This window comes from Coffea eugenioides, chromosome 4, assembly GCF_003713205.1.
Source record: "Coffea eugenioides isolate CCC68of chromosome 4, Ceug_1.0, whole genome shotgun sequence".
Classification (NCBI taxonomy): domain Eukaryota; kingdom Viridiplantae; phylum Streptophyta; class Magnoliopsida; order Gentianales; family Rubiaceae; genus Coffea; species Coffea eugenioides.
In genome coordinates this window covers 951,588-1,020,721 of record NC_040038.1, presented here as the reverse complement: position 1 = coordinate 1,020,721, position 69,134 = coordinate 951,588, and the positions used below count along the sequence as shown (strand labels likewise).

Below are 69,134 nucleotides of genomic sequence, written 5' to 3'. Positions count from 1 at the left end.
ATATATTTTTTAAAAAAATTATTTGAAATAATCTCCAGTCCAAAGCACTCTCGATTATTACTGCTTGTCTTTCTCTATAACAAATAAAAGTCCAGCTTGCAGCAGAAAGTGACACCAAAAGAATGGGAAAATATCCTGTTTGGCAAGTAAGTTTTTTGTCAAATTTATCTATTAAAAGTTTTTGAGTAAGTTTTATATACACTGACAGTATATAAACTATCAACATTTGGTTCATGATATGTGTGAAAAAGTTGAATTTCAAATTCAAATTTTACATAGTTATCATTCATCCAACGCTGACAATATGTACACTGTCAGTATAGGAAAGATTAATTCTAAATTTTTTAATAACTTTTACTACAATAATCTCAAAAAATTTCTAAAAAATTTTAAATTATACATTTCAAAATATCTAAAAATTTACATATTTTAAAATTTTTTTCTATAACTTTTACAATAAATTACAATAAAATTTTAATTAAGCATAAAAAAAAGTCATTTGCCAAATAAGGCCATTGATGGCGTACTGGATGCCAAATCTCTCTCTCTCTCTCTCTCTCTCTCTAGGAAGATGGTTATGGTTGCAATCTTGTGCATCTTTAATAGCAATTGTGAAAAAGAAAATGATTGCAAAAGAAAACGACAACGGACAATTTCTGCTTGTAAACCTTACACGCTATCATACGCATTATTCATCCAACATTTCTCATTCCTAGCTTTTCCAACAAGTATCAAATAAAAATAATTCTGCAAATAATTTTCCATAGTACCAGCGTATAACTTTATTTTAGATATAAAAACACAAATAATACTCCCTCTGTCCCATTGTGATAGTTTTAGATTTTTTCACACAGTTTAAAAAAAAATCATTAATTTTATTAGAAAAATAAATTTATGTTGTTATTTTTCTAAAATACCCTTACATTAAATAAAGTATAACTTTATATTAATTATTTATGAAAACTTGAATTGATGGTTTATGAAAATTTGAATTGATGGTCAAGAAAAAATCAATTCTCATTTTACATTAAATAGGGTAGGTTATATTCAACAATAATATATATTAAATAAGGTAATTTATACTAATAACAACCTACATTGAATAAGGTTATTTTAGAAAAATTAAAAGATAACTATATTTTTTAATTAAAAAGTGGACTATAATTTGGGGCAGATGAAAAAAAAATGACTATCAAAATAGCACGGAGGAAATGGTAGAGTAGTTGAGCGTATTCCAATGATTTCCAAATAACCAAAAAATTTTTTTTTTTTTTTTAAAAAAAACCACCAAACCGTCCACGCTTCTCGGTTTACAAAGTCAATGCACATCCACGCCTCTGATCTCATGTCTCCATTTCGCCTTGCCTCACCTACTACTGTTTTCTTTTTTTAATTCCTTCAACCGGAGCGGAGTGGAGAGCAGACTTCAACTCGTCACTCGTATCGTATCAAGAACAAAGAGCACAAACGGTTGTCGGTAACAATTGTCTGTTTTAAACGTTGTAATATTTTTTTTAACAAAGTGTAATTTTACGTGAATTACTTGTAAAATTTAACAATAAAAATATAATTATTAGGTATGAAACGTATATGAACAGTAATAAAATATCACAACTCTGTTATTAAGATGCATAAAAAATTTATATAGAATTATAAAACTTTTAAAAAATGTTACACCATTTAACGACAGTTGATATCAACTTAAACTACATCGGAGTCAAGACACCTTGGATCCAACTTAAGGGCCCCCCATACTAACTCCATTATCAAGCATTATTAATGTCCTAATTCTTAATACTCTCCCTGTCCCATTTTGATAGTTATAGTTTTTCTTTCATATAGTTTAAGAAAAAGTAGTTAAATTTGTTGAAAAAACAAATTTAGATTGATATTTTTCTAAAATACCTTTACATTAAATAGAGTATAACTTTATATTAATTATTCATGGAAACTTTACATGATGGTCAAGAAAGAATCAATCCTCATTTTACATTATTTCACATTAAATCTAAACGTATTAAATGAGATAGGATAATAATCTATATTAACTAAAGTGATTTATATTAATAACAACCTACATTAAATAAGAATGTTTTAGAGAAATTAAAAGATAATTATATTTTTCAATTGAAAAGTGGACTACAATTTGTGAATTATAGTTGTGTGTGGGTCGTTCAAAAAAAATGTAAATTGCTTACAAATATTTGGTCTTCAGAGCATAGAGAAATCCAGAATTCATACTAATACAAAACCAACCGAATGGTGCCTTCCCACAACCCATTTTTGTTGGTTCATTTTGACTCCCAAGAAAGTATGATGGTGATCATCTCACCACTGTATTAGCTCACATAGATCGACAAGGCTCGAACTAAGCTATCATCCCCGCAACATAATAAGAGTACTGTATCAATAGGTTCAAATGTTATTGTTTATAACACCACTTGTCCTGCTTATTAACAGATTGTACACCAATAGAGAATGGAAATATTCAATGACCATGTGACCATTAACAAATTCAGGGAATTCAATGACCATGTGACCATTAACAACCTACAATGAAAGGCAATCTACCAAGCTAGCCTACAGTGTGGGAATTCAATTTGCTTGTGTCCATGTTAGCTGCAGTCAAAAACAAATACAGCGCATTCTATCAGAGAGCATAGCGGAGCTGCTAATCCTAACTACCCACCACAAGAAAAAAGTCTGGGAGCGACTAGATGCAACAAGTTTACAAGGACTTCACCATCCTGAAAATCTCAGCTTCAGCGTAAAGTAATAGCCAAATATATCTTCTCAGTTCTACAGGCAACAAGAATGTCAACTTAATCCACCCAATGAAAACATTCCCATAGCACTGCAGACCCTCACCGATAGAAATATCAAATATATGGTAATAAGGCCTGTTCCAAGCATCCTGCTCGGGTGCATGTCATTCCTAGGTAGAACAACCAGTGCCCATAAGAGTCCTGATATAAGGAACCCCAGCGTGCAATACAAACTCCTGTCCATTGGAACTATGAATAAACCGGGTTTCTCTGACCAAGCTCCTAGCAACATTGAGAACCCCAAGCCGATAAGTGTGTTGAACATTGGACCTGCGTAACATCCAGACATGGCAATCTGTACACCATCCCCTCCATTTATTGCCAATGCAACATTTGACACCAAATCACCCATAGAATTACCCCATGCCAATACTGTTAACCCAAGTAATGAAGGGTTAACTCCCAGGACAACACCTAATCCTACCAAAAGAGCAACCAGCTCGTTTGCAATCATATAAAACCAAACAATACTCATCAAAAAACCCCCTAAAACCCATGGAAGTAAAAATTTCCGCGGTGGATGTTCTGACCTTGTATACTTGCAGGCAAGAATACCAAGAACACAGCCAGAAGAAACACCAAGGAAATATGCAACTTTCCCACTTTGACCACTTGCAGTGTCTGCTGAATTCCAAAGACATGCCAGAAGAATTGGAGCCAATGAAGCATTGCCAACTGCATAGAACTTCGACCACCTTTCCTCCTCAACTGCAGGTATTGTTAGTCGTCTTGGCACAGTCAAAGGCAACTCCAGAATGGAGCATAGCTTAGAGCAGGAGAACGAAGAGTATTCAATCTCTATGCCCTCATCATTCCATCCCCACACAGGCCTATCCTCATCAAGCACCTTCAGTGACTGGTTAGAATATATTGCTACATTGGAAGCCCACATCCACTGGGGTAAGGTACTACGTGATTGAATTCCATCACTTCCAGTCTCGAAATCAAGTAAAGGGTTGTAAATGGACTCATCTTCTTGGGTTCCTTGAGAAAATATACTTCCTCTTACTGGAAGCAGCGGTGTGACAGCATCCAATTTTAACCTCTCCACCTCTTTCCTCAAAATCTCATTAGCAGCAACAACAAAAGCATAAACCACATATATCATCAGAAATGCAATAGCACCTCCAACCCCCACTTTACCAGAAACCAAGATGGCCAGTAGTGATAACAGAGCCACGATGAAAAAGGTAACATCCCTAATAAAGCAGTTTCGATCAATCTGAACATCCTGCTCAGCAACACATAAAGAAACAGCACCAGCAACGATGCAAGTGACAAACACAGCACCACCAAGCACACTATTTAGTCCCACTTCTCCAGCGTCAGACCCCACAAATGCAGCAATACTCGCAAAGACATCAGGAGCACCATTTCCAAGCGGAAGTAGAGCAACTCCAGCAACTGAAGGGGACAGCTTCAGTAAGCCCGCAAGCTTCTCCAAAGAGCAACAAAAGTAATCAGCTGCTGTATTACCCAAAAGATAGAACAATGCAACAAGCCAAACACCAAAAACTAGAAAAGCCCACGAACTTCCACTGCAACTACAGTAATAGAACTTGATGTAATCAAAGAACCCACCAGACGAGCATTCGGGGTGTGCTTTCAAGAACTCACAGCTACTTTTATAGCCCACGTGCTCAATCAGACCAGAACAAAATTCAGGGTGTTTATCAGACAAACTATTAGGATCAGAACCATTAACGGAGATGGAAGAATTGATACTCAGTTCCACCATTCGCCGATGAATTTTCCCTGTGTATATATGGTATCCACTCGTTGAGGTCCACTGAACATTGTAGCCCAAAAAGGACGAAGAATTTCTGAGAAAAGGGTTTCTAATAATATCTTCCCGGTTGTAGAAGAAGAAAATTAGGACAAGGACACAAAACCCATTAAAAATGCCTCGATTCCTCGGCCTCTTTCTACTGTAATTTCCGATCAATTGCCTCATTTTCGATATTTACAACTCAAGCTTTACACGAAAGGAAAAATCGAAACCCAGATAAAAAATTCAAATTCCGACTAGGGTTCAATTCATGAAAAAGAAAAAGTAAAGAAAATAAACCCTGGAGGACAGCACATCCAAGTATATAATTGGATATCAAAGTTGATTGAAAGTAAGAAAAAGATGGAAATGAATTTTTAGGGAAGACGAGAGTCTTACCGATTGAAACCCAGTGATTTGATTGAAGATACCTAGAAGAAAAGTTTAGGGTTTATGACACGGAATTAGGAAAAATTCGCTTATCAAAGGTGGAATGCAAGTTTTGGAATTTGTTGAGCTGATGAGGGCTTCTGCGATGTTTCGATTGCAGATGCAGAGCTACGGCTCTTTCTCCGTAGTCTGTCGTCTCTTTGTTATTGTTTCCTTCTTCTTTTTTCTTTTTTCTTTTTTCCCCTCCAAAGGTCCAACTAACTTAAACATACTACTTCAAAGTTCGAAACCGAGGAAAATGAAATTTGATGGCAATTAAATTAATCTCCTCGAACTCACTCACTGTCGTCCTATTGTACATTACGCACTTTTCTAGTTGGGATAATTTTAGAAACCTCCCCTGGGTTTCTGATAATTTCACCCATCCCCCTTCAAGTTTGAATAATTACATTAACCTTCCTTTCATGCAATAAAATGACTATAATATTCTTCATTTATAAATAATTCTTACAAACCAAAAAGATCATACAACTACAACTAGTCTTTCTTTCTTAAGCAACGGTTGCCACGTAAAACAAACTCTTATCATTTCTCTCTTATTCTTTTTCCTACCTTTTTTCCTCTACATCTCATAATTCACTATTTTTTCATAGCCGCTATCTACACAACCATCAAATATATCCCGAATCATCATTATTATGAAAATAGATTCTCTTTCTCTTTTGTTTTCCTTTTTTTTGTAAGTATTGTCTTATTGAAATTGCCAAATGACAAGTTGCCAAAGCATATTTGTTATCAAACTAAAAGATGAAAAGGATGGCGGTGACACAGAGTACAGACAAGAAAATACGAGTGATATCGAAAAAAAGAAATGTGGACTAAGAAGCGTTACGCTATTATGCCAATTGTGCAAAAAATAATTTTAGGATATAAAACTACAATCAAATTTATCCAGAGACATGGGATGTGGTTTCTAGTGTTGCTTTTGGTTACTCTGCGATGGTGTTCTTGGTGAGTTAGATTATTTAAATATTAACAAGGTTGCAACCATTTGGATTGAATTTTGATAGTGACATAGTCAATTTAAATGTTAAATTTAGGCAAAAAAAACTTTGAGGCTAAAGATTAGGTTGACTATAAACTTTAATTGTCATAGTTGATTTACATGAAAAGCTTTGGAGTGACAAAAGTGGGCTATCAAAATTGTGAGAATATGTGAATTAAATTGAAATGGCTTATTGAGTTCGTTAGAATGATGGTTATGCCGTTTATAATAGTTACTGTGTGGAAGAAATTCATGAGTGAGTTTATCCCTCTTTCTAAATAACAAATGAGTATTTAGGATTTTTAGGGATAAATTTAGCATGCTGGATCTATATTGTTACGGAAATCCTAATAACATGGGAGGTCGGTGTAATTTTTTAAACTAGAAAGAAGATAATTACAATAGTCAAAAACCTCAAGAGAAGTTTATGAAATTATCCCTTTCTAATTTCTCTAACGAGTAACCACGAGGTCCACGACCTAATTTGGGAGTTTATCAAAAAAGAGAAATAAAGGAGAATAAAAGAATACACATCTTTCTAAATCTACTGCTTCCTCCTCCGTCCCATTATGTGAATCCAACTATTTAGAAAATGTGTTTTGACAAGAATCCAACTTTTAAAAATAGTGTGTTTTGATCTTGAGGTTTGTATTTTTTTTTTGAATTTTATCGTTCAAAATTCAAATTTTGAATTTGAATATAAGAGAAGTATAAATAAAGGAACGGACAATATTAGGAATGGAGACTAAAAATGGTTCTAATTTTTACTACATGACAAACGTTTTGAGATATTTCAAAATGAAAAGCATGACAAACATTTTGGAATGAAAGGAGTTATAATTCACAAATTTCTCTTTCTATTATTGTTATCCTACCATCCCATCCACGAGTAAGTTTATAAGAAAATGTGATAGTAAATATGTATATGAACCCTAAAAATGTGTGAGCTTAGATGAATAATATGTTAGCAATCATGACTACTTTATCTACGAGTTAGTTATAATCTTGACTTACAGAAAAGATTTTTTGAAATAAGTTTGTTTAAAATGTGGAATAAGTATTATTGGTTGATTCTATCTTAAAAATAAAAGGTATCATTGTTTGATTGTAACTTGTAAATAAAGTATTGAAAATCGTAACTAGAAAAAATCGCAACACCTCAAAACATTTTTTTACTATAAACAAGTAATTCGTGAAAAAACCCTTAGGCACAATTTGCTACATTTTTTATGACTTGTCTCGTAGAGATACATTAGTAGACCAAAAAAAAAAAAAAAGAAGAAAAAACATGATGATCGATTGTGACCATGTGAAGTTTATACGGCCACGCCTGCGTATGATTCAGCAACCAACCAGTTAGAGCTTGTCATCATGTTATATTTTCATGTGCAACTGCAATGTGGTGATAAGACACTGGAAAATTTGTTTTTGATCCAAACAAAGAAAAGCAACAAAATGAGAAGGGACCTTTTATAATTGGCTTTTAAGTTGGCTATTTCTGTTTTAAGGTACAATTTGGGGTGTGCAGCATTGAATCGGCACCCTCGAAAAAAAACTTGTAAAACAAATTTGACGGTTGAGCTTTGATTGCTCTCCGGATCTTCATGGCAAGGAAGCCAAATTGGATTATGCAAAAATCAGGATAAGGAAGAAAAGCTGTATGAGGCGACAGTCCGCAGATGGGCGCTCTGTGTTTGGACCAGGCCCGGAAACGTTCCGTCTCAAAATTGCATAAATAGGTTGTCGTCACCTGATACTCTTCTTGTCTATCTCCACCACTATTCGTATTACTATTCAGATTGACTAGTGGTTAGTAACAAAATATAAAGTGTTTTTTTTTTTTTAAAAAAAAAGCTTAACAAACTTGAAGTATTATTCTTGAAAAAAAAAATATTAGAATAAAAATTAGACGTAATGTAGTCGGTGTGAAAGTAATCGTCTATCCAAAAACCAAGGAATTTAAGTAGTGTGGGAGAAAAAGATTGGTATTGGTGTCAATTGGAGTCTAAATATGTAAAAAAAATGATAGGACAAGAAAATATGGGCACTTTTTTGGGAAACCACAATTCACTGCCACGCATCGTTTTCTGCTATTCAGTGTGAATAAATAAACAAAGAAAGCTAGTAGCAGTATACAGCTCATGCTTAGCTCTCCTACTATGTGCTAAGGCCGGATTACATAATCCCAACCCGCTCAAAGATTTTGTCATCTGATCATCCAAAGTCTCAATCTTTTCTCCAACCGTATTCTCTAAATCGTTCACGTAAGTGGGTTGTCTTTCACTCTCTCAAATTCTTTCTCAATTATTGATACATGTAATTGTGAACAAAGTAATCATACTGCTAGTTCCTAAACAAATTGCTGAATGGCAGCGATGAGTTTTGGGAAGAAAGAGTACGAGTTCTTGAAGGTGATCGGCATCGGCCCTCGTACTCCTGGCTGTTATATCAACGGCCAGTGGAAGGGAAATGGCGCTCTTGTTTCCTCCGTAAATCCCGCCAGCAATCAGGTCTCTCTTTTCCTCTATGCTTTTCCTTTTCAATGCTATCTGATTCTGTACCACTCCCAAAAACCGTTCGATTTCTTGGTTAACTGGGCTTTCAACATGCTTCCTTTCACGCTTGCTGGAAAATTTTCTTTTTGTTTTTCCCCTTTCTCTGGCAGTTAAAATTTGCAGAAGAATTTGATTAGGAACAACCATAAATTCTTTATCCCTTACGTTTTTTGTTTTGGACTCAAAAAGTAGATTTTTTACTTACCCGAAAAATTAGATTTTTGTACAAGTTGCAAAATGGCATCTTTCATTTTGTATATTTGATTATTATGTTCAATATGACAAGCTCGAGATTAGAACTTTAGAGTCTCTTCATGAATTACCATTATGACTATTCTTCCCCTCCATAAAAGCTGTTAATTGGTTGAGCCTTTTCTGCTCTTTTCTTATTCAAACTCATTGGGAAGTACTTATGGTTCCTTTATCGTTTTTCCCCCCCCCCCCCCCCCCTCTCCTTTCCCCCAAGACCATTGCAGAAGTCCTCGAGGCATCACTACAAGATTACGAAGATGGCATGCAAGCATGTTATGAGGCTGCTAAGTTATGGATGCAGGTGGGTCCATCACTTACAGCTGTCAGTCAAGTTATCTAGCTGGACTTTTGCCTTGATAGATTCTGTTTCATAAGTTGGTAGAAAAAAGTCGGGCGGATTCGTCTTCACAGATGTCGCGAATCTTGGAAACTGTTAAAAATTATTTGGCAGAGAAATGCACTAATCCTTGCACAAACTGCAAAATGATTGAGCTAATTTCCCTTCTGATTTTGCTTTTGTTTCAGGTTCCAGCTCCAAAGAGAGGTGATATTGTTAGGCAGATTGGTGATGCATTAAGAGCAAAACTCCAGCAACTTGGTCGGCTTGTATCACTTGAAATGGGGAAAATACTTGCTGAAGGAATAGGGGAAGTTCAAGTGTGTCTTCTCCTCATGTATATTGTTGTTTATTTTAAAAATTCATGAAGTACGTTTTATCTTTTACATTTGAGCTGTGAGTTAAGCATATTTATGCTCGGTGCCAACTCGAATGAAAATAAGACATTCTGAGTGGGGAGTGAAGTCTTTGGGAGGTTTATGACTGCTACCTTTTGCTTTTGTAGTGCTCCCAGTACTTATAGTTAAATGAATTAGTGACATTTATTGTCTCTGCCAGCTTAGATTTTGGGTGGGAAGTGGAGTAGTGCTTCTACATTCTCTAACTTCAGATTACTGCAGGAGATCATCGATATGTGTGACTTTGCTGTTGGATTGAGTCGGCAGCTAAATGGATCAATTATTCCTTCAGAACGTGAGTCCATCAATCGTAGCCCTCCACTATTGCAAATTTTATAGGAGATATACCCTGAGTTTTTTGGGGTTTCTGCCCAAAATTTTTAACATTTTTTGGATTGTATCTTGAGTACTTGCAAAATCTTTGAATGTTATCATCTTGCTATTCTTGTTAACTTACTGGAGCTTTTGGTAGTTTTTAACCTTTGAATTTGCATTATAGACAATATACAGTTACTTAGTTCCTCATTCACCACCAGAAAGTCTTACCCTACATGACTATGGCTACATTTTAACAGGTCCAAATCATATGATGTTTGAGGTGCGCTGATTTTGGTTCTCAGATATTTGGAGAAACTACATATTTTCTCTATCAATATCATACTCTTGTTCACAATAATGATGTGCACAGACGTGGAACCCTCTCGGAATAGTTGCCGTTATTACTGCTTTTAACTTCCCTTGTGCTGTTCTAGGTGAGAAGTTGTTGCCACCTTAACTTATACGACTACTTGTTTATCTTGGGTTTTTTCTTTTTGATAAAGGTAATTATTATGAGTTGGATTTTTTCCCTTTTCTGAAGACTTTCTCAATCTACTTATGGCAGTGCTGTTATTTGCTGCTTCATGTGGCTGTTTTCAATTTTAATTTGAGAATATACATTGTTAATTGTACATATTCAGGCTTGAGTACATGTGCTTATTATATTCCACTGCCTTTTGAATTTGGCAAGAAACCGTGTCAATAATCTCATTTACTGCAAGCGTGCTGCCTTATTGATTAACAAATTATACTCCCAACTTTCCTGTCGAGTACTCTAGCTACTCTTACTCCATAAGTTGTAGCAGGTTTTGCAACTATGTCTACTAATGACACTTGGACCATGCCTTTTTCTCATGCATGTGGAACTGTTTGCTTCCTATGTGATTCATCTTCCAAATTTGGTTTATATGCAGTACTTGTTTGGAACTCATTTCTGACATGTGATGTGGAAATCTGCTGGTGCCTGTTCCAATTTTTAGAAAATTTGCCTTCATTGGAATTTATGCTGTTTCTCCATATCTCAAATTATCAAGAGAACCTCATTTTTTTTAATTTCCCCCCTGGGATGTCATTATTTAAGGAAAATGCTATACTAAGCGACATACAATTTATATGACAGACACAAACTAAAAGATGCCCCACCTCCTGATATTTAGGAGTTCTATGATTCTATCTTTCGCTTAGGCATGTTGTGTTTATAAAGTCGCTTTTTGTTGGTGGACTTTTAATATCTTTATTTATGTTGATTTGAATGAGCAAATTATTTGTGCAAATTTTTTTGTATGAAAATTGTTTTCAGTTATTTCTGCTATAACTTGTGCTTTACTTATGTAGGATGGAATGCGTGCATAGCTCTGGTTTGTGGCAACTGTGTTGTCTGGTGAGTCTTATAATGGTTACTTATTTTATAGAGTAATTCATTCTGTCAGACCATGGCTGAATTACATGAACAGAAAATCTCAGAGCTCTCTGCTCCATTATGGAGTTTCACTTTATTGATTTGATGTTATCTTCATTTATAAAGAGATTCATATTCCTTGTTTGTGCATTTGAATCTTTACTCTTTATATCATGTTTGTGATTGTGCCTGATGTATTGGTTGTTGTTCCCTTTTTTCTTCACCCCCCCCGGCGGCGGGGTTGTGCAAAACCCTGCTGGAATCATTCTTTCTATGTTGTGATAACAGGAAAGGTGCTCCAACTACCCCCTTGGTCACCATAGCCATGACCAAAATAGTTGCTGGGGTGTTGGAGAAAAACAATTTACCAGGTGCAATTTTCACCACCTTTTGCGGCGGTGCTGAAATTGGGCAGGCCATAGCTAAAGATGCACGTATTCCTTTGGTTTCATTTACAGGGAGTTCAAAGGTACTTACTAAAATATCTCTTTATGAAGGATTTTGCCTTAACCCTACTTACATTGTACCTATACTGTTTTACAGTTATCCCCTTCTGTCTGTATTTTGGTTCTACTCGTTGTTGCTAAGTTTTAGTTCTTAAATGAGTCCAACAAGAAATTTGCTAGCTTGGAGTTTGAAGATCATAGATGGAACGGTTCGATTTATTGCTGAAATTCTTGGAATTTATTTGTTATCTTTTATACCCCTTTATATATGGTCTGTTCCTGTGTCGGCTGTATATTTATAGATCAACATCACGTAAAGAAAATCCATTTTCATTAATCTGAAAGGTATTAGCATCCTCTGCTTTGGTTTCATAATCTTATGAGCAGCACAATATGTTGCCTTAGTGAAACTCCATCAATCACTTGTTTTGTAACTGATGGTGTATGAAACTATTTTATTCCCAGTGACAAAGTTTATGGGTGATTGTACTGAAGATGTGTTTCTTCACACTTAAGTCTTGGTGTTTTGTGTATCTTTAACTATGAGTCATGTTTTACTAAATTTCTTTTTGTGAGTTTACCTACTCTAGTTAATCAGTTCCATGTTAACGTATGAGCCCTTATGAGACAGTATGTGTGTTCTTCCTAAACCTGACAATGTGAGTCCCAAGCACCATAAGTGACTGTTTCATGCATACTTTGTAACATATCTTGATGCCATGGTTTTAGTCTATTTATCTGTTTTGTTTGGCCAATTTTCAAATTGTTGAAAGGAGAACTTACTTTTTTTTGTTCTTTCATGCCTGCAATAGGTGGGTCTAATGGTTCAACAGACAGTGAATCAGAGGTTTGGTAAATGCTTGCTTGAACTAAGTGGAAATAATGCTATAATCGTTATGGATGATGCTGACATCGAACTTGCTGTTCGCTCGGTTCTTTTTGCTGCTGTTGGTACAGCTGGCCAGCGCTGTACTACATGCCGTAGACTGGTATTATACAATTTGTTGTGTTTATTTTAAGTGGTCAAGATTCTACCCGCCTAAAACTTGAATTTCCATGACTTTCTTAATTCAAGCAAAATCAGTTAGTTTCCTTCCTTGATGTAGCTTCTTCATGAGAGCTTATATGCCAAAGTACTTGGCCGACTTCTTGATGTGTACAAACAAGTTAAAATAGGGGATCCATTAGAGAAAGGCACACTTCTTGGGCCACTTCATACTCGCACTTTGAAGGAGAACTTTGAGAAGGGAATTCAGAATATCAAATCTCAGGTATGCAATTTCTGAAATAATTATAGTAACTCTTTTCAATCTGCTTTGTCTAGGTGCTTCTTCATTAATTTTTGTTTTCCCGGTGGAAAACCTCTTTGAGCATCTATGTTGCATCTGCTCAATGAGCAATAAGGAATTAAATATGTTTTAGCAAGCATTTCTTAAAAAACTTGGAAAAATTAAGTTGAATTGTTCTAATGTCCTTGAAATTCTGGAAATATAATGAAAAGAGAGTCACTTTGCTCACTGAAGGTATAGTTTAAGCATGTGGTTCTAACACATATTACGTCCTTGATGCATCTTGTAAGTATTTCCAAGCTAACTGTGCATGAGACTGTTGGTTTAATAGTTGGTAGGTTAAACAGCAGACAATATATGTGTGTGTGTCTAAATATGTTCTGCTTTTCTGCATTATCTCTCTGTGGTTCCTTCTCCCATTTTTTTTTTTGGGGGGGGGGGGGGGAAGTGTTGTTTGGTTGTGGCAAGGAAGATGCAGATGACATCAGTTTGGTGCTTTCTTCTGGTAATGCTTTTAACATGGCAAAGCTTGATTTATAAACTAATCTTTGCAGGGAGGAAAGATCCTGACTGGTGGTTCAGTAATAGAATCTGAAGGAAACTTTGTGCAGCCCACTATAGTTGAAATTTCTCCTGATGCTGATGTAGTGAAGGAGGAACTATTTGCTCCTGTTCTCTATGTTATGAAATTTCAGGTGGCTTTTATCAGAGATTAATCAGAATCTATGCAATTCCTAGTTTTCCTTAATCCTACCTGACAACTAGGCATTATGTATGATCCAAGTGATTTTTATTGTTAACTACCATCGCTTTGCAGACGCTGAAGGAAGCTATAGAAATAAACAACTCAGTACCTCAAGGACTAAGCAGTTCCATTTTCTCCCGCAGGCCTGAGGTTATATTCAGATGGATTGGGTTAGTGGTTCACTTGTACTACGCTCAGTTTACATATGGTTTTGCTCAATGATATTGGACTTGTATGACTTGCTGCATGCATCAGCCAGCTTTGGTACTCAAAATATTTTCTTTTGAGCTTCGTAAGACACATACTATGATTTTTCCCCCTTTCCCATATAACCTTTTTGTGTTGATTTTCAATTTACCCAAATGGAATACATTGTAAACCTAGCATCTTTTTCTAGATTGTTACTACTATTCTCGCTTCTCTTACTTTGTTTGCTGGAATTCACATGGTACGTGATGCAGACCTGCAGGAAGTGATTGTGGGATTGTGAATGTTAATATACCAACAAATGGTGCTGAAATTGGTGGTGCATTTGGTGGTGAAAAAGCTACAGGGGGAGGGCGAGAGGCTGGAAGTGATTCTTGGAAACAGTATATGAGACGCTCAACCTGGTAAACATTATTATCCTCTTGGATGAATTCAGTGTATTAAATTTACATCAAGGAACAAGAAGTTTGTTTTCTTCTTTCCCATGGTTGGCTGCTGGGGTTTCACAACTTAGATATGTTTGCAAGTGTCGCATGTAGTGTAGGAGGTTCAAAGGCCTTTTGAACCAAAACCTCATCTGGGCTAATGTCATTTTCCTGCAGCACAATCAATTATGGGAGCGAATTGCCACTGGCGCAGGGAATCAACTTCGGTTGGTAAGTGTGGTTCCTCTTTTGACTGAGATTTTTCTTGCCTCACTTGTAGAATCACCCTAGTCTTCCTCTGACTATAGTGCGGATATTTTTTTTTATCCTCTGCTTTTCTTGTAGAATTTACAACCTCGGCGCAGCTCGGGGCCCCCACTCAAAAGGCGACTGTAGTATCAGGCGCGATCGAACGTTATGAATAATTAAAATCCTTCATGTCGTAGTTCCTTTGATTTCAATTAGTTGGAGGGGGCGCCCTTTATTTTGCCCCTTACCCCGCCGTCTATGCGGGTCCATATCCCAAGCCATTGGAAGAAAAGAACCATCTGGCAAAATCTCAAACTATGTTTATAAGCTGGAGAATATTATTGATTTCTTTTCTCCTGCTTTTGGTATTCGTCAAGAGTAATATTCTATCTGCTTTCGGAATTTGTGGGGGATCTTAGGTGGACGGCTTGGACCCAACGGAGGGAGCAGTTGGTGCAAGGAAAAGCTTATTGTTTTTCTTGGTTGAACGAAGAAATGAGAAACCTGAAGTAACAAAATTTGTTGACCGAATTAAAATATTTAGATGCTCCAATACTTTAGATTCTCTCGTCTATGAACATTTAAAACCAGATAGATATTGGCACAAGTAAAAAGCTTAGGTAAGAAAAACCAAATCAAGTGACTTTTGGTTTCTCTCGGCTTCTCATCAAAAGAGTTGGCTAGTTCACGCGGTTGAGCTTTCAATGGCAGATTCGAATGATCCCCAAAACAAAGAAACTGCAATTGAATAGTATGGCCTAGTTAACGTGGTTGCTCGGTCATCCAAAGTATGGCCTAGCTTCGTCAATAATTGCCAAGCTTCTCTGTCGGATTGAATCGGACCTCCAATAGTATTAGCCTTTTTATTAGGTGTCGTCCTATGCATGAACAAACAAGTTGTTGTCAGTGATCAAGAATTCAAGATCAATAAAACACACCACCAGCAAGCAGTGGATCATGTCTGTTTTGCTATCCACCCCACCCAATCTCACACGCACACACACACACAACCCCCCCCCCCCCTCTCTTCCAAAAAAAAAACACTACTATCATTTAGCTTGCATTATTGAGCAGAGAGACGCGACAAGAACAATTCCACACCTATCCCCGAACTCTAGTCTCCACCAGCTTTTCGGACCCATACTCGAGCCGGGAAATGGAGTAAAGACGAGAGGATAATTGAGTTTGTTGTCCGCAGGATTTTGAAGAGAGAGATGTCCTAACTCCCAAGGGATGAGATGAGGTTAAAAAAAAAAAGAGAGAGAGAGAGAGAATATTTATACATATATGTGTATATGGGGACCAGAAAACTGATATTTGTGATCCGTGCCACTACTGGGCATAACAAGTTAGCAACAGCGTAGGTCCCATGATGTGTGGTTATACCTTCCATCCTCGTGTTTTTTTGCGGACATGGAGGGACACAGCTGATTGATTGATCATCAGGATGGGTTTGTGGAATGCGATTGTGTGTTTTCGGACACCATCGATGGATCTGCATGATCGAGGGATGCATTGATTGACATTATGTCGCCTCCAAGATTTAGAAATTTGTTCAAGCGTCCCTTTTATTTTATTTAGAAAGAATAAATATTTGCTTATCCAAAATGTTGTGAAGAATTTAATGTGCTTGAACAAATGTTTGTGCGTTTGCATGCTTTAGTCCAAATTTTTAATCGTGCTCCTGAGACATAGAGCCTCTCTGAGTTTCGGATATTTCCATACGGCCTGGCAGTTAATTGTTGCACTATTTAGTAGAAGATGTTCTCTTCTAAATAAAGCCAAAAAGTAGGAGATAAAAACTCTTTCGTTATTGTCAAATTCTCCAACAGCCGTCAAGAGTTCTTGTGTTGTCTTATCTGATAAAAAGTAATTTTTCTTTAGAAAATTACAGTCCAAAACAGCACGTGAGCATCTACGTGATTTTCTGGCTCTCTTTTTGGGCGATTGCCCTGGATATGCATGCATCATGAGGACTGAGGACGAATCAGGTTAGCTTTCTAAAGGCCTACTTTCTTTCTTTCTGCAAATCATCAGTAAGTAAATAAAACGGCAGGCTTAGTTCTCCCAGTAAAATCAGAAAGCATGAACCTCGGTAGATATGAATATGACGGCACTTGTACTTGTGAGCATGGTTCAAAGCTAGGCCGCGGTAGTGGTACGATCCGTTCCACATCGGTTTCGACATATCGATCGCGGTTTTAGTGACACGTAAATTTTTTAAACATTTAATATTCTAAAAATTGTGAAAAAATATGACAAACAAAAATAGTAAAAATAATAAAAATTTAAGTTGACTCGAGACGATTCGGTCATTTTTATCCGTTTTGAAAACGTCTCGGCCGAGTTTTTGGTGATCCATTATCTCAGAGTCATCTCGTCCCGATATCGGAATGGAAAGTCCCGTTCCGATGACGACTCGGCCGAGTCTTTGTACCATGCTTGTGAGAGCCTACATCATCATTTGTCAAAATATTTCTCAAAATTTATTTATTTACATCATCATTACAATTTATTTGTTTAGATAGAGGATTATTTGTCAAAATTTATTTGCTTACATCATCATTACAATTTCCAACACACCTTTTTATCTTTCCAATTAACTTTTTATCTCACATATATCACATCACAAAAAGTACTACAGTAAAAATATCTCAAATAATTTACAATCCAAACAGAACTACAAGGCTCCAGCCCACCGGAATCCAGAGGCCACATCTTAAATCAAAGCTGTGCTGTGCATATTCACTACTACTAGTAGTATATATGCTCCACCGTCTCGGCACTGCTCGAATACATAAATTTATACTGACAAAAGCAATGAATCAGCCTGCTTACTGATTTGGGGAGATGCACTTTCTCCCCAGTCATCAAGCTATATGGCAGCCAAAGACGCAGTCAAAAGCATTTCCAATTTTACCCTTTTTCCTACGCCTTTTCTCCTGTCATTAGGAAGTACCCAAGATAATTACTGAGTTGTAACCGCATTTGTAGTAAACCTTCATTAACCACTAGGAGGAGGCTAACAACAATTTAAATGTAAAATGTAGGACTACCAAGATCCGGGCATCAGGGCAACGCATGAAAAGATAATGCAATGAATCAGAGTAGCATTTGATCGTTGTCAACGCAAGCAAACGCAACAAAAATTTAACCAAAATCAATTGAAGCTTATAAAAGATTACGCCAAGAATTTGGACGAGAAATTATCGAGTTGACGTAACATCATTAGCTCCTCTAATTCCAGTAATACTTACTGGAGCATCTGATGACAAATTTCCATGCCTGAATACTTGAAGGGAAGGGTAGCCATCAAGAAAGATAAGAACACATGCATCGACCCACTTATATCACCATCAATGAATCCATCAATCCCAACTCATTTCGTATCAATCGCTATCATATCAACTGCGCAAAAACCAAATAATCCGACCCCAAAACAAAAGCGAAAATAGCTTAAACAAAAAGAAAAGAAGACGAGAGAGGAAAAGCGGGCAAGTTTAAGAATCCTACTACCCCCCTTACTGATCAATAATATATCCACAATGATAAACACAAACTCTTGTGTTTACAAATGAGTGAGAAACGTAAAACTTAAAATAAGTCAAACTACTGGAAACTTTTATTATTAGTACTACTAAATGTTTGTTTGTTTCTTTCTTTCTTTGTATTATTTTGCACTTCCTTTTCTCATCTAGCGGTGTCCCTGCCGAAATTCAAAAGAAACTGCGCTGTCTACTTCTACTACTAGGGCACTATCGGTTTCTGTACCAATGTCCAACGATTGTCGTTCAGACTCTCCTTCAACCCCATGCAACCCGGCCGAGTCAACAAAATTCAAACTCGGAATGCAGCTCTCCGACCGAGTCAACCCCCCACCGACCCTAGCGCTCTCGGTCGGACTACAGGGCACGGAGCGCAGCATGGATTTGGGAGAATCTAAACTCTTCTTCAAGATGTGCCTGACGGCAGAGATTAAATGGCCGGTGGCGTCGGGAGGCGGTCCGGAGGACCTGAACTTGCTGCAAAAATTGAAGTGACGGCTCATTGCTTCTTCGGTGCTTATTAGCCTTTTGGATCGGAAGACTTCGTCCTTCACCGCCTCCGCACACAGACCGCATATCCATTTCCCCTGATACCGCTCTCGAATTCTTTCGATATACGCCAAGGTGCATTCCTCCGTCAGTCCGCAGCAATCGCATTTTGCGAAATCCACATCAATTGTGGCTGCTGCCAGTTTCGCCGTCACTGTTTGTGTATCGGTGGCCGACGCCGTCGTCGTCATCACGATTGAGTCGGTGATTACCGTTGTCACGGACATCGCTAAAACTGAATTCAAAATCCACAAAAAAAAAAAAGAGGTAATGAATTTTTGTATGTACAATTATAGTACTACTCGTTTTGTTGTTTCATCCAAATAGGAATTTAGTGTCAGAACCTGTACTCTGGCTTCGTACAAAAATTTAATTCCAAACCCTGAGTAACATGATTATCTCATTACAAGTTTTGATTTCCATCCGGCTACAAATTTCACGAAAAGAAAAACACTAAACCTTAAATTAAACGTAGATGGTAGTATAAAAGAAGCATTTAAACCTAACAAGAAAATTACCTGCACAAGTAAGATGGAAGGGTATAGATATATGAAGGAGTGTGGTCCAAGTTTTTTTTTTGCACAGAGAAACAGAAGAGATGGATCTGCTTCTGCTGCTTATAATAATATTCCAACGGGATATTATTCTTATTGCGTTTATCGTTCTCTTTCCCACTCGCCTTCTTCAGCCTTGGCGTCCTCGGGAATGAAAAAGGTATACATGAAAGACATTTTTTTCAGGAAAGATTCTGTCCTTCTTCTTCGGGAAATGGGGAATATCAATCAAGTGGTGAGATGAAGACGAACATAAAAAAGGAGTCAAATCTTCTGTTGCAGAGAACTTTTATTTGTTCGGGGGAGGGTTTTAGGGAGAAAGATGGAGCGAGAGGATATATAGGGAGGGTTGGGGGGGTTTGTGTTCTGGGGAGGGTTGACCGACGAGGATGGAGAGAAATATATGAAAGCAAGACAGGGAGGAGTCGAGTCACTGGTAAGAAAGAAAGAAAGAAGGAAAGCGAGCGCTCCGCCAAGGAGTAAGGAGGGAGGGAAAAAGTAGAGAATGGAAGGAGCGATGATTGGAGGAATGGAGGGCGTGGACACTGGGAGGGTGTGGGGTCCAGTAATAGAATCCACGTCACCAATTGTGCTGTCAAAGAAATTCTGGCCTCATATGATTGGGTTTGCCAGCTGGGCATTATCTGCACTTTGTGTTCTGCCCCCCCAAATTTAATATATCTCCATTTTTTCTCCAAAAGGAAACTAGTAGTAGGCCGCAGCAAATTCCTTACCCCCGCCTCTGTTTGGGAGATTTTTCTTTCTTTCCTTCTTTGTTTTAAGTTTTCTTCACCAATAAGTTCCCGCCGCCGAAGCTGCGCCTCCATCCCCACCTCCGCCCATTTACAACGCCTTTACCTAATTTCTCATCGTCATATGCGATAACTAGTATTCAAAGGGCGCAAGCACGAGCGTGCGAGTAACTAATAAAAGAAGTTTGTGCTAGATTTTTTGAGAAATCACTTTCTAGAGAATTAATTTTATGTTGTAATAGTAAATATATAGAAAATTCGTTAAAATAAGATGTAAAAACCAATAATTATTTGATAGTAATTCATAACCAGGGTTAATAGTTTCTAATAAAAATTAAGGTTTGAATAATAAAATAAACAGGAATAAATATTAGTTGGAAGAATGATATATTGAAACTTAGTATGGGTGAGATAGTTTAGAAGGACTAAAACATGTACACCAACTCCTACGTCTTCCTTCCTTCCCTTCATATATGTAAATACATGGTATACTTTGCATATATATTATAGACGACGATAATTATTAGTAAAATTTTTTGCGTTCTACCAACTTCCAAAACCGTCCAATTATTTGACTTGATTGTTGCAATTAATTAGTAGCAGTTTGGTTTAATTTGCGTGCGTCCATTGCGGATGTCTTCACACTTTAAAAAAAAAAAAAAAAAAAAGGGGGAAATCCAGCCTCATACATTACTTAGTCCGTTGTGCCTCACGTCTCTTGACTTCCAGACTTGCATTACGTGTCCCAAATCAATTTCAAAGGGTAGGGTAGGATGTGTGAAAGTCAAAAATTGGAGCAAACTGCACAGCTGTGGTGTGAAATTGAGGAAGGAAATCCCTTTGATTGTAGTTTCTCACATATGAAATTATTATCCAGCAAATACTGATACATTTCAGTCGCACAATCATTTTATATTGTGACAGATGTACTATTGGAATTTTTTTTTTTTTGGGTCAAAATCGAAGGTACTATTGGTATTTGCTGAGTAGTAGTATAATACTTTCACATGTGGGAGACCAAAATCGAAGGGATGACTCCTTATTATATTATGTATATAATCGGTTTTTTTTTTTTTTTTTTTGGAGAAAACGCGAAAAAAAACTATAGGTTTTTCAATGAAAAGCATATACAAAAAAAGTGGATGAAAAGGATATAAACGGTAATTTCATGGTCGATACTTACAATCAAAGTCAAAGATATTAATTAAATGAAAAATTTTCAGTACTTGACACGAATGAATAAATCAGGTAAAGGGATATTTTTGGTTCGTTTTGTCAGAAATCAGATTAATTAATAACACGAATATGTGACCCCCAATGTGAAGATCAATCAGAGAAATCTTGTCCTATTTTCTAGCATGTATGACGAAGGAAAGAAAATCTACAATTGGAACATATATATATATATATATATATATGTGCGCGCGCGCCATAAAAAGATAATAATATCAGGCTATATGAAGAAAAGAAACGACCCTGTAAAAGTGGCAGACGGTGTGATCCAACTGGAGTTCCCATTTCCTTCTTGTCTACAGACACAAGCAATTCCGAGTTTATGGTGAAGGGGCGCATTTATTAAGTTATTGTCACGTGAAACATTTTGAACTACGGATAATTTCAGAAACTTCTCTTGAGGTATCTAACAATTTCACTTAGTTCCTCTTAAATTTTTAAAATTACACTTACTTCTCTTGAGAAAAATAAAATAATAAAAGAAAAACAAATGATAATCCTACACAATTAATCATCCGTTTCTCTCCCCGCTCCCTCATTTTCAACCAACAATCTCTCTCCCTCTGTCCTCTCTTTCTCCTTAACTATTTTGTTTTTACCTACCTGCTATAACTGCCACCCAATTGATCACCCTAACTTTATTATCTATACTCATGTCTCCTTCCTTTCTTCATCATTTTAATACTTTTTTTTTTTGTTAACTAGGGAGTATCTCAGCAATTGCCAGACTAATCTCTGTGGACCTGAAGTACCCCGCTCCCAAGGGCACCCAGGCTATAGGAAAGGCCAGACTCGAACCCGCGTCACATGACCCAGAGGGCCACCCAACAACCGGTTGAGCTGACCCCGAGGGCCATCATTTTAATATTTAAGCCTATCCTTTCTTAATATTTTCAGTTCTATAGATTTTAACAAATAGAACCCTAAATCACATATTTAGTTGAGGGATTGGATTTTGCGATCGAACAAAAAGGAGATTGAGAGGCTTACAATGATAGCAAGCAACGTATTCAGTGAAATGACTGAGTTGCGGAATTTGTTATTTCGTCTATCATCAGAAAATTTGTGTAGAATGTTACTAGCTAACTGCACGTGGCTTTTTCTTCGTCTAGCAATTATTGGTTGTGGTTCTGTTATTGAGGTAGAACTTGTCCCCTATTTCTAGGATTATTATTTTTTTGGGCTTGGGGCACAGCTCTTGCTATTGGTAATGCTAATGGTGGATTATTATGTTTTGTGATGGTGTTGAGCATTGGGTTTAATGTTTTGAGGTGTGATTGGTTGGTAATGGAATTGATTGAGTATGGGATGATGAAATTGCTCGGGTTGGGACTAGAATTTGCAATGCTTCCTTGGTAATAATCTGGTATTTTCAGAAATATAGAAGAATGTTTTTGGAAAAATTTTCATTTTTGTATCTTTTCTCAAAAGGATAGTTTAGGATATTTGAGAGAAAATCTATCTTACTGAACCTATATTGTCACATGAACAATAAAAAAATAAAGGAGGTGTGTGTAATTTTTAAAACATAAGTGGAACTCTCTACAATTATTAGAAACCTCAAGGAGGTTTGTGAAATTATCCCTTTGAATTAATCTCTCTCTGGGTTTTTTTTTTTTTTTTTTGGTTAAGGTGCTATGGTGGGCTTTAAAGTATAGCTCTATTAAGTATTATTCCCATTAATCCAAAAAATTATATAAAGAGAAACTCTCCCATCCCCATTTTTTTTTTTTTTTTTTTTGGTGGGAGAAACTCCCCTATCTAATGTACATATATGTCTAGAACTTTTTAAGTCAATAAAAAAGATATCTTTCAAAATGAAAACAAAGCATGTTAATTGTGTTACGAATTGGCTTTTTTGTGTGTACTTTTTACGTGTCGGATAGGACATATGTGGTTGTCGTTCATATGGGGTTTCCACTTTCCACTGGTTTAGTGAAGGCCGGAACAAGAATATATATATATATATATATATATATATATATATATGAGGAAATGAGAAGTTCAGTTTTAGCTTCAGAAGCTTTTATATATATATATATATATATATTTTTTGCGGCTATTCAGCTATGATATATAAATTATTAAAACAATACGAGATATCATCATCAAAAATTTATGTAGAGGCATTAGAATTACTGCATAAGAACCAAAACTGAATCTACCATCTTTTATTCTACAGCCTCCCCTCCCGCTTCGTTAATTTCCTTACCACTTGATTTTATCAGGAGCTGCTAAGGATGAATGCGCCACAGAAAGTCGACACCAAATCATTTGTTCCAGAAGGAAATATGGAAGCATGTGCGGACAAGAAGAAATAAATTGAAGGGAAGATTTATTTAAGTGTTTTGTTGTAAGTCTGGTTTATTTTTCTTTGGGGACAAGACTCCAGAGCTCTATCGCTTGAGGGGAGGCTGGACTGGAGGGGGCCAGACCAGAAGTCTTCTCAAAAAGGTATTCCATTTGATTCAAAGTCGAACGAGGAGTAAAATCCACGCCATATCGAGAAAAGCCCCATTTCATTATCATTTCCACTTATATTATTAGTGGCTCGAAGCAACAAGGAAGTGGGGTTATTATATACAATCACTTGTCACTTGTCACTTGTCACTTGTCACTTGTCAGTGGACCGGACCCTTTGGGGTTGCGAAATAGACTCCAGACTCGCATTCATCATCATGTACATATATATAGGATACATATGGGAGTTTTGCTTTGCTTTTTTTGCTAATTATTAGCATTGCATGGACCAAGCAAAAAGAAATGGTGTGATGAATTCTTTTGTATGATTGTGAAAATGACCTCCACCGGTTGCTTCCCATGCTCCACCGTTGCGAAAGATCAGCCGAACATCTCTATCTATGTACCGGCGAACAGGAAGGGAAGGAAGGCTTTTAGCAGATCGTTCACGGAAATAAATAAATGAGTCTATTGTATTTATTATGTATATTAATTATTATGTTATTGTTAAAAGCTTTTTATATTTCTTTAGTGTTTATTAGACATCATCAATAGCTTTATATTTCTTTAGTGTTTGTCTCCATAGTTGAGTACAAAAAAGGTACCCCTCCGTCCTACTTTAATAGTTCTGTTTTCCTTTTTCGTCTGTCCCAAATTGTAGTCCACTTTCCAATTGAAGAATGTAGTTGTATTTTAATTTTTCTAAAATGTCCTTATTCAATGTAAGTTGTTGTTACTATAATAAACCTACCTCATTTAATGAGAGTTGATTTTTTTTTTACCATCAATTCAAGTTTCCATAAAGTTGTACTCTATTTAATGTGAGGGGATTTTAGGAAAATAGCAATCTAAATTTACTTTTCCAATAAAGTTAATTATTTTTTCTTAAACTGTGTGAAAAAAGAAATAGAACTATCAAAATGGGACGAAGGGAGTACTATATACAACAATTTTGAAGAAGGGAAATTTCAAATTCTACGAAAAATCTGAGAGTCAGAACTAGAATTTCATTTATAATCGTCTGACTACAAATTGAGTTAGGTCTTGAAAAAAGAAAAAAGTACTTAAACTATTTAATTGTTGTATTTTTGTTTGGAGTTAAACAATTTAGAAACGAGGGATAAGTTTTAAATTTCTATTATTTTTTCTTCTCCACATCCCCAGTGCAAACTAGGCCCAAGTAGGAAATGGACTAATTAACTTCTTCTTTTTTTGTCCTAAACTCATGACCCTTCACCGTCCATCTATTCAAAGCCGCAAATAATGACGTAGGAGCAGGAGAGTGACATGACTCCCAACTGTTACGTTACGTGCGAGGTTTAGCCACTCACACTCTGCTGCTACTGTCATTGCACGTTTTCACGTGCTTTTGTTTAGGCCAAATAATAATATACTACTGTAATTGAATGAACCAACCTGTTGCCTGCCCTTCTTTCAGTTTAAGGGAGCCACTCGTCAGACTCAACCAAGACGCAGCCAGGATCAGGATGACGTAGGTACTAGGTAGTAGCCCTACTACATTCTACTTTTCCCTCCTCACTCACCGGCAAAAGCTTTCGCATCGGCATGGCTATAAAATATCAACTAGCGAGGCTTTCCATTTCCTTCACGTGTGAAACAGAGAGATCATCCTATGGGTAGCTATTGTTGCTTTTCTTTTCCCCACTTTCCCTGTAAACAATTATTATTAAATTGGGATAATTGCAGAAACCTCCCCTGAGATTTCTGATATTTGCATTGACCTCCCCTCTAGGTTTAGAAATTTCATTTACCTCCCCTGAACAGTAACAATTCGTTGCAGAAACCTCCTTGACAGCTTTTGTAGAAGTGAGATAAGAATTTTCTTCGAATTTTGCCCTTACTTGCTTGACAATTGCTTAACTAATTATCTAATTAGTTAATAATTAAACTAATTAACTATTAACTAATTATCTAATTAACTTACAAACATTGATGTTTTTATCATAAATTAAATGTTTGAAAGTAAAATACCCATAAAGAGCCGATACTTTAAATAGATAATGCGTACTGCATATAGTTTAACATGCAAATAATTTGTTAATTAGTTAGTTAGTTAATTAGTTAATTAGTTTAACATGCAAATAGTTTGTTAGTTTCGGATAGACAACAGTTTTAGTTAATTAATTAATTAGATAATTAATTAATTAGACAGAAATTAGTTAATTAGTTAATTAATTAATTAGATAATTAGGTAGTTAATTAGTTAAGCAGTTAATTAGTTAATTAGTTTAACATGCAAATAGTTTGTTAGTTTCGGATAGACAACAGCTTTAGTTGATTAGTTAATTAGTTAATTAGATAAATAGAAATTAGTTAATAGTTAATTAAATAATTAGTTAATAGTTAATTAGTTTAACTATGCAGAAATAGTTTGATTAGTTAATAACTATTAACAATTAGATAATTAGTTAATAGTTAATTAGATAATTAGTTATTAATTAATTAGATTATTAGTTATTTAGTTATTTAGTTAATTAGTTAAACTACGCAGAAATAGTTAATTTAGTGTAATTTTTATTAACAAATGTTTTGTTGGGTTTGATGAAAGTACTCATCACATTCATTTGGTAAAATTAAATCATGTCAGGGGTACTTTAGTAAATTGACCCACTTTTGCCTATTAAATTGCCTCCAACTTTTGATAGGGGAGCTCAGTGCTATTTCAAAATTGATAGGGGAGGTCCATGCTATTACTATAAAAGTCAGTGGAGGTTTCTGCAATTATCCCTATTAAATTTCATTTCATAATTAAGAGTCAAAACACGCAGTAGCAAATGCACGTAGAAAATTTGAAGAGATTAAAACATGCAAGGAAATGAATTGTGCAGCTGCGGATAAGAATGAAGGAAATGCTTTCCACGGAAGGAAGGGGCAAAGAAAGAAAGAAGAAGACTACCATTTCCCTATATTATCAAATTCAAACTTTAAAAGATGCTTCCAGGTGTCTGATGACAAATGATGGTGAAAACGCACAATAAAGAATGGGGCAGGATCACCCATCACACTGCTGCTTACACATTTCTTCAATTGGTGATTCATGATATAATATAATTACACACAGGAACAGGAGCAAGAAGACACCACCACATATGACGTGCGTGTCACACGAACGAGTTTCTCTTCATCTCATACCAAAAAGAACAACAACAAAGAAAAAAGAAGCACCTCCTACTAGTACTAGTAGCAGGTGTCATTTTATTAAATAAGCATCATACCGGAGGGAGCCAGAGGGGAAGGCTGTGTCCGCCTGTGCCTGGATCTGGATGTATCGAATCGAAAGGAAAAATTTTTTGTCTTCGATGTATGTATGTGAACATCTCGATGGCATATGCCTTTTGATGCCTTAATCATCGCTTCCATAATTCAGCTACTGGCTTCAAATAAAATACTCCTGACAAAACAAAAGAACAAATCAGACGTGGCGCCGAGACGGTCAAACATCTAAACTGTCTTCTAGCTAGCAATAAATAGGATTTGGTAAAAGCATGGGTGACCAATGATTTCAGTTTGTATGCATATGCTTTGAGTTTTTTAGGAATCATTCTATGGACTTTATACACAATATGCTTCTTTACGTATAGGTGAAGATATATATATATATATGCTCTGATGAGTTGGGATGGATTTGGAGATCCCTTGCGAAAGTGATACGTAAAACAAATATTTTTCTTCATATTATGTGGTTTTACCCTTGCATGAACGCCGTAAAATGTTAGTTTATCATTTGTTCTCCATTTTTATTTTTTCTTTTTTTAATATAAAGGAAAGCTTTTCAATAACACAACAAAATCTCAGCCAAGATGACTGAGGATGCAGTATATTCTCGAGTATGTATGTATCTTTAGGCTGCTGAATACTCGAATTAATTAGCATGTTTATTATATTATCGTTTGGTTATTAAAAAAAAAAAAACAAAACAAAACTAGCATGTTTATTAGTAGTATAAAAGTATCCCAGATTCAGTAGAAAATGCTGAGTCATGTTCGTTAAAAAAAAAAACATTTTTTTTTCAGAAAGAAACCAAAAGAAATAAAGCAAAAAAATTGAAGCGAACCCTGTAAGATGAGATGAATCATCCAACTCTCTTCCAGAAGTAAAAAAGGTAACAAAGAGAGATGGCACAGCCATCGAAAAAGACCAAAAAGTTAAAAGAGCTACGTTCCTTTTTGGCTTTGTCCGACACGAATATTACAAATTTTTAAGTTGTCGGCATTAATAATGCTTTCTGATGACCGACCGACCATTCAACCCCAATTACTTCTCCCAATTTGTTTGGAGAAGAATCTGTCATGTGGCTGTATTCTCTCACTTTTCTTCAAAATTGATTAGCTTCACTTTTACTTTCCTTATCCTCCGATGAATGAACAAAAAAAAAATTTTTTTTTTGGCGGACTTGCATATATTTATTGAGAAAAGTATTGAATTCAGTGGCTGCTCTGATTTTCTTCGGAGAGACAGTTTTAGTTAAGGGGGATGCTGACTGCCAGCAGGATCGACCTCCGTGTCTGTACTGTATACCTATTTGGGTTTCTGGTTTTATTTAAATTAAATAGATAATATGGGTCACGGAGCGGATTTATCAGGAATCCTTAAAATTTGGATGGTGCAGCCCATTGACAGCACACAAACCAAGAAATGATTCAGTTTGAAATTGAAAGAGCAACGGGTACTCCATTTGGCTTCTGTTGCATAAGGGGAATCCAGTTCGTTGGCTTCTTGTTTCCATCCTTGGGACGATATTGAAGAGTAGATTGAAGTGGCGGATTTAGATTCGGCTTCCTTCAGGCTCGAGTCTTTTCGAGTTTGTTCCCATATTTAAGTCTGCAGAAAGCAATGTGACCAAATGATGTTGTCGGAGGAGGAAATTTCACACACAATCCATTAATCAAGAAAAGAACTGTGAATCATACAACAGACACATTAGTTGTATACGAAGAAGCAAACAAGCAACCAATTATACGAAGAGGAAAAACATCCCCAGTACTGGTACTTGAGGAAGTCTGTATGAATTTGACAGCAGCAGATCAGTCATTAGCAAATACTCAAAAACTCCCATTAGAGTTACAATATACATAGCGGTTTCAACATCATGAAATTCGGACCCTAGAGATGTGGGATATCTTCGTCCAGTGCTCCCCTATTCTCTTTTGGTATTGTTGCTGCAGAAGTGGACAGTTGTGGATGTACAACTTTCGTATGGGAGTCTTCTCGAGCAGGTGATCCGGCAGCGTGTTCAGCTTGCTGCAATCTGAAAGCTTCAAATAGCGAAGATATGGCATAATACTCGGATTTCCCTCTTTAGCGCCTCTATCTTTGCAGGTCATGTCCCATTTTTCCCAACTACTCATGCCTGCAAATTTGAGCTTCTTCAACTTCGGGAATATGGCAAGTGCAGCTGTTGACGGTGCACCATTCGTCTGCATGCATCCACCCAAATCAGGTGCTCCAAAAAGTTCAGTGCCAATAATCTTCAATCCATGCATGTTCTCTAAGCAGAGATTTTCAAGGGACGCAAGCCTACCCAAAGGAGGCAAAGTGGTACAATTTGGACAATCTTGAAGTCGGAGCTTTCGCAAATTATTTAGTGATGTCATCCAAACGGGGAGGCGAGCACCACCATAGAAACTGAGATGCAATGTTTGCAAATCCGAGCACAATTGAAGAGCATCAGCAACATCTGTTCTCCCCCCAGCTTGCAGTTGAGGATTAAAATCCAAATGCAATTCCGCCAAGTGTTTCTTGTTCTTCAACTGAGCTTTCTCTGCTTGATCTGCATTTGCTACATAACCCAGACCTTCTATTCTGAGACAGCCGTGAAGCTGGTTCAGACTACTGAGATCTCCTATTGTGCAAATTGTTTCTTCACCATCAGTAACGCCAGCTAGAACAAACTTGGTCAGTGTTTGAAGAGAGGGCAGCATTCCTATCCCTTTAGGCAATGTCCTTAGACTACCTGTACGATCAATCTCAAGATGCCTCAAGTTTCTTAGTTTGCCAATCCCTTTAGGTACTTGCCTAAGATGGTCGCATGCAACAAGCTTCAAGGTTTGCAAGTTATATAAATCACAAACTGTTTCAGGCAATTCCCAAAATGGATTATGGGATAAGTTGAGATACCTCAGATTTGTCAATTTATCTATCTCCTCTGAGAGTTCACACAACCTGTTACGACTCAAATCCAAAGCCTTGAGATGCACCAAGCCGTCAAAGAAATCAGGTGAGATTCTGTCAACCTCACTAACAATTGGTGGGGAGTCATAAAATGATTGAACCCAAAACGTGTGTAGTTTTCCTACATTGCCTATGGACAAGGGGAAATGGACGTCTTCTGAACGTATCAATGTCAAATGACGGGCCTTATCACAGGATGAATTGATCCGGTGAACCAATCTGCCATCAACCTCCATGACATAGGATTCATTTTTTCTGAGATACCGTGCTAAATCAAGAACCATGTCATGCATCTTCAACCTAGTAGCATTATCCCGACCCTTATCCTTATCCTTTTTCATTTGGAAGAAGGACCTCATCACTAAAGTGTTTAAGTACTCCCTACCAGTTGCTTCCATTTCCCCAGTTCCATTCGCACTAAGATAACCTTGCGCCATCCACAGCTTGATTATATTGTCAGCCTCTATCTCGTAATCCTGTGGAAAGATGGCACAATACGAGAAACACCTTTTCACTGGTAAAGGCAAATCATAATAGCTCAACAGCAGAGGAGGAAAAATACCTTTTTTTGCTTCCAAGTCCCACATATCACTCTCCAGAACATTCTTCCAATCTTGAAGTGAAGTTTTGAAGCGCATTAAACTCCCTATAGTTTTTGCAGCTAGAGGTAAGCCCTTGCACTTGCTAGCTATTCTCATACCAATATCTTTCAGTTCTTGAATGTCTTTCTGGCTTCTTTCAGATAAAGCTAATTGACTGAAGAGAGACCAGCAATCCTCCTCAGTCAATTCCCCCAAACGCAGCAGGTAGCTACTTTCCATCATCTGAGCAACCCTCTCATTCCTCGTAGTGACTAAAACTTTACTACCAGGGGCACCACTGCTAAGGGAGCTTATCAGGGGTTCTAACCTTTCATAATCCTCGGTCCATACGTCATCCAGCACAAGAAGGAATTTCTGTCCCTTAATGCGGTCTCTCAGACGACCCAATACAGTTTCCAGTTCGAATAAGTTTGGTGCACTCCCTTCAAGCGATTCAACGATTGCTTTAGCAACTCTCAGATCATCGAAAGGTTCAGAAACACAAACCCACGACATGGTAGGGAAATGAGCTTTCACCTGTTCAGAACGGTAGACTAATTGGGCAAGGGTCGTCTTTCCAATGCCGCCCATACCCACAATAGAAATGGTGTGGAGGGGCCTCATTCCACGACTACCCTGCATAAGCAATTGGTCCACAAGAGTAGCCTCGTCTCCATCTCGACCTCGGACTTTAGCCACATCAACAAAAGAGGTGGTTTTAGCTCTCACGGGCCCTTCATACCCGGTGACAGTCGTGAAATTATACCTATCCTTTTCTCCGGCAATTAGATCCAGATTTCTATTGATAACCTGAATCTTAAGGGCTATGTCACGACGTTTAGCAACCCGGCTAAAGCAAAGGCAAGGTGAGGAAATGAAAAAGCACACCTTTTTGTGAGGGGTTGCAGAATCTTCGAGTTCCTGAGTTTCTGTCTTCAGAAGTGCCGTGTTCCACTCGTTCAATACATCATCCATGTCGTATACGACTTCTTGGAGCCTCTGCAGCCATTGTTCCACGGAGTTGTCCTTGACTTGTTTCTTCTCAGCATCCACCATCACGGCTTCGATGGAACGGAGGGTAGTTTTAAGGTTCTCGATATCTTTGTCCACACCCACCACGAGTTTCAATTCTTGGCGGACTTGGGTCTCCAGGATGGAACCCAGCTGGGTTAAGACCGCGGATAGAATTGGATCAGACATGGCGGTCAAACTATGTTTGTATAATCGGCTATAGATATCAACGAGGCAAGAAACTGCAAGCTAGGAATTATTAGGAAACTATCAAATGCGAACTCTCTTAAATTAGGTTTATTTGGTTTAAAATGATTGATCATGAAACTGGAAGGAGGAGAAGAAGAAGAACTAATCTAGGACTAAGTACAGTAGTACTTAGTACTTAACAGGTGGACTGGAAAGGGGTGAGCCCGGCCCGGTCCGGTCCAGCGGAATCTCTCTCTGCAATTTCAGTGGAAACTAACTTGGGGTAAAAACTGAAAAGCTTTTGGTCAAAGTCAATGCTCAAAAGTCACGCGTTTTGTTTGTGATGGTCCTGACTGCTGATGGGTGCCTAGAAGGCCAAAAGACTTTTCTGAGTTGGGTCTGGTCTTTGCGAGATATTAAGGCACTTTGGGTTCAATGCGTAAAAGTTACTACGAATTCGAAGAAGATTTAATTGACGGTGTTCTCCTCCCCAGCCAAAGCTTCTCTTGCTGGAATTAAACTAAGCGGGAAGAGTTTAACCAACGTGTTCATCAAAATGGGATGAATTGCGGTGACGGAGGGAGCAGTAACCGTTTTACTTAGGCTATGAGGTGGAGATGGAACACTAATAAAAGTACGGAACTAGTGTATATTCTTCCAATTCCAACAGTTGAAGCATCTGAGAAAGGAGACAACAAAAGCTGATAAGCTGACCAAAAGCTTTATAGAAACTACTAATACATAACAAGAACAAGATCATAAGCAGCAGCATTTGGCATGAGTGAATGACAAAAATAATACTAGGCCTCCAAGCATCTAAGATTATAATCTCATTCGTTCAACTAAACTAATGCTGCAGCATCTAAGATTATGATTTCATTCTGTATCTTTCTTGAAGTGCAACGACCGGGTAAGAATACAATCCTCTATGTACACTTCTGGGAGCATTACTCCAGAGGAAGAAGAGGGCAGGTGAACAACTCCAAGACCCTGTCCTCCAGTTCCTCAACAGAGTAAAGGATACACCTCTCTGAAGAACCCTCTCCGCTCATAATGTGGCTCCCGAAGTTTCTGAGATAGCTCTCATAGGTCGGGATTAGTCTATTCCGTATGGACCGTTGAAGCCCCTCCCGTAGGCCAAGGTCTGGTACAGTCCACATTGTTTGGGCGAAATGGATTTCTGCAAACAGCTTATTGAATTTCTTGAGTCTGTCTTTCGGAACATTTTTTGACACCCAGGAAATGCAACCCCAGCTCACAACACGCAATCCCTGGCTTCTTAAACAATACATGACCTGATCCCAACTAGCTTTTAGGTACCCATACATTGCCTCCCGCACAATTTCTGTCAGCTTGTTTAGATAACACCCTGCCATCTGTCTCAGAACTCTGGACTTCCTAATTCCTTGGACAATGTAGTGAATATTATTCATCACAAACAAATTGGACAGCGAGGGATCTCGATAGGATTTGGACTTGCGCTCCAAGTTATTCAGCAGGACGATAATGGTCCACAACAAATGCGCTGCCAAAGGTGTTTGCCTTTCCAGTTCTGCAACCTCCAATTTGGAACTCAGTCCATCCCCTGAACTGACTGAAGGCTTTGAGAGTATTAGTTCCATTAGAGATTCCTGAAAATCTGTAAGGCCGATGATATAATCCATCACGTACTTTGTCAACCTGTGAATTGCCCCATCTGGAGCCGGACACTCGTCGAGATCGCCGAGAATCGCAGCCTCAAAATCTACGAGAGTGAGTCTAACCACTTCACCCAGCCTGGAAAGTATAACGTCAGCGCGTGCTTGAATGCTCCTAATCTCTTCTTCCGAGGCTCCAAAGGAAGCCTTAACATCCGAGATGAGATGAGAGAAACTCGTATGTAAGAGTAACATCTTTCGCAACCTTTCCGGTGATCGACGACAGGAGCATAGAGCTTCCGGGAAGTCAAGTAACCGAGCTACGGGGTCTTTAACTATCTCAATGAAACACGAGCGTGCGGTACTGGCGTTTCCTAGACCTTGAAAAACATACATTGAGAGTCGCTTCTCACATGCAAGGATATCCCTAAGGCTACAACGTGCTCCTCGAATCCAGCGCATGATCTTTACCTCCAGAACTTCCCACTCCAACTTCTGGGTATAAGCAGTTCCCATTTGTAAGTTCTGATCCCAGAGGTTTTGAAAGCGTAATTTGATGAAACACTTCCTTTCACTCACGTATTCAGCCACGAACTGTCCGAGACACCCTTCTGAGTCCATCTTCTCTGCTTTAGACCTGACATCATGAAGCTCTGTCGCATTCAGACTAAGGTCACTCATTGATTCCCCAGCCAGTAGTGCTGCCAAGAGATCGGTTTCGGCCTGTGGCTGGAAATCATTACTTCGTGACTCAAAATTCTCCTCCAATATCCCTGACGTACCTAAAGTAAACGAACTCGTCTCGGTGCTGGTTCTTGGCTCCGGCGTATTAATGGCCATACTAAATTAAAAATCAGCTGGAACTGGAAGTGCTGGTGATCAGTCCTCCAGTTTCATAACTTAATGGAATTTAACAACCGAATCTTGATGAATAATTAGTAATCTAGAGGCTTCAGTTGTCTGAGTGGGAAATATATCTATTGAGCATTTAGACGCTGAGAGATCATGACTCTGGAAGTGGCCAGGAAAGGTGAAGTCAAGATAGACATGCGTGCGAGCGCGCGTGATTCAAAGTCACTGTCGCGGTTACAATCGCGGCCATGCCGTACATCGATTGCGATTTCAGTAAGGCGAAATTTTAAAATATTTAATATTTTAAAAATTATTAAAAATAATATAATAATTAAAAAATAATAAAAATAATAAAAATTCGAATTAACTCAAAATGACTTGATATGATTGACCGTTTCAACTCTTTCCTGATATTTTGGAGAGTCAAATATCGCGAAATCTTAGGTTGTGTTTGGATTGCATTTTTCGTCATTTTTCATGGAAAAATTACTGTAGCGATTTGATATATGTGAGAGAAAAAGGTGATAAGGAAGTGTGATAACGAAAAACGATAATATTTTCCGATGAAAACAAACAATCCAAACAAGGTCTTATCGTTTCGATATCGTATCGAGAGCGCCGAGACTGAGACGGTGACGACTTGGCCAAATCCTTTGAACCAGGGTGCGGAGTTGACTAGCTTGGCGTCTAATGATAATCATCAGAAGAAGCAGCAGCTAAGACCAGGATATTCTATGGTGGAGGATCAAGCTGCTGGAGTCAAGCGGAACGTGTAACGCATAGCCAGTGACTAAAGTCCAGGCTGGCCCTGGGCAAGGATCACATCACATGTCCGGTTAGCAACCGGAACAAAGTTTAAAATATTCTGATGCGACCCACTGCTAAGGCGAACGAACGAACGAAAGTACACCAAGTAGGTGTCTGATTTCTGTGGAGTCGTGTAGCCTCACGCACCAATTGGCCGGACGTAGATTTTTTTGTGAGTCCCTTACATTACTCTTAATTGAATCGTTTTGTCGCTGACTTTCTGAGTATTTCTAAGTTAATTGGATGTGTGAGTTTCTATCTCTTGACAGAAAAAGTGTAGCCTTGCCTAACTTTGTTTTTATTTGCGTTTGAGAAATTTTTTTTTTTAATGTGAGGCAAGTACAAGATTCATAAGACAAGTCCATAACTCAAAAATTCAGAACTCAATTTTCCTTGTTAGCTGGGTCGACTTACTAAAACCTAACTCACAGAACCCATTAACAATCCTGTAAAGTAATCCCTATTCAATTTAGTTAATCATAACATGCATTAGTTGTTGGCTATTATTCTCCCCCTATATGATACATATCATATATGAAAGCACTTAATTTGAACACTCGTCTTTTTCATCTACCTAACAAGACTGCCAAACATTCTTCGATATTTATCCTTTTGGACATAATTCATGGTTCGTTTGGACAATATACATGTAGGCCTTTGATATCTCTTTTCCCAGGACTTACTATTCAACGCCTTTCATCTTTTTCAACAAATTTGAGTTTTTTTTTTCCTTTTCCAAATGATAGTTCTTGTCTCTTTCTAACAACTTCCACGTTGTTAAATAAACATGGGCTATTCTTTATGTGTATAAGTTGGCTATAATTAGTGTGCCTTCAACTATTACTCCATTGTTACAGTCATTAGTGTTGTTGGAATGCGAAGATGGACTGTTGCATCTTTTGTTATTAACTGCATCTTCAATTGCATCGTTGCAAGACTTTAAATATTAATTCCAAATTACATCTATCCTGGACGGGTGCGTAGTGCACCCGTTTGGTCCGATGGTGGTTCTGTCCCATCGGTCCTCATAGGCTCAGTTGAGCCTCCCCGTAGATAGAGCAGGAGTACGGATGACAATTGACAAAAAAAAAAAAAAAAATCTATTGCTATAGCTAGAAGTGTTTCACGAATGACTGTTGCATTATAATTAGTGCTTGTATACAAGTTTTCAAGTCTTAGAATGTGACTTCATATGTTGTTTTCCATATGTTTTTCCTTGCACTTGACTGTTCCACAAATTTGTACCGTAAATTTTGTGGTGGGGTTGGGGGGAACCAAAATTCTGCTGCCTCTTTACTACTATTCAATATATATTCCGTTCCACTCCATGGCCACCAATTTTCTATTCAAAGTCAGCGGCAGCCTGTTCACGCTTCGAGTCACCGTTTACCGCATTACCTGCTGCCTGCTGGTTGCTTCACCGTTCCCTTTTCTGAGTCTACAGTTTTGCGTGGCTTTACACCACATGGAGATTTCTCCACTAAAGAGGGATCCCTAAAACCAGGTGGTTTGATTTTTTAATAGTACGAAGCTTCGATGCGAATGTGGCGAAGTCTCATCGTGCAAAAGACAGAAAACAAAACAAAACACAACTTATTGTTCCAGAAAAGAAAAAACTCAGGGAGGTGCTTATGGACTTGAATTCTCTTGAAGGTTAGCAATTACTACTGCTAGTTAAAAGTGGAATCATTCAAATTATGGGCATAACAAATTACTTTTCCATGAGCGGGAAACTTTTACAAAGTTTTGGTTCTGCAAAGTAACAGCAGGAAGTCTATCCCGTGTTTGACTGAACAACTTTGTGATTGATCCGTAGTGGTTCCAGTCCAGAGCCCTTTTTTTCCATCAAGCCATCACCACATCTGGAAAGTACAAACTTACGCTAAGTGTGAGAAAACTGAACGACGCATATTAGCTGATAGCAGGTTAAAAGCACACAGTTGTTAGGTATTAAGCTGCATTTGGTCTAAATGGGAGACAGACGAACATCTACATAGATTCAACACAACTACAACAGAAAACCGACCAGGCAAAGAGTATGCAAACTATATAGACACAGACGACAAAATGGACATCTAGTTAGCTTCTTCGATTGAATGGAATTACATGAATGAACCTGCAAATGCTGAAGAAAAATAAAAAGGTCCTTGTCCTTGTCCTTGTCGTTCTATGTTCTGATCCCATCCAACATGCAATACACTGCCTGCCTCCTTGCCAATCTACCATTGAGAACAGTCGAACATGCTATATAATAGGTGTGGCGAACTGCATTAGATGCACTTGGGAGCAAACTATTTTTTGTACATGATAACTAACGTCATACATCGTTTTAGAGGTAGCTGGAATAGGAAAATAAACCCAAAACCTTAGCCTCCAATTGCTCAGCAGAGTACATGATACACTTTCCTGGTTGCTTTCCCCTGTCTATTAGGCTCCTGAATTTCCCGAGAAAATTCCTATACGGAGGAATCAGCTTATCTAGAATAGACTGGTGAAGCTTCGTTCGGAGCTCAAGGTCCGGTACTTCCCACATCATTTGCGTCCGATGTGTTTCTTTAAAGAGAGTATTGAAGTTCTTGAATCTTAATTTTAGAGCTTTCCTTGACACACCAGAACCGACAGTGAAACCCCAGCTGCCATTCAGTCCCTCATGTCTCAAACAGTACACAAGCACATCCCAAGTTCCACTCACATAATTAGTCATTGAATCCTGCACATTTTCAGTAAGCTTGTTGATATAATTGTCCCCAATCATCTCTGTCAATGCTGCAGACCTTCTAATTTGCTGGACGATGTAGTGAACATTATTCATCATGAACAAATTTGCCAACAAGGAATCTTTGTAACACTTGGATCTACGCTCCAAATTGAGATGTAACACGATAATAATCCACAAAAAATGTGCTGCCAAAGGAGCGCGCCCTTCCAATTCCTTGACATCCAAATCTGAGATCATTAGATTTCCTATGGTCGTTGAAGGCTTGGAAGTTATTAACTCCGTCAGAGTTTCCTTACTTTCTGAAACCAGACTCGTCACGTATCCCATCACATACTCGGCCGAGCGGTGAATTGCCCCTCCAGGAATGGGATAATTACACAGCTCGCGAAGCAGTGTTTCCTCAAAATCTGAAAGAGCAAGGCTCACCACTTCACCACCAAGCCTGGACAGTATACAATCAGTACGAACACGAATGGTCTGGCCAGCTTCTGACTCAAACACAGAGTTAATATCCGACCTAAAACAAGAAAAACTTCTATAAAGGGCTAAAATCTCTTGTAACTTCTCAGGTGATGGACGACAGGAGCTAAGAGCATCAGCAAAATCAAGTAATTCGGCTACATAATCAGTAACAATCGCAAAAAAGCAAGGCTCACCAATAGCATCATTACCAATACCTCTAAAAACATGATTTGAAAGCTGCTTCTCAAATGGGAGAATCCCCCGGAGGCAACAATGCACTGCTCGAATCCAGCGCATTATTTTCGCCTGTAGAACTCCCCACTCCAGCCTCCGGACATCACAGATTCCAGACTTCTCATCCCATAGCTTTCGGAAATGTGCATACATGAAAGACTTCCTCTCAGTGACATACACATGGACCAACTTATCAAGATGCCCTTTTGCATTCATCTTCTGGGCAATTGATCTGAGATGGGCAATTTCTTTCGGACTTGGACCATGGTACCCTGAATAACTACTCTCCTCCAGAGCCGACAGGCAAAGGCTAAATGAACAAGTCGAGTCAGTGGTGGAGCTGGGATCAGTGAGGGCAGCAGCAACCCCTTTGACCTGCAGATGCAATATGTCTTGGAAATCGTTCTTGAGCCGATCCACTGCAATTTCCATAGCTTCATTTGCTTCAGCAGGAGTTTGATCAGGGGAGCTAGCGTCGGGCGACTTGGTCCCATCATAACCAAGGCCGAGATGAATTTTCTGGTAAACGGGTTCCGTTGGGCTCGACAAATCACGAGAGTTTGAATTTGAAGCTTCCATCACAGTAATAGAATTCATAGCTAGCAAACTTTTGAATTAGGAAACAGTTGGTAATTATGATGGTCAGACTAAACCCAAGTGGAAATTCAACCAAGAACGTAATTTTTTATGGCGACCACTCCACAATCAGCATAGTGATTTCAGTTAGCGGAAAGGTCAAAGGAGAGGAAGTTAATGAGGAGCAGAACCCTAATTGGAGATGGGAGCGGAGAGGGGGAGAACGGAACTGAACGGAAAGAGCAGTTGTCCGGTCACTTTGATCATCGCACGTAGTTCCGCGTCTCGTCAGCGTACAAAACTGGAAAAAGAAATATGGAAAATAACAATAGGTAATTTTATTTGCACTCCCTTTACTTTATCTGCACTCACACTACTCTATTTTTGTCTTGATAATGAAAATTGGGCACAATTATCGCTATTCTAATCTCTTCTCTTGCTTTATCTTGTGTTCACATGCAAGGAAGTTGGGTACAATTATCGTACTCATCCAAAAGGTAACAAAAAATTTTGCGTCTCTTCTTCTAAATCTACATAGCTTTTTTTCTTTTTTTTTTTTTTATATTCTTATTTCAATTTCAATTTTGCAGATTTTGATGAGCGCAATTGAGGTTCCATTGCATCATCTTGATGTTGTTATGCTTTTGTTGAAATATGTACTAGAAAGTTTCACTCCCTCTATAGTGGTTATATGAACTATTTTTAGTTGACTTTTTGAAGTATTAGTGTCCTGTTTATGAGACATTACAGTTATACTTAGTTTTTGATCTTTTTGAAACTTGGGATTTATTTATTTATTTGGGTTTGAAGTTTGGAATCTATTCATATTATATTGTTAGATTGATCATTTGCATCATGTAATTTCGTGAGGTTTTGTAGAAAAATACATAATACATATTAGTGACAATTTTAAATTAGTCATTATAATGTATAATGGAATAATTAATTGGTTTTAGAATGTAAGAAAAAAATCTAGTAAAGTTAACTCACAGGCAAGAAGAAGAAATTAGAGGAGGAGTAATATGGTCTTATTAAAGTAAAAATGGGATTGTTGGAGTGCAAATAACATCACCCAATAACAATTAACGCTACGTGTCCTTTTTTTTTTTTTTGGGAAGTTTCGAGGAAAAATGTGAATGGCAGTGTGATGCGCAAATTCTAGAAGATGAACAAGGGCTTGACTTAAACTTCAGCACATTGCCCGGATAAGGTACTAACTAATTAATGTACAGGTCTTACTTTAGATTAGAAGTAATCACACTCCGCGTATCCCAGAGTCTCATCAGTTTTCTTGTTTATATATATATATATATATATATATATATATATGGTAGTTCTACAATTATTTTGTGACTTTTAAAAATGGCGTAATGATTTTTCATTTTTTTTCCTTTATTTGGTGCAAGACGAAATTATTACTCCTACAAGATTGGATTAGATAAATGGACTGCTAAAGAAAATAATGTCCTTTGAGTTGTGAGCATTGTAGTGTTAGCTGCTAAGAAATGGTCTGGAGACTGGGAAGCCCAAGAATGGGATGCGAAAACCACTCGAGTGGGTTGAAGATCTTCGAGCTAACATAACATTTGAGGAGTCAAAAATCAGAAATCGCCTTTTTTTACACATCTACGGCAGGCATACTCACTCGACAGATGAAGATACTTTCTGTGTGCATTAAAAGTCCAAAAAGCATCTGTAAGGAAATTTCTCAGCGCCTCAGATCAGATGAGGGCTGGTCCAACTTCCGCATGACAGACGAGAAAACAAGTCGCCGCTAATAGTAGTAAAAGAATCAGTAGTATATGCTAAGAGCAGGTTCTGATTTTTGCACCTGATAATGAATTATTTTACTATAGATAAGAGCCACATTTCTGCGAATGCACCTGCAAGAGTTCCATTCCAGTCGTCAGTGATACAGAAACAAACTCCAGACCATGCTCTCCAGTTCCTCTTCTGAGTACTCGATGTATCGTTTTGGTAGTTTTCCTCTCTCTCTATCTGTGGTTTCTGAACTGATCAAGAAACGTCCCGTAGGAAGGAATCAGTTTGTCCAAAATGGACCGTAAAAGTTTCTTACGAAGCTCGGGATCTGGCACTGCCCACATTGCCTGGAGTCTTTGAATATCTTCAACCAAAGCATTGAAGTTCTTGAACCTCCCAGAATTTTGTTCGACACCCCTGAGTGGAACAGGTGACTCACATGTGGTCCTTCATCTCTCAAGCAATCCAAGACCCTTTGCCACGTTCATCTCAAATAGCTGGTTGTTGCCTGCTGAATATTTTCCTTTAACTTGCAGCAGATATTTGTCTCCGATCATCTCAGTTAATTCTCCGGATTGCTGAATACATTGGACAATGTAGCGAACATTGTTCATAATGAACAAGTGTGCCTAGGATGCAGCTTGGTAGTTCCGGGATTTACCCTCTAACTTCAATCCTAAGGTTACAATTAATGATCCAGACCAGAGTGATTGCTAAAAGACGTCGTCCTTCCAATTCCAGGATTCGTTCCAAATCTGGAACTGTTGATTCACCTTATACCATTAATGGCTTTGTAATGATCATCTCCTCAAGAGTATCCTTGCTTGAGACTGACATAGCCCATCACACACTTGGTCAAGCGATGAATTGTCTCTCCAGGTGCCGGAACACTAGACATCTCGTTGAGCACAGCATCCTCAAAGTCCAACAAAGTCAACCTAATGGCCTCAGCAAGCCTAGAAGGTATTGATGTTCCACGAACGCGAAATGATCTTCGGTGTTACCTGAGATTTTTCTTCCAGACTCCGCCTGCAATAGACTGCAAAAATCACACTTGAGTTTATCTCCGTTTTGATTCACAGTGCCTTTCTCCGTGTGCACTTCCTTTCAATTTTGTTCAGTACCCCCTGCATCAAAAACCTTGCTGATTGATCTTCTGTCAAATTCCAAGTCTGGAGCTACATCACATTTAATTTGTGTTCGAAGCTGAAATTTTCGACCAAGTAAACTCATCCTTCGGACCTCCCAATAGCTTTTCAGAATATTCCCAGAAGTTGTAAATGGGATGAAATAATTTTGTGATACCTGAGAAAACATTAAATATTAGAGAAGCACGGAAAACTGGAAAAGGGGGAGACTGGACAAGTCTGTGAGATACATGACAAATTCAAAATGACAGAAAGGGAGGGGAAAGGGAACACTTGAGGAAGAAAAGAATCTGGAAAGTCATCTGGATTCATAAACTCAGTAGTCGACACATTTGTAAGATCCAATAAACCTTGGATTCTATTATAAAGCTGCATTTTGCTGCTAAAGACAAAAAAAAAAAAAAAAAAAACTTATCAATTTTCTTTTGGATCGCAATAGCGTTACATTATTCATGTAAAATCATCCAGACCAATCAAATCTGTACGCTTCCAACTTCTAAGAGTCTTTCAAGAAAAGAAATGTAATCCTCTGCTTAATTGCTATTATTCCCGAAAGAGTGGATTAGAACCTAATCGGAACTGATCGCAGTAAGTACCATATATATCACTCCAGACATTCATAAACATCATCTGTCATTTATTACTGGAATGATAAAGGTTACAAAAGAATTTGTGCAGATATTTTCTAGACGTTAAATTCAACATGAATGCGCAAGGGATATTACATGCCTGAGCAGACTAGTAAAAGAATTATTCTCACACGTAAAAGAAGGGCTTCACTGTATACCACTATTTCCAACATACAGCTTAACCTGGCATTTCATCTAATAGTGCAGGCAATTTTCAAGAACTGGAGAAAAGTTACATTCTCTGCTGCTAAATCTTGCCAGGTGTTGCATTTAACCACCTCCTAGATGAGAGTTCTCAACTGGGCCGTCTGATGATGGAGGTAGCCGATGACGCGCAAACAATTTCGTCATGATCAACTCCTCAAGGTCCTTGAGGGAATACTTAACATGTATCCTCTGGACGTACTGGAGGCACATTTTTCTCTGTTTTCCACTCTCTAAATGGCTACTAAACCTCATGAGAAAGCCCTCATAAGCTGGCATCAATTTCTCCAACATGGAACGGCGGAGCTCCTCCCGAAGCCCGAGATCTTGTACTTCCCGTGATGATTGTAGCGACCGAATCTCTTCAAAAACAATGTTTACGATCTTGATCCTTTTCCTCAAAGCACGAATTGACACTTGAGAAGTAAAACACCGACAAACATAGAGTCCCTCGTCTCTCAAGCAATTCAATAACCTTCCACAGGTTATTTCCTGATAGCTAGTCATTGCCCCTTTGACATACCCGTCTAACTTCTTCAGATAATCAGCACTAATCAACTCTTGCAGTTCCCCCGAACCCTCAATTTTTTGTACAATATACCTCACATTGTTCATCATGAACAGATACCTCAAAGAAGGATCCTTGAAGTACTCGGATTTATGCTCCAAATTTGATTGTAAAACTGCTATGATCAAAACCAAATGCAAAGTTAAAGGACTTAGACTCGTGGGGTCCTGAAGCTCCGAGTCTGGAACATTTTGACCCCTAATAGTCATCGAGGGCCTTGACACAATCAACCTCACTAGATTCTTCCTATGAACTACCATCAGATTAACATACCCCATGACGTGTTTTGTCAGCGGATGGACTCTGCCTCCATCATCTGAGATGGTCGAAAGCTCATGAAGCACAGCATTCTCAAAAGCCGAGAGCATCCTTCTGACCTCGTCCTCAAGTCTAGACAGGGTCGCAGCTGTGCCATTTGGTATAGCTTTTGCTGATTCTGACGGGAAAAGGGCACCAACATCCTGCGCAAGAGAGACCATTACCTCGTAAAGCATCAGGACTGCCTCCAGCCTCTCTGGAGATTGGTGACTCAAGCTCACAGATTCGGCAAAACTGAATAAACAAACTGCAGCATCTTTGGCTGTGTATAGGAAACATTCCTCGTGAGTGGCAGTTCTTCCAAGCCCGGAAAATATTTGAGCGGCAAATTGCTTTTCCCTGGTGAAGAGAATCTTGGTACACACCCTAGCAGCCTCTATCCAGCGCTCAATTTTCATCTTCAACTCTTCCCACAAAAACCTCTTAACGTCCCCAGCCTTCAATTCATCAAGCCGAAGCCTCTTGAATACTGCATTCACGAAAGGCCTCCTCACTGACTTGTACACCTCAATGCAGACATCAAGATGCCCGCAAGAATCCATTGTCTCCGCTATGCTTCGGAGATAACGGATCACCTCTGCACTTGGTGTTTCGTGCACTACAAAATCCTCATATCGAAACTGATAGCCAGTGCTGTCAGTTAAAGAGCTCAACTCAGTCGTGGAATTCGAACCCATAGCTGAATCTGTTTGCCTAGTCAATACGGTCCTAAACTCATGCTTGAGCCGAGATACAGCCATGGAAATGATGTCTTTGAGCTCATCATTATCGCTTGCTGATTGCCGAATCTTGACTACCGCCTGCAGGTATTGACTGACTTCAGCACGACCACAATCGAATATTAATCTTTCTCTTGGTTGCGGATGCCAGTTTGAGACTACTTCAACGGCTGATTGAAGTGATTGTGAGGATCCCATTATGAGATATGCCAGGAAAGAAAGCATTACATGAAGGAATTTTAGAACAAAGATTCAGAATCTTCGCATCAGAAAAAAGAGAGAATGAATTGGAATATTCACATCAAATACGAGATTAACCAATAAACTAAAATTGAAAATAGTTTCTGTACGAGTTTCAATGAACTCGTACTTTATTTGTATTAGTCTTCAGACTGGAAGTTTTTAACTTTCGAGGAGAAAAGCCAGGTTCAAAGAGATTTTCTTGGACAGGCAAGCGATGCTAGAGCAGGAAGATAGAAATGTAGGAATTTGGATGATGTTTGAAAAGTTCAGAGCCCACTTTTTGCCCATAGATAAAAGAATAGCGCCTACCACAATGTTTCCGGGAAAATCAGAAGACCAAGACTTTAATCATTGTGTTGTGTTGTGTATGCAGCTACAATACAACCCGATGAATGGAAGCTTCCCTTCGTTATGTGAGTTCGACTTTGGTAGAAGGTTGGGGAAGAAATTTCAGAAATACATTTTTAGCAGAATTTGGGGCCCATATCATTCGATGCCAACAACCTTTTTGCTCCTCAAAATTTTAAAAAATAAAAAATAATAATAATAAACACACACACACACACACGCTGGATTTTGTATTTAATTGCTGGGTTAAAAAAGGATTTTTTTTTTTGGGGGACATAAAAACACATATAATAAGCTCGAGACAGTTGGCAGCAGAAGCGGTGACCCTCGCTTCCATTGATTGTTTCAGTACAAAAAATGGGGATTAACGAATAAGGAGAGATCAAACGGTATAATAGATGCTTGAGTACATTTCGTGATACTACTACTTATCAGTAATTTATCAAATAATAACGGTGGTATCTTAGATATGGTATGTTTGTTATACACGACCATAATGCGAAATTCTAGATGCCAAAAATGTAACACATTATTATTTGACAGAATTAATGGGATATAGCAGACAGGAGGACCCCCCATTGGACATTTTCATTGAACAGCTGACAAAGGCCCATAGCAGATGGGATCCCTAATTTTCCATTCCTGAGTCGCTCAAAGCCTACTTAATTCCTATACACCGGGGAGCGCTACGACCGCTTCCCTGCCATCACATTTAAGAACTGAACAGAGTCGGGTTTGGAATAAAAAGTTTCTCCCATTTGGGAGATTTTGAGGGTTACAAGTGAGATGACCATGAACAACCAAAGCAACAAAAGATGATACAATGGAGGGGCATCTCCAGACTACAAATCCCCCCTTCATTCATATATTGCCCGCACCAAAGAGCAACCAAAATCAAATTCACTGCCCCCCGACACAAAAACAAAGAATAAATTCAATGTTAAACTATACAGAGACTATAACCCACTAAAAGCAGCGCGACAACCTCTCTTTCCCTTGAACCAAAGGTCCCACCGGAAGGGTCAGTCGAGTTAAGACTTCTTATATTCTTGAGATATTACTTCTTTGTCCTGCAATAACACAGGGCCACAAGGACTTCCAACTTCTGACAATGGAGAAAATTGGAAAGCAGCATTTTGGAGGCAGATAAAGAAATAAGCCTCCTCCAGCATCATTTTCCTAAAATCTAGAATCGGGTGCACTACACAAAATATCTTCTTAAATTTCCTGATCAAAACGATGGCTATCAGAGCTCTCTTCCTCAAGTTCTCTTATGAGCTTTTCCATTTGTCTTCTATAAACTGGCATGAAGTGATCAGCAATCATGGTCTGGGACAGCCTTAGTTTACTATACAATGACCTAGGAGTCAGAAAAATTCCAACTTTTGGCTCAGCTGGTTGACAATGGTCCAAGCTACTAGAAGTAATGCTGTCAATTCCACAGTCCACCTCATCAGTAAGAAGTGTCACGATGTGCATTATTCTTCCCGGGGGGAAAAACCTGTGCACTTCCTTTGTATTAGGCAGTGAGCTTTCAGAGTCACTATCACTTACCTCTGCAATAGCTGCTGCTTCTTCTTCCCTAATCTCCTTCACCACATCAGATTCCTCACATTCAATCTGATCATAAAGCTCTTTCTCAATTTGTTGCCACAACTCAACTTCCGTCATACGATCTTGATGTCTATCATGGTCCAAGACATCCTCGCCCTCATCAAGGTCAGCATCAACACCGCATCTGATCTCACTTGAGCAACTTCCTGAACTCCACACCACCCCTCCTGATGAAGATACAGGGATTTCAGAGCTGTCAATGCTACTTGAGGTCACCTCAGAGGTAGCAAGGAATGGTTCAGATGTTTCTCCATGAATTGCAGAAGATTCCAAAGACTCTGCCCCATCATTAGTGCTCCCTTGTTTATTTGCTGAACGACGTCGAGGACCCATGCATGACCATGAGGATAATCGCATGCCAGGTCTTGATAATGCTGCCTGAGCCATGCTTTGGGCTCTCTTCATAACAACCTAAAGTCAACAACACAGCCAGCAACCATTTAATAGAACATCAACAAAAACGCAAGCAGGAAATTGACCAAAAATGATCTCTTCAATCAGACAATGTCAAGATGCTGGCATAGATAATACTCTGTATATGTTCTACACCAATTTGTTGAAATTCAGACATCTCAAATGGAAGACTGCCACATTCAGATTCCAACAGTAATACAGCAGAACCAGCTAAGATGTAGCAAGCAGCATACAGCGGTCAAACTTCTTATTGATTAAGGGTTCTAAAAGAACTCAACCGGATAGCAAATAAAGAACACAGAACAAGAAGAAAAAAGGGATGACTATTACATTTTCACAAATAAGAGTTCAAACGTTCAGTGCGACATTGAAGAGGCAAGGAGGAGCCCAGACTGGAATACAGCATTTATGATATTTTATATACCTGTGTACCAGTAGATACTGGGCGCAGTATTGCACCAGCACCAGCAACTTTTGCTTTAGCACTTGCCATGGATGGAAGACGAGAACCCAAGGCTGAAGCAGATCGATAAACAGTACTAAGGATTCGAGTTTGTTCAATCTGATTCCTAAGATCATTCAACCAGGCTGATGCTGTCACCTGAAACAGGTAAAATATTTTTCATTCCAAGAGACGCTACATATAATTATAAAAAAGCCCAGAGTACAAAAACATTCTAAACAAGAAAAAGCCCAACTCAAGGGGTACAAAAAAAACGAAACCGTACAGATGTCTGAAATCAGAAAATGTCATTTGTTTAAATTTACATGCAATACAACAATCTAAAGAGCAATGATCGTATGCAGATGACACTTATCAGGCCATCATAGACGTGTGAGATTATTATTTAATTTTCAAAAGTACCAGAACATTCTACCAGATCAACGTTATAGCCATCACTACAACAACGATTTGCCAAAGGAAGTCAGTCTTAATCAATGGTTTAGAGGAAGATCAAGGTTATCCAAGCTAAAAAAATTGCCACACAATTGAGGACTCATGCAGAATAGAGGTGCTTATTGAAAAAAGAGACAATCAGTTATACATTCTTAACTTTACTATCGGAAACCAACTTATTGTGCATGTCCCAATGAATAATTACACAAAATTCTACTCTTGAATACAGGAAACACTAAAGTAAACTCAAAAGCAACTCTAGATGCATAATTACCAATACTGGATCATCACTTATTGATGAAATCCATCAAAATAGATGTATACAGAGTACCCTAATAGAACTAAAATTAGTGCAAAGAGAATTTGACAGTAATATCTAAACAGAAATGAGAAGGCAGGTAGAATACCGGCAAGAAACGCATCATAAGTAAACTACATATACAACCACAAAGTCAACCACTTTAACAGAAACCAAAATACTTCATCGTTGAAAGCAAAAGGGCACAAAGAAATTCAGCTAGTATGACAAGACAAGGAATCAGATTCAAGAATTGACCTCAGCACGAAGGTCATCCACTGAAGCAGCAGAGAATGTTGGCACCAGATCAGCTCCATTTATTACAGAAGTAATGAATTCAGTGCCAGATTCAGCCAATTCCCATGTCATACAAGCAGCTGCATTGAACATTGCGTGAGATCTAAAGCAACTCTCTTTTCCTCATCATAAAGTTAGCACAATTATGAAGAAAAACAAAACGTAGCTAGAAGCAAAGAATCATTAGAAATCAACAAAAACCTCACGTTCCTGGTAGAAAAGCAAGACAATAACCTGGAGCAAATGCTACACACGTAGCTGTTGATAGTTCCTTCTGCTCACGCAATACATAAGTTAAAAGAGCTGCAGTACCACCACCCAAAGAATGTCCTACAATCTGTAACCAGACAAAACAACTTGATTTTATCATTACAAGCCCAGCCACACACACTATGAATAAGAAATTATGCCTAGCTATATGGTGTACACAGAAAGATCTACAAACTCGAGTAGCTGCCACGAATAAGTTGCAACACCAGTCATATCTTATCTGTTAAACTACAAAAGCCTTAAGAAGAATCAGAAAGCACAAGCATGAGGGGCTTGACCAGTATGAATGTTAGTGCCAAAACAAAGGCAGCAGTAACATAGAAGTCAAACTAGAATCAACCACTTCTTAAGACACACAACAATCCGGGCATGTAAGGTTTATCCTGCCAGCCTGCAACGAGATTAGTTGTGTTCTATATACAATCTTATACCTCCCAAACCCAAGTCATCACTGAACTATATTACCATGAGCCAATATTCATCCAGTATTTTGATTTTATCATATGAATAATGAAACCCAAGCAAAGCATCTATTGAGGACCAGCTTATGGAATCAAACACCATCCAACATGTCACATACCTTAAGTTTATACTCAGGATAATTGTTGAGGGCTCTAAGGAGACAAGGAGTTGCAAGTTTAGCAATCCAGCGAGCTGCTGCAACCATCCCACAATGTGCATAACCCAAAACCAAATTGATGACTCCTCCCTCACACACGACAGAGTGATGGAAAGGTACTACTGCTCCAGTAGCAGCTGTCAGAGTATCCTTGATACTGTGTGTTCCACGAATCAATAAGAGGAATGTTTTTGAATTTTGATCAACCAGAACTGTAAAAGCCGGTTTCAGTATCTGCAAAACAATAAAATGTTTAGCATTTCTTCAGGGACAAAACAAGATTTCTGTATGTCTTTCGGCTACAGTCTCTCACTTGCAAAAAAAGTGAACATTTAAGACATCAGAATACACTCTATTTCATCTATCACCCAACTGTATCAAGCCCAGCTAGATACAGGAACAACAAAAGGATAATCTTGTCAAGATGTAGAAACTATGGAAAGAAAGCAATGGCATACAAGGATCTTGGTCAGCATCGACTCCCAACTTGACAAATAGAAGGGATTTATGATTAGCTCATCACCATGGAAACATTTAAATAACTTACTCCGGCCTTAGGTTCTTGGAGAAGAACATTTTCTTGGGAAAAGCCCGTCTCCTCCAAAAACAGTGGAAATGGTTTTTTGGAAAAATGCCAACAAAGCGTCAACAAGTTCAAGAGATGTCTAAGCTCCAATGTAATTTCAGGTCCTTTGAGTTGATGGCTATCATTCCCTCCAAATACGCTTCCAACGTGTAAATTTCCCTGCAAACACATTCACATGCTCGTAATAACAACTAAAGTCCCTATCAATCATCAACTCTTTTTTTATTTCTTAAAATCAACAAGTTCTCGAACTATAGGCTTATTACACCAATCATCAATAACGGGCAAGCATATTGATGCCAACTTGCAATAAAGAACAAAAACCTTACCTGCCTCTTTAACAGAAAGCTGATTCCGAAAGCCAAATCACCAATGGGCCACTTTCCCAGAGTCTCAGAATATGTAAACCTTAGTGTCTCAGATAACGTTGAAATTGTCTCTAACCATGTTGCAGGAGCTTGTATGAGCCTATTTGAAACTCGATCAATCCCTGAATGAGTTTGTGTGTCCACACCACCACTATCTTCATCATCATCTCTCTTAGTGGTACTGGACACTATTTTTCTATTCAATGTATAATACAAGAGAGCAGCAGCACCAGCTGCAGTCGCCATAGTTGCAGTTGCCATAACTTTTCGATCCTTAAATCTTTAAAACAGAGGCAGAAAAGGATAACCCAATTAAATTGGTTGTTTATGGCCGATTGTGCTAAATCTCTTATTTATTCTATGTTTATCTTTTCCGAACTTACAATCAATTGCAAAGCAGCAAGATTTCAAACTGTAACTACCCTTTCAGAATGCAAGTACTGTAGACAGTACAAGCAAAAGTTACCTCTCATCGATTGACTACTAAACGCAATATATATCAAACAGTTAGTGCCTTTAAGGAAAAACAAATAGGCTTTCGAGCATAACTCAGCTTTTTGATTGCTGAAAAATCCAAACAAAATCAGAAAGCAAAACAATAAGCATTAAAGTTTGTGATTTCACGTAAAAGCATAATCTTTCAAACAAGCAAACAAATTTTTTGATTGCCCAAACTTTCACGCTCAGTAAGCAAGCATCTTTGAACAAAGCTCCCCAAAATTTCTGCCACCCTTTTGACCAAATAACTAAAAAATTCACAGTACCGTCAAACCACCTAAAGGTTAATTGGGATTTTTCTTTTCGGTCAAATTTAAACAGCCATCAAATACGGAAAGGAATAAGATGAAAAAAATTAACATCAAAATCTGACCTGTACATGAGTAAAATATGAAAAAGCAAAACCCTAAAGGTCCAAACTTTGAGGGACATGTAAAAGTCGATTCAATTGCGGAGAAGAATACTGGATAGACATAGGAAATAACAAACCTGGGGAAATCCGATACTTACGGGAATTTAGGAAATTTATTGGTGATGAATATTAGACGATAGCTTTGATTCCAAGGTATTCAAAATTGAAGTTAACAAGTTAAGTAACGGAATTTATATTGGTGTGTACGAGAAGACTTCCTTTCCTTTGTATTTTCCTTCTTTATTCTTCTTCTCTAAGTCCTACCCTGTCTTCTGTACTTGGATTTGGATTTGCGGGAATTTAGGCCTCGTCGGGCATTTTGAGGTTTTGACGAACCTTTTAACCCGTTTGCTTAATTCAGATGCACGGGGAATTTTGTCAAATTAATTTTTTCATTATTCAATTTTAAAATAATAACTTTAAATCTCTTATAAAATTAAGTCGATAAAATTTAGTTCAAACACATATTTTTAATAACTTTTTACCTTGAATCCATCATATGTCTCACACGTAATCTTTTTTTTTTTTTGAGTAAAAAGTTAGATTTCATATGTTATGAGACAAATGACCCAAATCATATTCATTTTTTCCTATAAAAAGTAAAATATGATCCAATTTATATTTATTTTTATTACTAAAAAAGTGGAATCTAACTTAATTGCACACAAAAAAATGATGACATATGGGTTATATAGTATTTTCAGGGTAAAAAATTGTTGAAAAGTTATATTGAAACCAAAATTTGCTTACTTGCATTTGTAAGAATCGTAAGGTTAATATTTTAAAAATAAAAATAAAAAGACAAAATGTAAGAGACACTTTAAATAAATTTCCTTTTACTTTTATTTTTTTCTTAAATAACCCCAACCATTTTTTAAATTTTTTATCTCAACTGCAATTAATAATAAAAAAATGCTAAACTAAAAGATCTACAATAATACCTAATAGCATAAATTATTAGAAAAACACTTCCCTTGAAAGGAAAAAAACAGATATAAATTTTTTTCACTTGCATCATAACTACATCTTTCAATCTTTTTTTTTATCTCAAACACTTCACCTCATAAAAAAGTGTTACAATATAATTTTAAATAATTTTTTAAAATAACCTCCTACCCAAACACAAGCATCCAAACAACTTTACAACTTTAAAGAAACTCTTATGCTACGCTATATGTTTATGTGGTAAATCCGTATCTCTTATGCTACACTATAATACTATATGCATGTGCAATGACTTTCCAATCATCTAAAATATGTCATTTATTTCTTTAAGCACATAATGGATTAAATGGTTTCAAAAGACAATACGGAAAAAAACGCGCGAGGTGGTCTATCTTCATATACTTAATGCAAAATCAAAAGAAGGTTGAATCATGATCCAAACAATAATAATAATAGTCATTAACCATGAAATTAATGTGTATATGTGCTTTTTTTCAAAGGGAAAATCATTTAAAATATTGATCATGTCTCGTCAAATGAATTTTTTTTGTTCTTTATTCTTAAGATGCTGACTTTACATCACTTATAAAATCCAATTAGCTTAATGTAGTTCCGACCTAAATTTTTGACCACTTTATAACTTATTTGAGACACCAAGGTAAAATTACATATGTAGTTAAATAAATTATCGAGTTCACATTCACTTTTGCCTGTAAAAAAGCGTGATTCGACCTCTTTGTACATACTGGTCATACAGTGCATCCAAGCTATGGGCCTGTTTGGAACCTGAGTTTTTTGGAAGTTTGTCTAAAACTTTACTATAGTGCACTATAGAAGTTTTTGAAAAAATTTTGTAGAAATTTTTGTAAGGTGAAAAACTTTTTTGTATAAGTTTTTGTAAGTTGAAAAACTTCTTTATTCTTTTCTTTCTTTTTCTCTTTCTCTTTCTTTTTCTTTTCTTTTCTCTCTTCTTCTTCCTTCCCCCCCCCTTCCCTCCCCCATTACCTCTGCCTTCCCAGTTCCAAGCAGCCATGGCCCTACCATTTTTTTTTCTTTCTTTTTCTCTCTCTTTTTCTTTTTCTTTCTTTCTTTCCTTTTTCTTTTCTTTTCTCTCCTTTTCTTCTTCTTCTTCCTTCCTTCCCCCTCCCTCTTCCCTCGCGGTACCAGACGAATCAGCAGCCCCTCTCCTCAAATTTTTTTTTTCTTTTTCTCTTCCCCTCTTCTCCCCCTCTACTCCCCTTCACCATCCCCCTCTCCCTCCCGAAACAGAGAACCAGCAGCCATGGCACCTACAAATTTTTTTTTTTTTGCTTTTTCTCTCTCCCTCTTCTCCATCTCCCTCTCCCATTCTCCTCCCCTTTCCTACTCCCCTCCCCTTTTGCCCAATCTGGTCGTTCGACCAGATCGCAGCTAAGGAAGCGGGAGGGTGTGGCCAGGGAGGAGAGGGGAGGGAAGGAGAGGGGGAGGGGGAGAGGGAGAGGGAGAGGGGAAAAAAAAGGGGTTGACCGGCGCCGGAATAGGTGGCCGGCACTGGAAACAGCGGTAGAGGTGGTGGTGCCTGGCGGCGGAGGTGATGGTGGCCGGCGGCGGAGGGGTGGCCGATGATGAAGGTGTGGTGGATAGGGGTGGGGGAGAAAGAAGAAGAAAAGAGAAAGTTTTTTGTGTATTAGATATTTTGAAGTGTATAGGTTAAAAAATTTGATAAGTTTTTTTGGGTTTCTGTAGCTAAAATTGTTAAAAAACTAGTAGCTAAAAAACTTGACAAAAAAACTCGATTCCAAACAGGCCCTATAAAGCACCAATAAACTTAGGTTGGGATCAAAATTAGTGAACTTGATTTTATAATAGATGCAAAATCAATATTTTAAAAGTAAAGGGTAAAAAAATTCATTTGATAAATTATAAAAGACGTTTTAAACGATTTTTCTTTTTCCAAAAATTAGTTTTAGAAAGAATCTCAAATCACTTTTAAGTAATTTTTTTATATTACATACGTGTATATGCAAAAATAGATATGGTAATACCTTTTTTTTTTAAAAAAAGAACAAAAACTCTAATCCTTGATTTGTTGTTAACAAGATGAATTTACTCTTTATCATTTGATTCACAGTGCAAATTGTATTGCCATGAAACAAATTTTTTAATGAAAATTTTCTTAAATATTATTTTTCTAGCATTACAAATATATTTTTTAATTAATTTTTATATTACATACATCACAAAACAAAAGTAATACAGCAATATTCTAGATCTATTTCAAAATAATATTCGATCCAAACACATTTTGGCAATATAACTGGCTAATCTACATTTAGGTATTTAAAGCCTATATCAAAAGTAGGGATGGCAACGGGGCGGGGTTGGGGCGGGGGACCCCTCCCCCGTCCCCCGCCCCGTTGCCTATTAGTTCCCCCCGTCCCCCGCCCCGTCCCCCGCCTCCTGCTCCCCCCGCCCCGCCTTGCCCCGCTTCCCCCGCGGGTGCCCCCGCGGGGTTAATAAAATTTTATTATATAATTTTATTATAATTAAATTTTAATAAATAATCAAGTACTAAAATATCAACACATCACCAAATTATTATTCATTGTAATTTTACAATTGAAACTCATAAAAACAATCAAACATAAGTTATTTGAATACAATCCAATATGATGAAATAAATATAACTAAAATAGTCAAGTTTTCACTTTTAGTACAAATGCAATCACTAATTCATTATTGTGTTTGTGCTTTTTTTTGAGAAAAAAGTGTTATTCTATTAAGTGTAATTAGAAATTTAGTATAAATGTATTAGTAAATTTAGTATAACTAATTAATAAATTCTATTAGTAGACATGTAGAATTATTCATATAATTGATAATATCAATTATATTACATAAACTAATATACATTATATAATACATCTAACTAATAATATCATTATCATAAGTTTATAACTAATTAACTTACATGTTATATATAATTATATATATACTTTTTTTTGTTTTGCGGGGGGCGGGGCGGGGGATGGGGCGGGGGTATACTCCCCCGCCCCCGCCCCGTTTCTAAGCGGGGGGAAAAAATTCCCCCCCGCCCCCGCCCCACCCCCCGCCCCAACCCCCGCCCCGAGAGCCCCCCGCGGGGCGGGCACCCGCGGGCACCCGCCCCCATTGCCATCCCTAATCAAAAGGTTCACAATCTCACACTGACAATTGTATTCCCGCTGGTTGTGTACGTACAATTGTCAAGTTGTCACGACTCACACGCAACATATTAGAATGAATAGCCAATAGGACTGGAGCACTTTGGCGGTCTACATTAACCACATCTGGACTCCACTACACACTTACACCACCCTACCCTCCCTTAACTTTCAATCCATTTTAGTGGGGTCTTTTTTACTTCGGTATTTACCTCAGTTTACCCTTCATTAATAGCCACCAGCCGGGCATCGGAAGTTAGCTAGGGTTTCTTCACTCCAAAGGCTTTAGCGGCAAAGAAGAAGAAGAAGAAGAAGAAGAAGAAGAAGAAGAAGAAGGAGAGGGGGAAGAATGGGACACTTCAACATCTGGAACGCTCACCCCAAGAACTATGGGCCTGGCTCACGCGCTTGGTTAGTTTGACCCCTGTACTTAGAATCTCTGCGCATCTCCTCATCAATTTAATAATCTAGCAATTGATAGATTTGGCTTTTGTTCATCCTCTATATCTCTCTGTCTTTTTATTTATGTTTTAAAAAGAGTAGCTTTTATTGATATTCTGTTGAATAGAGCTGGTGATGATTTTATTTTATCTTATTTTTTTGGGGGTTGGATCAAATTGGTCAGCCGCGTTTGCGGGAACTCCCATGGGATAATCAGGAAGTACGGGCTCATGTGTTGCAGACAATGCTTCCGCAGTAACGCTAAGGAAATTGGCTTCATCAAGGTCTGTTTTAATTTTTTGTTTACTTTTATTTTTTAATCTTTTGATTGAGCAAGTTTTATCATTTAAGCAGCTTGTATTAGTTTCGTTAGCTCTGTACGATCTTTGTGGTTTTTTAGCTTCTGCTGATCTGAGGGTCGCCTCTGGGTGATTAAGGTGTATGTTCTTTTATTAGGTCTTCACCTGCCTTCTGCAATTAATTGCTCTCGATATACCTCTGGTTTATTAGCATACTTTTCTTAGTTGCCAACTTAAACTTGGTTTGTGGTTTGTAGAGACTCTGAGGTTTTCTTAATTTTCCCCCTTCGATACTGTGTGGTTGTTTCGTACAATTGTCGTGCCTCCTGTCTGTTGTTCTGTCCTTCTCCAATCATAGGTGGAATACCGGTTACTGGTTATGCATTGTCTCGGTGCTTTGAGGTTAAATGTACCTCACAGGATTTTTGTGGATTGGTTTATCCTTTGGCCGTTTTAGGTTCCTTAAAGTTGGGTTCTTGGTATGACTAATCGCTATAGCTAAGGAACTTAATAGCATCTTAAACGTTTCTCAGCCTAAATTTATGAGAACAATGATGCTTTTACAAAATTTTGAAGGCACCAATTATCAACATTGTGTTGCATTTAAATTGATAAAATGTTGACTTTTCGGCTGTAATTCAATTTTCAAGCCTTACCAGAACGTAATGTGTTTCAGGCTCTTTCGTTTGGCCTAATTAGGTTGGGCAACTAAAGACACGGTGAAAGTGAAGGGAATGTGATAGTCTGGCCTTTTGTTGTTGTTCTGTCTCTGATGTTCTGTGTGTGCTTCTTGCTTCAATACCATTATTTTGCATCTCAAATGTCTGTTATGCTGGTGTCTTAACTCTGTGTTTCCTTTAACATTGCAGTACCGTTAGGGATGGACTTGGTGCTGTTCTTCGCCTCCATTTGACGAATGAATTTTTTTTCCCGCCCGGGGGGGGGGGGGAATATTTTAGTCACATTGTAGTCAAACCTAGTATGAACTACCTGTGGTTTTTAAGCACAACTTGTAGGGACAATCAAATTGCCCCCTGGTTATTCTGGTTTAATTTCTGCTTGAGGTAACTGGGGGTTGAATTGATTTTCTATGTTACGAGACAGTAAGATATTATTTGCAAAAAGCTATTTGATTGCATCACAAATACGTTTTTGAATGTGTTTTTTATTTTCTCGATCACATTTTTATATCACATTACAAAAAGTGCGATACTAATTGTATCTCAAATAATACTCTATCCAAACACACTCGATATCTGGAGATTTTGAACCTGGTAATTGGCTGAACTGGGGATGCCATCTTAAATGCTTGAGGGCCCATTGCTGTTCACAGAATTAGCTCTAGGCATATCTCACTTTGATGCTGCCTCAGGGGCTGTGGGTATAGGGGCGGCGTACAAGGGGCTTTATGTGAAGCCTTGACCGTCCATGCCTTTTCTCAGGAATGCGTGCCTTGGATTAAGGGATACACTCTGTATTTTGAGTAAAAGACAGTTGTGATAGATTCGTCATTTTGTGTGCTGAAAAGCGGGTGGGATTTCGGCTACAGTTGTCCCACTGGTGTGTCCTACCAGTGCCACTTTGATGGGCAAATGTTTTGTCGAACTTGCCTGGGGATCCCAGCAAAATGGAGTGCCCTGTCATGTATTCGAGCTCCAAAACTACTAGCCTATGGTCATACACATGATTTTCTGTCCCTAAAACTAGCCTATGGTCATGGACATGGTTTTCTGTCTGGTGCCTTGCTTGGATTGCTTGTTTTCGTCGGAAAATATTATCGTTTTTCGTGATCACATTTTTCTATCACCTTTTTTCCTCACATATATCAAATCGTTACAGTAATTTTTTCATGAAAAATAACGGAAAATGCAATCCAAACACAACCAAAGTTCCAAAAGGGTTTCCCTATTGTGGACTGTGGTCTGGTCAGCGATTCTGTTCTTCTGAACTTCTTGATGCGCTATCGCATTATGACCCATCTCCCTCTCTCCATTGAAAAATGGAAGGCGTGAGAATTTTGAGAAACAAAATGTGCAAGCAGTTTCCCAAGTTATTGTGTAGTGAAAAGATTGAGCGGACAATACTGATGGTAATTCAGAATTTACATTCTTTGTCAAGGAATGGTTACCATTTATACTGGGCGAGCCCTCATTTTGAAGTGAATGAAGCATATCGTGGCAGTAACGACTATAATTCTCAATTCTGCACATGAAATGCAATGTACTATCTATTATGATGAATGGAAGCCGACGACAGTTTTTAAGTTGGGAGTGTGGACAGGTGCGAGCCGCTAAAACAAAAGGCTCCTCGAGTGTTGACCAAATAAGTAAATGCTAAGGCCTTGTTTGGATTGCTTGTTTCCGTCGGAAAATATTTGTCATTTTCCGTGATCACATTTCCCTATCACCTTTTTCCCTCACATATATCAAATCGCTACAGTATTTTTTCCATGAAAAATGACGGAAAATGCAATCCAAACACAACCTAAATCTAGCATGATAAATTTCCAAGTGTGACCACGCGTCCATATTGTTTCTAGCTGGTGATGAATACAGTAGTGTTGAGGATCAGCAGAGGTGAGGTGATCAACCCAAGTTGAAGCGAGTCGAGGCGTAAAATGATGGTGTCTCCCTGATTTGAACTTGCAAGATTAAAGCTAATGAGAGTTAAGCAGTAGCATAAAATATGACGGAGCATTAGAATCGAGACTAGATTCATTCGGGAGCATTAGAATCGATGCTAGTCAGAAGGCGATAAGCAGAACACGTCAGCTAGTTTGTTGGATGTGTTTATCAATCAAGTGTTAGGTGAGTGACATCTTTTAAGAATATTTTATTTTATTTTTTGAGGGAAGAGACTGTTCATGTTGGATGAGATTTTAATTTCCGGGTTTTAGATGCAATTAAGAGGGATGATTGCACATGGCCCAAACCGAACAGTACCCATCTGTGCATGTATTGTAATTGGTTTGTTTTTGTTGACTAGCATCTCGTATGATTTGTGGTTCTCGTCTTTTGATCTTCCGCATTATTCACGCATTCTCTATTGTTGTCAACAGGTCAATTTCAAATATTTAACGACAAGACAAGACAAGTGACAACGTAAACTTTTTCGATTTCTTTTTGTTAATTTTTGTGGGTCGTAAAAGACAAGTCTAAAGTTAAGAAAGAAAAACATGGCACCGTAATCAACAGCGCTTCTACTGTTACCATATCGACGGTACAATAGTAGCGCTATAAAAGTTTTTTGGGATAATTTCACGAGGTTTCTGACAATTTCACTATCATCCTTTAAAGTTTTAAAAATATCGATTGTCTTCCTTATATGCTATTTGGGATCCAATGCTTATCTTATGGATGATTAAATGACTTTATTATCCTTACAATTTAGGAAATATTACGTAGTTATATGGAGAGAAACAATTGAGTCACTTGCACTAAATTAATCATGATTTGGAACATAAAAAATTTGAAAATCTTGAATTCTAAATTTTGTAACGGTAATTGTTAACATTTTAAAATTCTTTTTCTTCATTTTAACAGTTCTCGTAATTTCTTTCTCCTAAAAAATGATTAAAATTCCAATTGAAATATTATTATTTCATAAATTTTTCATACGAATAATAAGATGAATATGAAAATACACAAAAAAGAGGATAAAGTATTAAAATATGTTTACAATTAGATTTTATTAAGTTATGGATAAAATGTAACTACACATAATCTATTCTCTCCTTTTTTTTTCAAAATATTTGGTGTTTCTTTTATTTTCTTTTTATATGTAATCCAAACAAGATTGTAAGAAAAAAAAAGTTCTATTTTGATTTTTTTTTCATTAAAATCATACACTTTTTATTAATCCAAACGTTGCTTGAGAGTAGTTTTTTTAAAAAAAAAATTACAAATGATGGAAATTTCTTATTAATCATGTGAAATAATGGACCCTGTAAGTTAAAAAATAATTCAAAAAAATAACATATTTTAGTGTATTTTATATTTTTTATCATTAGCTATCTATTGTGATGTTTTTTTTTTTTCTTGAAAAGGCCATACGTCGTCTTGTTCAATTCCTATTTAAAATCTTTCAAATTCTGATACTAAATGTTTAGGAATTCTTGATTCCAAATTAACAAGTTTTCATCTCCAATACTTTGATTTTGCTATTTCATGATGTTTTGTGAAAAATAATCATTGTTACTAAATTCTATTATACTCATGCTAGAGTTTAGCCTTTATTTTTATATTTTTAATTAATATTTCCTTTTGATTCTAAGTCAACCAACTAGTAATAAAATAAGGGGTACTTTTTGGTATGAAATATTCTTCTCACTCTTGAAATCATTTTTTTATTATTGATTTTTTTGAATTGGGCTGATTTATTACAAGAACATTAATTTTAAGGAAGGTTAATGATATTTTTAAAATTTCAGGAGAGAGCAGTACCACTGTCAGAAACTTTAGGGGAGGTTTTTGAAATCATTCCAAAGTTTTTTCACGTATTAAAATTAGCATCCTATATTTAATTTTCAAATATTCCACCTTTCACTTTCAAGTGCACTCCAGAGTCACGACTCAGTTCCCACAATTATGAGTTGCTGCAACGAGGAAAATTTTGCTGTTTGTGAACCGGAAAAGGCCTTGGCATTGAATTTGTCTATTTGTACGCCGAAAACTTGGACTGCTATGTCCTTTTGCATTTTTGTGCGCTGTCGAATTTCTGTTGCCATCGCCACGACACAATAGTCAATAGGTCCAGCGGTCCTGGTCCAGCCACCTTGGACCACCGTGGTCCGAATCAATTTTTATTTTCTCGGGCCGGTAGGTGCTCGCTTCTTTTAACCATTAAGTATGACAAGCCATCATGCGTATTAGCCACACATTAATCATCATTATCGGTGTGGCAGACACTAATCAAGTCTTCCGCTTGACTACGACGTACTAGTAATATTATTGCTTTGCATCACCTCTTAAATTATTCAAGTATGAGCACCGCTTCAAAATGTACTAATACAAGAAGAAAGTAAGAGATACCTCGATGTCTTCATTATATACCCTCACAACAAGGAGACTGACTTGTGTCTGAGTTAATGAAAATCGGAGAGGAGAGGCCAGCACGTAGTCTCGATGGACCATAATAAATAAAATAGAGATGACAAAGGACTGTGACTAGCTTTCTTTTTTTTTATTTTTTTGTTGGGAGGGGATGGGGTAGGTTAACTCAAACAAGAAACCATCTAACTGTTTGGATTAGCTGTTTTTTGATAGTGTTTTAAAAATATTCTATTGTAGTAGTAGTATATATAAAAAATTTACTATAGGATGGTTTTTGAAATATTTTTTGAATTATTTTTATTTTTGTATTATTGTAGTATTGTGTTTGAAAAACTTATTTCTAAAAAAATAGGTCAACACAAATGGACACATTTTTTTAAAAATTTTAACTTATGCTTGGTATATCTTCAATTGTAAAATTGGTTCGTAGGCAATTAAGAAAGCTCGTTTTAACTCCTCTTAAATGACTGCGAATATGCTTATCTTGATCACATTCAACCCAATAACCCACAAAATGAACATACTTAGCTTTGTTCATTCATCATCATTATTTTATTTCTTACTGCTCACCTAATACAAGTCCCCAAGCATTTTTAAAACATGGTAGCAAATAACCATTGACTGAAATTCTAGCGTAAACAAACTCGGCTCTCTCTCTCTCTCTCAATGTTCCAATACAACAGTGAAATTACATAAAAGTCCTATTAAAAGGGAGAAAAAAAAAACACTAAAAAAAAGTGCTAGCATACACCTATCCCACGTCAAATGTGTCCATTACCCAAAAGCCAAGCACCACTAGTTAGTAACCACCACCACCAGTACATACAAGCAGAGAAGTAAGTAATACTTAATAGTAGCAGTAGACGAAGGAAGCTCCTCTCGTCTTCCTTGTTTCATCTTTTTCTTCTTCATTCCCACAGAAAAGAAGAGCCCATCAATGATCAGTCGCATTGAAAAAATAAATGCGTCTTTCTAGTAGCACTCTCTCTCACAACGGACGTCTACTCTGCTCCAGCCAGCATCAACTTAGTCCTTTTCCTCATCTTCACTTCTTTTAACAGCCCACGTTAACTAATTCATCCTCATCGATCTCTCATATTAACAACCCAAATTTAAAAAAAAAAAGAAAAAAAGAAAAGAAAGAAGAAATGGCGGACCAGTTCTCAAACTCAGTTGAGCTTGGTCTGAAGCTATCCAAGAGAATTTTCTACGGGAAAGAGAGTTCGGCACCGGCGCCTGCGGTAATGGAGAGAAAGTCAGAGACTAATTGGCCGCTCTTGCCTACGGGGCCGATGGTTTATGCAGTGATATCAGAGCCGTCAATGGTGGATAATCCTGACATACCCAGCTACCAGCCGTACGTTCATGGCAGGTGCGAGCCCCCGGCGTTGATTCCGCTGCACATGCATGGAGTGGCCATGGAGGTTGACTGTTATTTGGATACTGCTTTTATAACTGTCACCGGTACTTGGCGGCTGCATTGTGTTTCTGCTAGTAAAAGCTGCGACTGCCGCATCGCTGTCCCAATGGGCGAAAAGGTCTCTACTTACTTTCTGTTGAATTATTTTTATCATGTTTTCCTGGGAAGATGAAATGAACGGCTATGATGCTTGTTTAGAAGGCCAGGTGGTGGAAAGGAGAAAGCTGGGAGTAGAATTACTGAATTAGTAAGGGAAACGGAGATAGTAAGGGTCGTACTCCTGTTTTTAAAACGAACCGGTCTATATGCTATTGGTTTTTCTGTGTCTACGCTTTTTGGTTGGCCATTCAATATGTGTGTGATTAGATAGATCGTGGAGGAAATTTGTGTGTGGCTTAATTTTGTATTCTGTTGTTTCTGTTTTATTGTATGTTTTCTACTGCTAATTTTTCTGCAACTAGCTCAACCTGCAAAATGGTGTTTCTGCCAGTTTTTGAATTTCTCCAACGTAATTTTCTCAAGTATCATCATTTGGCTAACAGGGTTCAATTCTAGGTGTTCAAGTTGAATGCCCTCTGAGATCGTACTCTACACAATTGACAACATTGGAGGAAGACAGAGAAGCAGATAAAGCTAAAGATGGCTTCTTGTTGAAAGGCCACATATATACTTTGAAGATTCCTCAGGTGTACACTCAGTTAGATTTGGTTATTGATTTTGCTTTCTGCTGCTTTTAACTTTGCAGTTAAATATTTGTTAAATAAGGGTAACTGTGGATTTACTGTTTGCATTTTTCAGGTTGATGGAGGATGTACGCTTTCAGTCAGGATCAGTTGGTCCCAGAAATTGTTGTGCCAAAATAATCAATTGTGCCTCAAGATACCGTTCACTTTTCCGCAGTACGTCACCCCTGTTGGGAAGAAGGTGTCTAAAATTGAAAAGATACTGTTGAATGTGAACTCTGGTATTGCGGTGGAGATTTTCTGCAATAGTTCTAGCCATCCTTTAAAGGTATCTATGTTTTCTAAATTTTAATTACTCAAATCATATACTGAACTGATTTTAATTCCCCAAACAAATTGCTTCACAGCAAGTAAGTCGCCAAGCTGAAAAACTACAATTTTCATATGAGAGGGAAGCTTCTATGTGGTCAATAAATGACTTCAGTTTCATATACAGTGTAAGCCACTTAACATTGATCACGAGTTTTATATGACTGTTTAATTGCATCGATTCTGCCTAAGCTGATCTTTGGATGATGGTGACTTTGATTGTTTGAGATGCAGAAACCTGGTGATGAAATGACTCGTATATTTCTTCTGATGACTGCTTCAGGTTTCTTCAAATGACATAGTTGGTGGTGTGCTCTTGCAGTCACCTCCTCTGCATGACTTTGACCAGAGAGACATGTTTTGCTTTTATCTGTACCCTGGAAATACTAATAACAGGAAGGTTAGACTCTTGATCTTCTCATAGTTTATATGTCCTATCTCCATAAATGCTTCAGTCAGGTAAAAGTTTTTCCTTTTAGGCAAGTCTTTTACATTTCATGTTCATGTTTGCAGAATAATGCTTTTTGTTTGGCCTCGTATTCCCAGAACGTTATTTTCCTACTTTCACCTATATGTAGTCTGCAAGGGTATTTAGTTAAATGGCCCAAATTCTTCACTTCTGTAGGTCTGACTTTGATGTCAAAAGCTAGAAATTTGGCAGGCAGTTGCTATTTATAGAATACCAGATGATATTAACTTTCTTCCTTCATCATGCAGGACACATACTTTTGTTTGCTTTTCCTGAGTTTGGTTTCAGATAAACTTTGTTCTTATAATTGATGCCACTCCATTAGAATATGCGACTTTCAAAGTTTTGCTCATTAGGGGATGCTTAATTTTTTTCCCTTACTGTGGATATAGACGGGCATTTATATTTGCGTGTAGACAGTGTTTGTTTTGAATGAGTTGCTCATGGTCTTCTACCCTTCAGCTTTGTTGCTAGTTTAGGGAGCCTCAGTTTATCTAGTCCGAGGTAGAATATGCCAGACTTAACTTTTTCTGCTTAAAATGGTGCTTAGTTTTGTAACAGGAATACATCCCCTTACTATCTGGTGTAATATCTTTTGTGCCTGTCATCCTCCATCTTTATATTTCATGGAACATGTGGTTGCCCTCTCTTCATTACCTTTTTTCTTATTTTGCAGGTTTTCAGAAAGGAAGTCATCTTTGTAGTTGACATAAGTGCGAGCATGAGAGGAGACCCTCTGGATAAAGTCAAAGCTGCAGTGCTAACCGCACTGTCCAAGCTAAACCCAGCAGACAGTTTTAACATTATTGCTTTTAATGGTCTTAGCTTATTGTTTTCATCGTCCATGGAGCTGGCAACCAAGGAGGTGATTGAAAATGCTAGTCAATGGATTGCTAATAATGTTGTAGCAGATGGCAGTACAAATATTTCACTTCCCCTAAGTCAGGTAGTTAAAGAACTTGGTCATGAATTTATATATGTAATTTTTGTTTTTATTTGACTACATTTGCTGAAATTTTCATTTCAAGAGATGATACAGGAAACAAACTAATCATGAAACCCACAAGTCTAGCATTTGATTTCTCTCAGTTGACTTGTTATCCAGTAGATGTTATTAAAGTTAGAAAAAGAATCTTGGGCTTTTTCGCCTAGTAAGTTGACTGTTGCTACATGACAGCCTGATGCAATTAAAACAAAACCATGGGTCACAATAGCTTATTTTGCAGTACACTTGATTCCCTCCATGAACATCCTTTGACACAGATTTAAAATTTTTACCAGCAGAGCACAATTGTGGACTTAGCTAACAATTTCATCCTCTAACAGTGCCTTTGCCCTATAAAATATGTGCCTTTGATATTCTGATCTAGCATGTATTGTCTGGGTTACCTATGTACTTTGATTGTCATCGTTTGAACAATCTCACATATATCATGTCTTAATATATTTCAATCCCTACAGTAGGGTATGTGTCTGAGATGGTTGTTGAGATTGCTTACTTGCAGAGTACATCTTCAGAATTGGTTAATTTTTTCATCTCTTGAGTATTTGGGTTTCCTGAAGTGAACACATGCTATAGTATTCCAGTCAAAATGTGCATTTACCTTTATAGCTTACTTATTTTAGGCACTAAAGATGATGTCGAAAGCTGGCGATTTGATTTCTCTTATATTTCTCATTACTGATGGGAGTGTTGAAGATGAGCGAGATATTTGTGCTATCGTGAAACATCAAGCCATGGAGGGAGGCTTTAATTCTCCTCGAATTAACACATTGGCAATTGGTAGGTGCATTGCCATATAGTTCTACCTGATTTTCTTTGTTGTTGACAATTTTATTCTAATCCCTGCGAATAGAACATGCCTCAGATTAAACAAAGAAGCGTCTTTATGTTCTTTCAAACCCTGCAAGACTTTCTCTCTAACCAAGTGTGGCACATAAATAAGCATCTCTTCTACAATCACAAGCTTTTTGTTCGCATCATTGATCATGTAAAATCATCTATACGTGTGGTGCTGCATTGTGCAGTGGTTCATTCAGACATTTGATCCTTGTTATTACCATATTACTCATTTTCATATTTAGATGACAAATGATTGAGTTGCATCTTTGTGATATTAATCTTGGTGGCTCATGGGGTATTCAAAAGATCTCCTCTTATGTTTTTGTCTGAACATTCGTCTCTGAACCATGTTATTTGACAATTTCAACATGTAATACTTCATTGGTTTTTCGCTCTTCAGGTTCATATTGTAACCACTACTTCTTGCAAGTGCTTGCCGAAATAGGGAGAGGTTATTATGATGCTGCATATGACATGGGTGAGTTGCTCTATTTGAGCTGACCATGTTAGTGATGTTTTGCCTTGTTTTAGCATTTGCTTATGGATGATCTTTGCTCTTTTTAGACAAATGGTGTGGAAGTAAACAGGAAAGAGATTTCAGCCCATCTGCTTCTTATGTGATGATCTACTTTATCATCATTTGAGTTCTTAAGTGCTGTAGTTACTTTGGAGTTAAATTTTATTTACATTTTTCAACCATGGTATAATGCAAGTTTCATTTACCATTAATCTCAAAGTTATTGAAAACATATAAATCAAATATTCAAGATCTTATGTTTTATCATCAATTTCATGTGGCCAGATTCAATTGACTTTCGGTTGGAAAGACTATTTGATCAAGCATCATCAGTCATTCTTGCAGATTTAACCATTGATTGTCTTGAACAGCTTGATTCACTTGAGGTAAGCTGAACCTGATATTTTTCTAGGCATACAGTGGTATTAGTTGCACAAGTTACATATCAGAACTCATTACAATTGGATATTTTTTCTTCTTGATCTATTTACCACCAATATTTTAAAGTTTATGCTGAACAATCTGATTTCTCCTTTTGGTACTTTTCCTCAGTAATGTGTTTGTCTTTTCTTCAGTTCTAATGTGACTATATCTCTCCTCATTGCAGTTATATCCGTTTCAGCTGCCAGACCTGTTGTCCGAAAGTCCATTACTTGTGTCAGGCAGATACACTGGGAAATTTCCTGACTCTGTAAAATTTCGTGGTACATTGGCTGATTTGGAAAATTATGTTATTGATGCAAAGGTGCAGAAAGCAAAGGATTTCCCGATGGAAAGAGTAATGCTTTTGACTTGACCCATGTGAAGTTAACCTATGCTTTTTGTTATGATGTTTTCCTTGGAATCAGGTTTGACACTCCTGTGGTTGGTACTTAACATTGTTATAAATTGAAACACAAAAGAAAATAAAAGCATATGTTTTATTCAAAAGCATGGCTCGACTCTTTTGCAGCTAGGAGAGTTTGAATTTGTTTTTGGTCCCCAATTATCTAAGAAGTCAGTCTACCTTCTGTCTCACAGACATCCAAATTATCAAGTGCAAGAGTCATTCGAAGCAACAAAGCTTTTCCTTTTTGGAAATAATTGATACCGACTGCTCAAATTGATTACAATGTTTCACAAGTACACTGTCAAATAATGGACTTAACTGATTTATATGGATCTCTGGTTCTTTAGAGGTTTATTTTGAACTAATTGAACAGAATTTATGAGAAAAGATATCAGAAAAATGTTCATCGATCATGTTTTTTCCTGGAGAAAGCTGCAATCAAAAGGATTTCTGTAATCTGATTACTATTTCTATTGCAGATGTTCGCAAAGGGTCAAATTGATGCACTGACAGCTAATGCGTGGCTATCAGAAGATAAACAACTAGAGGAGAAGGTTGGTCTTTACTTCTCCTTCTCATGTTTTGTAGGAAATCTCAACAGGGCAATATATTCAAAAAGTAAGGTTGGCAAGTTATAGCTAGCAGCCAAATCCTCTGGGTGGAGTTCAGTTCATTGTGGGAGAGTGTTTAGTAGCTATCTTAGTTTTGTGCATCTCTATTGGGATACTTTTATGTGTCTGGCCATGCGGCGAGCAATGAAGGCAGATTTTCTAATTCTAAGAAGCATGTTTAGTTGAGGACCACAACCCCAAGAAATCACAAGGGAAATTTTCTTTATAAGATGTTTTTAACTAATTATGTGTGACTGCCTTCTTTTTGTGCTTCTAGGAGTTCAAGATCAATAAAAATTGTCAGTGTCTCTTAATGCTGTATATAGATCAGTTGTTAAAGATGTTTACTTTTTCGCCCATTCTGATCCTGGCATATTTGCTTCTTTTGTTACTTGTATGTTACTTAGGCTCGTTACGTATGGTTGCAGGTTGAGAGAATGAGCTTGCAGATGGGCGTGCCTTCAGAGTACACCAACTTGGTTTTGGTAGAGACCAAGAAGGAGAAGCAGGTGTGCGATTCATGCTTTAATTGGGCTACTAACCTATTCTTAAATTTGCTTGTTTGGTTAAAAAAGGAATGCACATTGATGTTCATTGAAATTGCTGCATGACATCGATTAAATGCGCAGCTAAGTGAATCAAGTGGCAAGAAAATAATAGTCCTGCGTAGAGGGGGGGCTGGCTTTGGTAGCTTGAAGGCCACTGCAGAGAATCTTCCACCAGAAACAGCAGAACCTAAATTGCATGAAACTTCAGAAATGATAACGAAAGCTGCTAGAAATTTGTGCGGCAGAATGCTAGATTGCTGTTGTTGCATGTGTTTCATTCAGTTCTGTAGCCGGCTTAATGACCAGTGTGCAGTGGTTTTGACGCAGCTATGCACTGCGCTTGCTTGTTTCGGGTGCATGAATTTTTGTTGTGAGGTCTGTTTTTCTTGTGACTTCTGCGGTTAAGAAGCCCCGCAAGAATGTATAGCTACCCTTCTTTCAGTGTACACTTTAATGAAGGGTTTTGTGTGTATATAACTATATATATATATACGCATAGATACATGCCTAGACTGAAGACGTTTCGGTTTCTATAATGTTCTATTCGTTGATCATCATCATCATCATCTCTCTCTCCCTCTCCATTATCTTGTCATGTCCATCGAATCCAAAATATGTTGATTTGTGACCTGGATTTTCTGATTGTAACATTAAAATATTGGGTTTCCTTTTAATTTGTGATTACAATTTTTTTTTTTTAATGGAACATGCAGA

General features: G+C 37.7%; 10 protein-coding genes across 13 annotated transcripts; 3 read left to right on the top strand and 7 right to left on the bottom strand.

Moving 5' to 3' along the window:
• Positions 1–2,409: 2,409 nt before the first annotated feature.
• On the bottom strand, positions 2,410–5,217 carry LOC113768055 (cation/calcium exchanger 3-like). The gene has a single exon (XM_027312283.1). It carries the CDS (start codon positions 4,777–4,779, stop codon positions 2,818–2,820), a length of 1,962 nt encoding a protein of 653 aa, XP_027168084.1. The 5' UTR covers positions 4,780–5,217; the 3' UTR covers positions 2,410–2,817.
• Positions 5,218–8,153: 2,936 nt separating this feature from the next.
• LOC113768402 (aldehyde dehydrogenase family 7 member B4) lies at positions 8,154–15,016 on the top strand. 2 transcript variants are annotated; one of them, XM_027312741.1, is made up of 16 exons: positions 8,154–8,292; positions 8,402–8,538; positions 9,050–9,136; positions 9,361–9,492; positions 9,793–9,865; positions 10,146–10,168; positions 10,259–10,322; positions 11,224–11,269; positions 11,576–11,756; positions 12,546–12,722; positions 12,840–13,004; positions 13,577–13,717; positions 13,840–13,937; positions 14,229–14,378; positions 14,577–14,630; positions 14,765–15,016. In XM_027312741.1, exons 2-16 carry the CDS (start codon positions 8,404–8,406, stop codon positions 14,793–14,795), a joined length of 1,557 nt encoding a protein of 518 aa, XP_027168542.1. In that variant the 5' UTR covers positions 8,154–8,292; positions 8,402–8,403; the 3' UTR covers positions 14,796–15,016. The 2 variants fall into 2 exon arrangements, with proteins under 2 accessions (XP_027168542.1, XP_027168543.1); XM_027312742.1 differs by having other exon boundaries at positions 8,155–8,292; positions 14,745–15,016.
• Positions 15,017–18,147: 3,131 nt separating this feature from the next.
• Positions 18,148–19,744, bottom strand: LOC113768349. The gene is made up of 2 exons (XM_027312669.1): positions 19,261–19,744; positions 18,148–18,977 (listed from the first exon to the last, which is right to left on the bottom strand). The coding sequence occupies exon 2, from the start codon at positions 18,967–18,969 to the stop codon at positions 18,343–18,345; it is 627 nt and encodes a 208-aa protein (XP_027168470.1). The 5' UTR covers positions 18,970–18,977; positions 19,261–19,744; the 3' UTR covers positions 18,148–18,342.
• Positions 19,745–28,666: 8,922 nt separating this feature from the next.
• LOC113767843 (putative disease resistance protein RGA3) lies at positions 28,667–31,714 on the bottom strand. The gene is made up of 2 exons (XM_027312046.1): positions 28,865–31,714; positions 28,667–28,762 (listed from the first exon to the last, which is right to left on the bottom strand). The coding sequence occupies exons 1-2, from the start codon at positions 31,712–31,714 to the stop codon at positions 28,667–28,669; spliced, it is 2,946 nt and encodes a 981-aa protein (XP_027167847.1).
• A 947-nt stretch (positions 31,715–32,661) lies between these two features.
• On the bottom strand, positions 32,662–34,191 carry LOC113767842 (exocyst complex component EXO70A1-like). The gene has a single exon (XM_027312045.1). The coding sequence runs from the start codon at positions 34,189–34,191 to the stop codon at positions 32,662–32,664; it is 1,530 nt and encodes a 509-aa protein (XP_027167846.1).
• A 3,148-nt stretch (positions 34,192–37,339) lies between these two features.
• Positions 37,340–39,022, bottom strand: LOC113767837 (exocyst complex component EXO70A1-like). Its single transcript, XM_027312040.1, has one exon. It carries the CDS (start codon positions 39,020–39,022, stop codon positions 37,340–37,342), a length of 1,683 nt encoding a protein of 560 aa, XP_027167841.1.
• A 3,504-nt stretch (positions 39,023–42,526) lies between these two features.
• LOC113767392 (exocyst complex component EXO70B1-like) lies at positions 42,527–44,912 on the bottom strand. Its single transcript, XM_027311473.1, has one exon. It carries the CDS (start codon positions 44,571–44,573, stop codon positions 42,810–42,812), a length of 1,764 nt encoding a protein of 587 aa, XP_027167274.1. The 5' UTR covers positions 44,574–44,912; the 3' UTR covers positions 42,527–42,809.
• Positions 44,913–45,501: 589 nt separating this feature from the next.
• On the bottom strand, positions 45,502–51,496 carry LOC113768657. 3 transcript variants are annotated; one of them, XM_027313103.1, is made up of 8 exons: positions 51,291–51,496; positions 50,265–50,583; positions 49,897–50,094; positions 49,311–49,583; positions 48,695–48,797; positions 48,422–48,540; positions 47,392–47,568; positions 45,502–46,964 (listed from the first exon to the last, which is right to left on the bottom strand). In XM_027313103.1, exons 2-8 carry the CDS (start codon positions 50,562–50,564, stop codon positions 46,158–46,160), a joined length of 1,977 nt encoding a protein of 658 aa, XP_027168904.1. In that variant the 5' UTR covers positions 50,565–50,583; positions 51,291–51,496; the 3' UTR covers positions 45,502–46,157. The 3 variants fall into 3 exon arrangements, with proteins under 3 accessions (XP_027168904.1, XP_027168903.1, XP_027168902.1); XM_027313102.1 differs by having other exon boundaries at positions 51,312–51,496; XM_027313101.1 differs by lacking the exon at positions 51,291–51,496 and adding an exon at positions 51,175–51,273.
• A 3,985-nt stretch (positions 51,497–55,481) lies between these two features.
• LOC113768404 (40S ribosomal protein S29-like) lies at positions 55,482–57,237 on the top strand. Its single transcript, XM_027312744.1, has 3 exons — positions 55,482–55,751; positions 55,966–56,065; positions 56,950–57,237. The coding sequence occupies exons 1-3, from the start codon at positions 55,690–55,692 to the stop codon at positions 56,956–56,958; spliced, it is 171 nt and encodes a 56-aa protein (XP_027168545.1). The 5' UTR covers positions 55,482–55,689; the 3' UTR covers positions 56,959–57,237.
• A 4,736-nt stretch (positions 57,238–61,973) lies between these two features.
• LOC113768661 lies at positions 61,974–68,986 on the top strand. Its single transcript, XM_027313106.1, has 13 exons — positions 61,974–62,669; positions 63,094–63,237; positions 63,350–63,562; positions 63,642–63,731; positions 63,887–64,003; positions 64,749–65,018; positions 65,699–65,855; positions 66,316–66,393; positions 66,718–66,818; positions 67,040–67,210; positions 67,741–67,815; positions 68,301–68,381; positions 68,502–68,986. Exons 1-13 carry the CDS (start codon positions 62,280–62,282, stop codon positions 68,823–68,825), a joined length of 2,211 nt encoding a protein of 736 aa, XP_027168907.1. The 5' UTR covers positions 61,974–62,279; the 3' UTR covers positions 68,826–68,986.
• Positions 68,987–69,134: the final 148 nt, after the last annotated feature.

Excerpts from the sequence above, each read along its gene's own strand:
- LOC113768055 (XM_027312283.1), bottom strand. The coding sequence starts at position 4,779 with ATGAGGCAATTGATCGGAAATTACAGTAGAAAGAGGCCGAGGAATCGA.
- LOC113768402 (XM_027312741.1), top strand. The coding sequence starts at position 8,404 with ATGAGTTTTGGGAAGAAAGAGTACGAGTTCTTGAAGGTGATCGGCATC. Across the intron at positions 9,137-9,360 it reads CTGCTAAGTTATGGATGCAG|GTTCCAGCTCCAAAGAGAGG; the intron begins GTGGGTCCATCA and ends CTTTTGTTTCAG. Across the intron at positions 14,631-14,764 it reads CAGGGAATCAACTTCGGTTG|CTCGGGGCCCCCACTCAAAA; the intron begins GTAAGTGTGGTT and ends ACCTCGGCGCAG.
- LOC113768349 (XM_027312669.1), bottom strand. The coding sequence starts at position 18,969 with ATGTCCGTGACAACGGTAATCACCGACTCAATCGTGATGACGACGACG.
- LOC113767843 (XM_027312046.1), bottom strand. The coding sequence starts at position 31,714 with ATGTCTGATCCAATTCTATCCGCGGTCTTAACCCAGCTGGGTTCCATC. Across the intron at positions 28,763-28,864 it reads AGATATCCCACATCTCTAGG|ACTTCCTCAAGTACCAGTAC; the intron begins GTCCGAATTTCA and ends AAATTCATACAG.
- LOC113767842 (XM_027312045.1), bottom strand. The coding sequence starts at position 34,191 with ATGGCCATTAATACGCCGGAGCCAAGAACCAGCACCGAGACGAGTTCG.
- LOC113767837 (XM_027312040.1), bottom strand. The coding sequence starts at position 39,022 with ATGAATTCTATTACTGTGATGGAAGCTTCAAATTCAAACTCTCGTGAT.
- LOC113767392 (XM_027311473.1), bottom strand. The coding sequence starts at position 44,573 with ATGCTTTCTTTCCTGGCATATCTCATAATGGGATCCTCACAATCACTT.
- LOC113768657 (XM_027313101.1), bottom strand. The coding sequence starts at position 51,233 with ATGTCCCTCAAAGTTTGGACCTTTAGGGTTTTGCTTTTTCATATTTTA. Across the intron at positions 50,095-50,264 it reads GCTTTCTGTTAAAGAGGCAG|GGAAATTTACACGTTGGAAG; the intron begins GTAAGGTTTTTG and ends ATGTGTTTGCAG. Across the intron at positions 48,541-48,694 it reads GTGTGTAGCATTTGCTCCAG|CTGCTTGTATGACATGGGAA; the intron begins GTTATTGTCTTG and ends TGTTCAATGCAG.
- LOC113768404 (XM_027312744.1), top strand. The coding sequence starts at position 55,690 with ATGGGACACTTCAACATCTGGAACGCTCACCCCAAGAACTATGGGCCT. Across the intron at positions 55,752-55,965 it reads GGGCCTGGCTCACGCGCTTG|CCGCGTTTGCGGGAACTCCC; the intron begins GTTAGTTTGACC and ends CAAATTGGTCAG.
- LOC113768661 (XM_027313106.1), top strand. The coding sequence starts at position 62,280 with ATGGCGGACCAGTTCTCAAACTCAGTTGAGCTTGGTCTGAAGCTATCC. Across the intron at positions 63,732-63,886 it reads ACTTCAGTTTCATATACAGT|GTTTCTTCAAATGACATAGT; the intron begins GTAAGCCACTTA and ends TGACTGCTTCAG. Across the intron at positions 67,211-67,740 it reads AGGATTTCCCGATGGAAAGA|ATGTTCGCAAAGGGTCAAAT; the intron begins GTAATGCTTTTG and ends TTTCTATTGCAG.